The 63,447-nt window shown below is 39.1% G+C and overlaps 1 protein-coding gene across 1 annotated transcript; it reads right to left on the bottom strand.

Moving 5' to 3' along the window:
• Nucleotides 1-11,973: 11,973 nt before the first annotated feature.
• On the bottom strand, nucleotides 11,974-45,653 carry LOC141627753 (uncharacterized). The gene is made up of 8 exons (XM_074440974.1): nucleotides 45,056-45,653; nucleotides 44,560-44,958; nucleotides 34,987-35,045; nucleotides 34,431-34,708; nucleotides 33,458-33,953; nucleotides 12,712-12,919; nucleotides 12,212-12,398; nucleotides 11,974-12,115 (listed from the first exon to the last, which is right to left on the bottom strand). The coding sequence occupies exons 1-8, from the start codon at nucleotides 45,651-45,653 to the stop codon at nucleotides 11,974-11,976; spliced, it is 2,367 nt and encodes a 788-aa protein (XP_074297075.1).
• Nucleotides 45,654-63,447: the final 17,794 nt, after the last annotated feature.

The raw sequence follows: 63,447 nt of genomic DNA, 5'->3' as shown, positions 1-63,447 counted from the left end.
CACTTTGATTAATTTCAAGCCCCAGAAAATATTTTAAAGCTCCCAAATCAGTCATCTCAAACTGGCTCTTCAAGGATGACTTAAATGCTTCAACTAACGACTCACTGGAACTCATATAAATCATATCATCAACATAAAGGCAAACCAGAAGAAAATCATTATTACCTTCGCGCTTTATGTAGAGAGTGGGCTCATTTTCACTTCTCGTGAATCCGCTAGTTACAAAGAAAGAGTCAATCTTGCTATACCAAGCATGGGGCGCTTGTTTCAGTCCGTACAAAGCCTTTTTTAACCTGTACACTTTCGCTTCACTACCGCCAACCTCAAATCCTTGAGGTTGTGAGACATATACCTCATGTCTCCATTTAAAAAGGCAGACTTAACATCAAACTGAAACACAGGCAATTGTAATTGAGCGGCTATAGCAAGAAAAACTCGTACCGTTTCAAATCGTGCCACGGGTGAGAACGTCTCATCAAAATCTACCCCTTGTTGCTGAGCATATCCTTTTGCGACTAGCCGAGCCTTGTGCTTTTGAATGCTCCCATCTGAGTTGTATTTTCTTCGGAAAACCCATTTCAGACCGATAAGATTTTTGTCTTTCGGTTGATTCACAAGCTGCCAAGTTTCAATCTTTTCTATGGATTTTATTTCTTCTTCCATAGCAATCTACCACACATCATTTTTGATGGCTTCATTATAAGTGTTAGGATCTGAAACAGAGAGAGCAAAGTTACAGGTTCTGTAAACATCACTGAGTGATCGATACTTCTTTGTTGAATCTGACGATAAGCTTGATGAAGGTGTTATTGGAGTGCTGGAACCACTGCTCTGAGGGCTGTTAGGTGGCGTGGAATCGGAAGATGAAGAGCTACTGCTATTCTGCTCCATATCAGGGTCTGGTTCATTAGGCACGGACACCTGCTCCTTTTGGGTGCTGCTCATCATCGCTCCAAACCCATCTTTCTTCTTCATTAAACCTAACATCTCGGCTCACAATCACCTTGCCATTTACCGGGTTATACAATTTATATGCTTTAGATTCACTAATATAGCCAACAAAAATATATTTTTCAGCTTCGCTATCGAGTTTGCGGCGTAAAGTAGAAGGAACTAAAGCATAAGCGACACAACCAAAAACTCTCAAGTGTCTTACCCGAGGCTTCTTACCCCTCCATGCTTCGAACGGTGTGCAATTCATGACTGCCCTGGTTGGGGAAATATTTAACAAGTATACAAGAGTAGCTACGGCGACCCCGAACTTGTTTGGCGGCCCCGAGCTTTTAGCATGCTTCTGGTCATTTCGACCACAGTACGATTCTTGCGTTCCGCCACACCATTTTGTTCGGGCGTGTAAGGTGTTGTGAGTTCCCTGCGTATACCATACTCATCACAGAAAATATTGAACTCATTAGACAAAAAATCACCGTCACGATCACTTCGGAGAGCCTTTATTTTCCTGCCACTTTGATTTTCAACAAGGAGCTTAAATTTCTTAAAATAACCAAAAGCTTCTGATTTTACTTGTAAGAAATAAACCCAAATCATTCTAGTATAATCATCAGTGAGCAGCATAAAGTAGCGACTACCTCCAACAGACTCAGTTTGCATCGGCCCACATAAATCTGTATGAACCAAGTCAAGAAAATTTGAAGCCCTCCAAGCCTTTCCAACTGGAAATGGCAGCCTGCATTGTTTACCATATACACACCCTTCACAGAAACCATGTTCACCAATTTTCGGTAATCCAACTACCATTTCAGTTTGACTCAAAAGTTTTAAACTTTTCACATTAAGATGTCCAAAACGTAAGTGCCAAAGCTTAGTTTAATCATCACCCTTAGCAACTAAAGCACTACTAACATCATTTGACACATCAAGGGGAAACATTCTATTTTGAGTCATGGAAACAATAGCTACATTTTTACCCGTTTTTTTGTCACTAATAGTGGATAACTGATCCTCAAACACAACCGAATAACCACTACTCATCAGCTGGCCAACACTTAGCAAATTGTAGGCTAAACTAGGAACAAAATTAACATTAGAAATGAATTTTGTATCACCTTGTTTGGTTTTAATCACTCTTGTCCCTTTGCCTTCAACTTGAACAGGATTGTTGTCACCAAGTCGGACCTCGCTTTTCATTGTTTCATCAAGGTCTTTGAACAATGATTTTGAGCAGGACATATGGTTGGAGCGACCACTTTGTCGATGAACCAGGTGCCTTGGTGGCGTCACAGTTGCGAGAATGAGCCATGAATAATTTGGCATCCTCATCGATTTTCTCAAACAAAATTTGCCTTGGTCATTCTTTGGATTGAACCAACAATCGGCTTCCTTGTGGCCATATTTTTTGCAGCATCGCATTGTATCAGATTATTACCGGAATGCCCTCGTCCGCGTCCTCTACCACCACGACCTCGGCCGCGACGACCATTTCCCCTTCCTGTACCGTCAGCCTTCCCCTTAGAAAAAGACTCATCCTGCACTGAAAAAACTTTTTCCTCTACTTTGGAAACCGATTTACGACCCCTTTCTTCATGAGCTAACAAAGAACTCATTAATTCATCAAAGGTAAATTTAAACAAGTCCTTTAATTCCTCTATCACAGGGACAATATGATCAAATTTATCATTTAAACTACGCAAGACTTTACTAACAATCGTCTCACTAGTCATAGTTTCACCAAATGACCTCGTTTGACTAACAATTTCAGTCACTTTCGACAAATAAGATTCCACAGACTCCGTATCCCCCATTGTCAAGGCAGCAAAATTGCGAAGGAGAGTTTGTAAACGTACCTTAATCACCCTCTCGTCACCCATATACTCTTGTTTGAGTATCTCCCATGCTTCATGAGATGTTGTTGCTCCTGAAATGCGCGGAAAAATGTCATCATCAAGTGCGGACTGGAGGAAGAACAACGCTTTTGCATCTCGTTTGCGAGTCTCCTTCAGTTGCTGATCAGGCATGGTCGGTGCCGGAGTCGGTTCTGTATAACCGTTCTCCACCAAGTCCCATAACTCTTGAGACCTGAACATAGTTCATTTTAAGACTCCATATATGATATTTTCCCCCCTTAAAAACTGGAATTAAGGGTTGGGTTGAAGAATTGGCTCCATTTCCTGCCATTTTCGTCAATTAATTTGGGATGATTTGTTGGGACTTTGAGTGTCTGGCAATTCTAAATTGAATTGGGGTTTTTGGTTGTTTTCGTTCACGAAGGAGGAAAGTTGCAGGGTCTAATTTTTTGTTTGTTTTGACTTTCTTTGGTCAACAGGAAGGTATGGTAGTGGCGAGTGATTTGATTTTTTTTTGGTTTTTGTTTGTTTTGTTTTTTTTTTTTTGATTGTGGATCAAAACTTGGTCTTCTGATACCACATATAAGAGTAAACAGAGGAAAGTGAAATATTGTATTGATGTGAATCATCAAACTACAAAGACAAGTCTATTTATAGTAAATAGACCACAACTTAGACTTGTGAAGCTCTTTGCCCTTTCTACGAAAAACAAAAGAGAAATGTCTTATACTCATATCTAAGGAACACAAACGAGTCAAGTAGCCACTCATACGACTGATCTCTCTCCATAAAAAAACTTGCAATGAATCGTTATTGTATGTGTTGCGGTAATGGGAGTAAGTAGTGTAAGCAGCACCCCATCTAATTATGTTTACGTGGTCCTCCTAAGACCGTCTAAACGTAAGTCCTTTTAAAACCTCCCTTCATTTTCGCATCTATTTTAGTCGAGTGTGAGAACCGTTTTAAGTTAAAACGAAAGTCTTAAATAAGAAGACAAATGGCGAGGCACACACATTGTTTACCATATAGCAATAATCATTTTGTAGCATATTAGTTACGACGATTTCATAAGTTGAATAGTACTCCACTTCATCATTAAGCTCTATTTAGTTTTCTTCATAAAACTTTTTGAATAATACTGATTAAAATGGCTTAAGATTTTAGATAATAAAAGTTAATTAACGCAAGACTTCGGTAAATGTTTGATTTTAATGAGAACTTGCAAGTTGAGAATTGCTTAAATAGGTGATCCAACACTTTGCTACTTGTCGTGACAAACAATACTAAAGCCCTTAGAGGAACCCACTGAAGATGAAGAAACTGAAATATTATGCTACTAATGTGTAGTTTACCGTGAAAGGAATCTAACTGCACAAAAATCATGCAAAACGGTAGACAGATAAAGGAGAACGGTTGTATCGAAAGTGAGACGCGTGAATGGCAAAGAGAAAGAGAAGCAAATGTTATGCTGGCTTGGTGCAAATCGCTAGTTGGGGTAGCGATTTGGCTAAGTTTTGCAAAAAATAAAAAAACGATGACGTGGACCCATTGGGAGAAAATAGTTTGAAATGGGCCCTAAAGCGTGAATTAGTTTGGTTTTAAACCCTATTTGAGAAAAAAATCTACAAACTTGGCCAGAAAGAGGATCAACAGTCCATGATTTGGCTAACAGGAATTGGAATGTATCGTAGCTTGATTTTTATTTGCTTTTGTTAACTATTTACTTTGAGTAAATAGTTTATAAACTATTATTTACTCTTTTGTAGCACCCCCTCACCTCCAACAAGTAACCATATAGATAGGTTTTAGCTCATATAAAAGATGGAGCTCGGAGACTAGTAACTCAATGGCTAGTTTGGCTTCAAATACACTAAATACAAACAGGAAAAAAATAAACTAAACCCCCCTCGTGTAAACATAACTGAATAATTACAGTAAATTTGACTAAGTTTAGTGTTAGTTTAGCAAAGTTTAGGACATAACCTTTCTAGTATCTGGTGTCCTAGTTCGTTAACAACAACTTCATCATCCTTGCACTGCAAAATAATCAATCAGTTATACAGTACACAATATGCCGTAATGTCACAATATGCCCTAATGGCATAACTTCATCATCCTGACACATAACTAACCTTTCTAGCAACAAGAATGTCATGACTCCATCAACACCTGAGAACATAAGAATAAGAAAATAATAGTACATACATGGTCCTAGACAGTGTGATAATAATACATCTGTAGTCACAAACTCTGTAGTGTGGTCTCCATAGACAAAATGTGGATAAAACGAAAGACTATCACATTTTGGCAAAAGAAGTTATTTCTGTTACGCAAATCATGGTTATTCTTGTGAGATTCAGATATATTTATAAATCTTTATAACAAGATTAGTACCGCTGCCACTGATTTCAGTGTCTTTGCTGGCATAGTTTAGGTTGTCGTCCTCATCAGAATTAGCGTTTGTGGGAATGAAAGCAAAGGAAAAATGTGTGGTGTATGTGGCAAGAGATACGAGAAAGTAGAGATAGGAGAAAAGGTGTGGCTGTGGAAAGATATTAGAGAAAGGAAAAGAAGACATGAAAGTTGAGAATGGGGAGAGGACCAAAAGGTGGAAGTTTTTGTTTAAATGGGGTTGAAACCGAAACTATTTAACAAAATGGTGTCGGTTTCAAACTATTTACCAAAAATGGGTCCACGTCATTATTTCCGCATTTTTTTTTGATGATTTCTTAGTTTCTCGCTGTGTCGGACAGCGAGAAGTTGCTTGCTATATAACAAGGTGTTTGACAAGCTACTTTGTCCCCGTCGTTCTCCTTGCTCCGACCACCAAATAACGAAATGCCACCACCATTCTCTTCTTCTAACTTCCCTTATCATACACCAATCTTTGTTTGAGTTATTAGTTCAATGTTTTGTGCATAAAATGGCCCGCAATATCACCCGCCACTAACGATTTCGGCAATTCAATTATATTGTCTTAAGCTGATTGTTTGTATCGTATGAACTCGTTTTTTTTTGTAATTGAATTCTTGGTTGATTTATAATCATTAGTTGATAAATCATGTTAGTAGTTTGGTAATGATGTGCTTAATGAAAGTGTGAAATACAAACCGTACTACCTAGAAGTATTCCTGTAACAATGGTGCATTTATACAGCGACAATCGCATTACCAATTGCCTCAAGCGTCCTGCTAATGTTGGATGAGGCGGCGAGGTACTGTAACAGGTCTAATATGGGAAGGACTGTTTTTTAGTAAAGTTGAATTACATAAAAAATGAGTTCATACGAACAAACAATCAGCTTAAGACAATATAAATGAATTGCCGAAACCGAAATCGTTAGTGGACGGGTGATATTGCGGGCCGTATTTTGCACAAAACATTGAACTAATAACTCAAACAAAGATTTGTGTATGATAAGAGAAGTTAGAAGAAGAGAACGGTGGTGGCATTTCGTTATTTGGTGGTCGGAGCAAGGAGAACGGCGGGGACAAAGTAGCTTGTCAAACACCTTGTTATAGCAAGCAACTTCTAGCTGTACCACACAGCGAAAAACTAAGAAATCATCCAAAAAAAATGCGGAAATAATGATGTGAACCCATTTTTGGTAAATAGTTTGAAACCGACAACATTTTGTTAAATAGTTCCGGTTTCAACTCCATTTAAGCAAAAACTTCCCAAAAGGTGGTAGACGGAAATGAACCAAAAAAAAGGGACCTCGGTGTGGGAATGAAACGAATGATGTGCACATATCTTGAGTGGTATGTTACTCACCCTATTTTGGTTACCCTGCAATCCAAATATCCGACACTAATTTTTTTTTTTTTTTTTTTTTTTTTTTTTTGAAAGGGATCCGACACTGAATAAAATTTCTGAATCATGCCGGAGTTTATCTCAATATCAAGCTTCTCTCCCTGAAAGGTAACCTGATGCAAGAATATAATTCTGATTTTTAGAATTAGTAGCGTTGCACGGTTTTCAAATTTGATTCTCCTTTAATTGTGGTAGAACTTACATCTAATAATTAACATGCAACACAGTACCCCTTATATAATTGGATTCTGATATACAAAACGTTATAGTGGATTAACGATGGATCTTAAAATATGAAGCTAAGTAATCCATCGAGCTTCAACGAACGGAAAACATGAATGCTCATGAAAAGACTCAATTCAAACGGTAACTCCACGTCGATTCAACTATGCTTAAAATACATTTCTATAATAAGTTTCGTCTAATCTTAGTAAGATTAACTCTTGCTTTATAAATTTGTAATATGGTTGAAATTGAGATTACAATTTATCGGGCCACTTTGTATTGAATTGAACAGTGACGATAATGTCCTTGCATGTGCAAAATGTATGCCCATCGTCATAAGTACAGTATGACTTCAGAATTATGTGCAGATTTCGTAAGAAATTAATTTCAATTAGTCCTTTTATATGATGATCAATAATTTTAACGTTGAAATTATATCCTTTTTCGGTATAAATTGCTTATCTTTCTTCAATCAATTTTTATATTTATGTTTGTTACTCTTAGCATTATGTACTACTATCATATAATGTGTATAATATAATATTATTTATGAGTGTTTTTTCAATGTTTCTGAGCTTCATTTTAATTTTTTGAATACGTTAAAACTCAAATCTAGCTGAGATAAGTCTTTTAAACTATCGCACAATAGTACTACCATTATATATCACTCCTTTTATCACTCCGAGTTTATCTACCAACTAATTTTCAAGACAGCTTATTTTCTCCTAAAGTTTTTGATATATTTTTTTAAGTAATTTGCATAATTGAGCTCCTTTTATCACTCTGAGTTTTATATAACTATGACTTAGATAAATTTTTGGCTTAGTACAACATAACATTAACTTCTTCTTGAGTAGTAGTAGTATTAGTAACTTAATTGTTGTTAAAGATGTCTACTATCACTAAACTTTCGACAAATATTGAATTATATAAGAAATAAATGTTAATCTGTAACCAACTTCCTTTTTAGAAGTACAACATCAATAATATGATAGAATTTTACTCTGAAATCAATCTTTTGTTTTGCCTACTCTCTTTGGAGGTACAACATAATTATTAAAACAAATACTAATATCCGATTACTCGGTAGTAATATATTATTAAAATACTTACTTTGAAATTTAATGAAAGTGTAAATCAATTTGTAATACTCGTACTTTACTTCTTGATCTCACATGTCAACTAAAAATTCTTATCTATGACTATTTTCTTAAAGCCTTTATCTACATTATCGTCTTGTGATACATGCACAAATCATTATAAAATTGATTAACTACTAAAGTAATAGTCCCTCCATTCAACTCCACTTTGCAACTTTCTATTTTGCGCACTATTCACAAGCGGACATTTAACTTCAATTTTCTCTCGATACATAAGTGAAAATATATTCATGTGGGATGTTATTTGATTCGTCTTTAAGAGTACATTAAAAATATCTGACTTTTATAATTTTTGCAAATATGCAGCTAATGATATTTATCGTGTAAAAGCTGCGTTGGCAAACGTGATAAAAGAAACTTGTAAAGTGGAGTTGAATGGAGGGAGTATGGCTCAAAAAATCATCAAAGTCACGGTTGCTACTATAAGGCCATCATTATGCTTGTGCCACTATGAAACCGTACAGTCCTTTTATATTATTATTTGTGAAAATATTTTAATTAAACGTAAACAAATGAATGGGACGTAAGGAGCATATTAATACATACACTAGTTAAAAAGAGCAATAATAATAAATTAATAGGCAGATGTCCGTTAGCTTATTACTTCGTATATACCATAAATCTACAGTTCCTCTATGATCATGATCTGCAAGTAAAAAAAAAGTGTTTAGTTAACAATGAATTTCATGCTTATGATAGAACCTTGATCAAAGTAAAAAGCATCCTAATGTGTTAAATTCCAGTGCGAATTAAAGTACAATATAACTAATTTCTCTCGTAAGCAAACAATGACTGTCCTCGTAAAATAACCAATAAATAACGGCATCGTTCTAGAAACAAATTCATAACTATGACGAATTAGATAGGTTAATTAAAACTTACTAAGTAAACAATTAGAAGCATGCATGATCAAACTTACACTAATAAATTTAATGATTGAACAAAAAACTAATAAATCTAATGAAAAGTTCTTAATCAAAGATATAAAACATATAAAAAAATACTCACATATCTTGCACTAGTGTGAAGGAGTTCTTACTTCTATTAAAATAATCCATGGTCCAAATCACTTTTTAGGGGGATAAGATATGAGAGTCAATTGTTTGATCGCATAACGAAAACGAACAAATTTAAAGCATAAGCATTTATCTTACCTAAATTACTCTGTATCTTCAACATTCACCAATATATTTCTTATAGCACAATTTATCATTAACCTGTATCATATATAAAAATTACTAATGTCAATAAAAATAAATAAAATCGATCAAATAATTTTTTAAACAAAAGAACATAGCAAAAACATAGTGAAAGGAAAATATTTTAAACAGGAGATAAATGAATGCAAGAGATAAAGCTTAAATAGTCAAATACTTATATATAATACGTGTTACCATGTTGTAGACTTCTAGTTGTATGGAAATTTCTCTTATCTTCCACCTTTAGCTTCCTAACCAAATTCCCATATAATATAATATAATATATAATAATTAAATTAATCTTATCATATATCTCGAAGTAGTTCGTAAAAACTTCATCAATTGATTACTGATAATTATTCGCCTCAGGTAACATATACTCCGTACAAAACTTTGTAATTCTCCAAGCTTCCAACATATCATCAAAATATGAATGGACTACTATTAGTTTTATGAAACTCAAAGAGATGAACATGCTATGCATTGAGGGAATATATATATATATATATATATATATATATATATATATATATATATATATATATATATATATATATATATAAATATATACTCATTGGTTATTTATTTATTTATTTATATATATATATATATATATATATATATATATATATATATATATATATATAGAATCATGATCTTGTACGAACTAAATTATGGTGCGAACTGTACGAACCGTCTATTTAAGGCTGATTTTTAAGCATCAACATAAAGCCCAAGTATCTTAAAATCAACCTAAGGCCCAACCAACATTCTCACTCATAAGTCATAACCCAAGCAAATGTTCAACAAACCCCAACCTCCCATATCCACTGTCAGCCACCGTTCCACCTCCACCAACATACGCCGACACCCTCCCCAACCACCCTAACTCCGGCGAAACGCTGGTCAGTGCGCCGACAAGCCTATCGACAGCCTGTCTCCTGCCACTCTATCATTTTCTCACTTCAACCCATTCCCCTAAACCCGACACTCCACCTCAGGTCGGTCAACATCGCCGTCGGTAGCTTATGATGCCGGTAGCTTGTTCTCTCCAACGACCGTCCGCCACTTTCTGATGCCTCAAATCCTAAAACATATCATCTCCCTTTACCAGTTCATGCCTCTGGCTAGATCCAACAGTGCCGAGTCAGTCGACGAAGCATCGTCGTGTTAACCGTCTTTTTTTAAAGATCTACCAAAAACGGAATTGAATTTGAAAAGGTAATGGTATTAATAGCCTATTCGAAAGATTTATAATCAGAAAATCTCCTCCTTTGTCGTTATGAATCAAGTTCTAGTTTTGATGGCGGTGATGGTGGTGACGGTGTGGAAGGAGTGCGATTTCTGGCATTTCTTCAGGTGTCCAATGGTGGTGGTCGGTGTTGTTGTTGGCAGTACGTTCAATTGGTTGTTTAGGGCTGAGGTTATGAGAGGAGTGTGGGGGTAGTGAGACGGTAAAATATGGCGGGAAGTGGCGGTGGCGGTGGTGGTGGTGATGGTGGAGGCAGGGTGGTGGTTGTGGCGGTGGGAGAATATCAATTATCCTGTACAATAAGTCCGTAAAACTACCGTTGTCAGTTGAGAAATGCACGCGGTGCACCGTTGGGGAGGGGGTGATTCGGTTTAGTTGGTAGTCTGGTAGTCTGGTGGTATTGGGGTGCGCGTTGGTGGTGGTGGTGGTTAGAGTTGGGGTGCGCGTTGGTTGCGGCGGTGGTGCTTGGAGGTGGGTGCATAAAGCAATGCCCCTAGATACACAATCCACTGTTTCTAGATACACAAGTCAATGTGTGTATCCATAGGTAGTATAAAACGTATCCGCAAATAATATAAGGTGTATCCGCCAATAGTATAAAATGTATCCGCAAATAATATATGATGTGTATCTGGCTTTGATGACATTGTATCCGCAAAAAAATATAAAATGTATCTACAAACAGCATAAAAAGTGTAAAAGTGTATCTAGAATTTTAGTATGAAAAAAGTGTATCTACTAATGTTATAAAATGTATTTGAATAAGAAGTGTATCTAGTAAGTTGATAAAATGTATCTCAAAAAAAAAAAAAAAAAAAAAAAAAGCAGCAGAACTAAGCTAGTTCGTACGGTTCGTACGTTAACGTAGTTCGTACCTGAACCCGCCCCTATATATATATATATATATATATATATATATATATATATATATATATATTCCAATAATTTTTTTATTTTATTTTAAGAGATAAAGTTTCTATGAAAGAAAAGTTATTCTTTTAGATTAATATTTACAAATTCTCTTATTTTTTTAGATTAATATTCCCACTAATTTTTTTATTTTAAGAGATAAAGTTTCCATGAAACAAAAGTTATCTTTTTAGATTAATATTTACGAATTCTGTTATTTTTTTAGATCAATATTATTATTATTATAATAAGAGTGTTTCAAAAAACATGGAGTCTCTAGAATTGCCTGAAAAAAGCCTCTTTTATATATATATATATATATATATATATATATATATATATATATATATACATATATATATATATATATATACATATATATATATATATATATACATATATATATATATATATATACATATATATATATATATATATATATATATATATATTGATTGATTCTATCACAATTCAGAAAAAGACAATTCTGTTATTATTTTTTCTTTTTTTAGGTGAAATGTGAATATATATATTAAAATGATAAGAACATTACATCACCCCAATCTTAGCTTTAATGGAAAGGCTAAGACAAATACAATCAAAAGAGCATACTATCTACTAATGCTAACAATCCAACTCCTATCCACCATAGACTCAACATGTGCTATCTTAGGTATAATTCTAGCCAACACAGACTCTTTAATTCGACTCAATATTACACCAGGATGCATCACAACACCTTCAATCCTACAACTATTCCGAGCAAGCCATATGTATTAAATCAGTCGAGCAATGCTTGCCATAATAACCTGCTTCTTAAGCAAAGACCGGCATCTCCAAGTTGAACACCATTCAATAGGTTCCCTTCCCATCATGCAGAAGCCAAGCCAGTTCTGAACTAGAATCAAACACTGCCTACTGAACTCACAATCAAAAAATAAATGCGAGTGATCCTCAGTATAACCACAACACAAGGTCACAGAGAGCATCTGAGATAATACCACGCCTAAGAAGTCTACCTTTAGTGACCAGACGTCTGAGAGCATACATCCAGATGATAAAAGAATGCTTTGGAACGTTGAATTTGTTCCAAATCACATGTACCCAGGTTACCTTAGATCTGGTCCCCTGAAGCCATTTATAGCATGCCTGTACAGAGTACTCACCACCCATCCATTAATCATTATTATATCCTCCCTTAAACAACTCCTTAACCTTACAAAGTTGTCTCCAGGACCAGCTAGTATTAATAGAAGGTTGGTAATCCCACCAGGAGCTATTTTTGAAATAAACTGCATTGACCCACTTAATCCAAAGATGGTCTTCCTTGTTAGCTATCCACTAAGTACACTTTGCCATCATAGCTTTATTCCAATCCCCACTATGAATGATGTCCAGACCACCTTCCTCCTTACTCCTACAGCAACTCTCCCAAGCAACAACTGGTTGTTTATAGTGCTCAGTACCAGCCCAAAGAAAATTCCCGCAAATCCCATCAATTCTTTTAATAACTGTAGCAGGGATAACAGACAATTCTGTTATTATTATCCTATTATACTGTCAAACAACACTTTCATAAAATTAATAGACAACTAAATATTACGGGTAAAAGATCAGTGTAATCAAATGCCTCTCAGAAAAGAGAAGAATATAAAGGATCAATTGAGCTGAGTGTTCCATCAGGGTTCATCATTGTGTTTAATATCAACCCTCTGTGAAATGGATTTCTGCAATAAGTTCGATAAATACTATAAGCAACAGTAATATTACACGTATAGTGAAAACCACACCTTAATTTTTTTCCCTCAATTGAAATATATCTGAAATGGCCAATTTCTCAAACCCTAACTCAGTAAATCTGCAATAGAACCCTAAATTCAACCGCAAGCAGCCCATAGAATCATAATTTAACAACACATCATAAAAAGCCCTAATTCAACTAACTTACGATAAAGTAAAAGTGAAATCATCTAAATACTCCAGCAAACTAAAATTACACAGTAACACAAGAAAACCTCTAAATATTCCACATAAAAATCAAATAAATGAAATATTTCTAATACTTGATGAAATAAACATTTAGTTGGACAATCTCATACCTAAAAGATATGAGCAAGGTACGCAAATCAGATAGCATTGACCGAGAAATCATAAATCACAAATCAAATGCCCCACAACCCGAATTCGATCAACTCTAATTGGAAACCATAAACCCTAACTCGATATCCCTATGAGCATCATGTAAAACTAATTATACAAAGAATCATAAAAACTTTGAATTCTACATGAAAACTCCCTCCAAATCCCCGATTCAATCATAAACCCTAATTATATATCATACATATTTAACCCTAAATTTGTCTACCCACTTAAATTTTCATACAAATAGACATTAATATGACTTGACTAACAATAAACCACTTGAAATAAGCATCAACTAGCAATAGTAATTTCGATATTAAAAAAACGACCGTAGAGGTGTGAACATACATGAGGGAGTGTCGGTGGTGGCGGCCTCATACAATGAAAGACGGAGCAAATGATGGACGACGGTGGGGAGGGAGCCGAGAGTGATCGTGAGTTGCTCAGTATATGTGTGCGTGGGAGGGAGCCGAGAGTGCGTTGGTTGGGTAATGAAGGACATAGAGCGAGGAAGTGTTGGGATGAGTCATGAGTGTAGGAGTTATGACTGATATCAGACTATTATCAGGAAGTAGGTAATTTTTTTTTTTTTTTTTTTTTAAATAGCTTTCTCATTTGCGGCGTTCTATGGAAAAAATGCCTCATATGTGTTATTTGAGGCGTTTTTTCTAAAAAATGCCTCAAATAAATTTATAATAAAGAAAATAAAATAAAATATTGAATTCTATTTGCTGGGATTAGCCAAAAACGCCTTAATTAAGGAGCCGTAAAATAATATTTTTCTACTAGTGATATCTTAAATTGTTTTGGTATTGTTGATATTGTAATTGGTTGTTGTTGATTGTCTGTGGTTCGTGAGGTGCACCCTCGACTGAGTGGAGTCACTTGTGGGAGTGGCTTCACGCCCTTGATTCGACCCTTGTGGTTGTCGTTATAAGGGGGATGTGCACATTAAGGAACATGGGTTATTCTGGAAGGGCTACACACTTTAGTGTGTAGTCAGATGATTGATGATGTGACGGTGTTGGAGGATTGTGACTGTGTACTTGTTGTTGTATTATCTTATATCGTTGTACAATAACTGAACCCATTTAATTGTTTTGAAAACTGTGGTGATCCATTCGGGGATGGTGAGCAGTGCTTAGCAGGTATGGCTTGGATGCACGTGGGTTAGCTGGGGATGAGTCATCATGCGTCAGATAGTAGTCTTCCGCTGTAGTGTCATGACATTTTATTTTCTTTAGTTGGTTTTTGGTTTGGAACACTTGTACCGTATTTCTCAGTTTGGTTTTGATGTAACACTTTAAAATTATTTACTTAAAGTATGTTCTTTGATGGTCTATTTGATATACTTTATCTCGGGCAACCGAGATGGTAGCATTCTCATACATTAGGTGGTCTTGGTAAGGCACCTTGGTTTATGGGGGTGTTAAAAGCATTCCCACTCCTCACCCCCGCCAAACTCGATGAGGGCGCACCGCGCGAAGCCATCATCCGCATCATTGTCCGGGTAGATAGTTTGAACCAAATTCAGTCCAACTAACCGAATCAAACCTATTAACCAGTCAAGGCTAGCCTTTACTTTCCCGTCCTCTGGGTACGGGAGATTGTGAATGATGCACGTAAAGGGTTTAGCGTACATAATTCTACTTGGGGGTCCTACAAGAGGTTCATATGATGCTTCATCCTCATCATCATCAGCGGATAAATAATATGAACCTCTATAAGTTGATGAACTTGACGACATAATCGATGTGGAAAATTAATGGAGGACTAGTTTTTTTTTTTTTTTTTGAAAGAGGGAGGGACTAACTTTCTACTTATAATAATAAAAAAGAACGGAAAACATGTATATATATATATATATATATATATATATATATATATATATATATATATATATATATATATATGACTTTAGGTTGTATTAGAAACGATATAATAAGATAATAAAAATTGGAATCGGTATAATAATAATAATATAATAAGAATAAGAAGAAGAAGAAGAAGAAGAAGAAGAAGAAGAAGAAGAAGAAGAAGAAGAAGAGAAGAAGAAGAATTGGAAAGTAGAAACGGTACAAGTTAAATAAGAATCGGTTCATTGTACCGTGTTAAACACATAATCTAACAACGGTTATCCACAGAGCCGTTTACCAATGAGTAAAAACACATCGGTTGGACAAAATCCGTTTTAAACTAAATTATCAAACAAAGTCATCATATTATCAATTTAATTATTTGTGATTTTCTAGTGTTTGTGATTTGACTAATGCATGCCCTGTAATTTTTACTTTTTCTGATTCAAAGTTGCAGTACTGATTGTTTGACCATATGTATAACATAAAATGATAACTGTTCTTTGTTAAGCTGTTCTCATATTACATATATCAACAACGGTTATTTAAAAGCGGTTGTCATATTACACCAATAAACAACGGTTTTTCTTAAAACCGTTGTAAACACAGATCCACTGTGAAAACTGAAAATTTTGTAATTTTACCAATGCATGCCCTATTATTATTGGTTGTTTGACCATTATTCACCTCATACACAATTAATACAAGTTTGAATGTAACGTATGGATGAAATTAATCTAATTAGTTATAGCTTTATATTATAAATATCATCACATTTGCAGTAATAATAAGAATCACTTTATTATTACTAACCTATCTACTTCACTTTTTAAATAATATACATATACATATATATCATAAGTAAAATGTCGTCGTCTTTATCATCCGCAGTTGCACCTCCTCACCAATCGGTAACCCGCTATATCAATCCGATTACGTGCATAATTCACAATCTCCCAGTCACACGTGATGCTGTTGGGCAGCCAGCTTCTAAGAGCCTTACCCCATTGAGGGACATCCTTATCGAGACTGGGTTTTAAAATGTTAGGAAAATCCACCCGGCTTGGATTTCGAGTCGTGGGTTTCTTAGATATGCTCTGATCGAGTTTCGAGGGGACGGTCTTGACGATTTTCGCCAAGCCAAACAACTCGCTGGAAGGTATGCATCACATGACCATTAAAGGGGCAAACATGACTTTTATGCCGATGACCCTAAGGATCGTTATGTACACGCTGTGCCTTACTTATGGGTTGCCATTGCTGAGGACGCTCATATGATGAGAAGGTTTTTTTGGTAATGTTTTATTACTGTACCGTGAAACATTGTCACATTCAAAAGATGAGTGTGGCGGAGATGCGCATGTTGAGGTGGATGTGCGGACATACAAGGAAAGATCGGTTAAGGAATGAGGTGATTAGGGAAAAGGTAAAAGTGGCGCCAATAGAGGACAAGATGATGGAAAACCGATTAAGATGGTTTGGCCATGTGAGAAGGAGACCTATGGACGCCTTTTGGTTAGGAGGTCGGAGACTTGGAGAACAGAGAAAAGGTCCTTAGAGGCGAGAGGAAGACCGAGACAGACATGGTTGAGAGTGATAGAGCACGATATGAGAGTTCTGGGGCTTGAGGAGAGTATGGTGACGGAGAGGGCACAATGGAGGGAAAGGATACATGTGGATTTTTAGTATTTGATGTTTTTGACAGATTTAGTGTTTTTTTATTCATTTAATTTAAAGAAATTAACTTATTTATTTTTCTCTCCTTTATTACACACTTTTTCAACAACCACTTTCTTATAGTTTTGACCTGGTTCATTCCGGATCCTTAACTCTATTTCGGTTTTTAAAAATCGCTTTAATCTTTTCTCTCGATTTAAATTTTAAGTTTTTATATAAGAAAGACGGAATTCGATTTTAAAACCTCTAAGTTCACCTTGACTTTCCATTACATTTTCGTTCTCCCTTTTTGTTTTTCATCTTCCCTTTTTATTCGCATTTTGAGGCGTGCGTTCACCCATGGACAGTTCGAAAGGATGATTCATGTCAGCCGACCCCAAATCATTTTGGGATTAAGGCTCTGATGATGTTGTTGTTGTTGTTGTTGTTGTTGTTGTTGTTGTTTTATTACTGTACCGAAATCATGGGAAGACGAAAAAGTGCCTCATTTTGATCACCGTCTTGATGCCGATGTAGTAAGCTTGATTTATAATCAAATTTATCCTGATTACCCACTCCCTAGTCAAACTCTTGTTAGGGTGTTTAATTAATTTACTTAGCAAGCTGTTTGTTTTTGTGGTTTTTATTTTTTTATTTTTTATTGTGTTTCCTTTTTTTCCCTTGTTGTGCTGTTTTTTTTTTTTTTTTTTTTTTTTTTTGCCATTGTATGATATACTTGTTTTAATATATAGTTCTAATCTTAATTACATGCAAATTCTTATTAACACGGATTTTAAATAAATTGCGAACAGACAAATGAATGAAACAATAATAATGATTTAGGTTACATTAATTACAATAACATATAAATATTCAATCAAAAATTAAACAATCAAAATATACATTTTCAAACTTTAGTAATGAGTTTATAATATAATGACAACGGTTCTCATAAGAACAGTGTTAGAATATAAACACCTCTAAAAATAAATGGAAATTGGAAGATTTTAATAATATAATTACAACGGTTATTATAAGAACCGTGTTAGATTATGCAATTGTTGAATAACATAGATTTTAAATAACCTCTTTCTTTCTTTCTCTCTCTTATTACTCAAATTATGTCAAGTGGTAGCTCTTCTTCTTCCTCTATTTCAATAGGGTCATGTAATTGCTCAGTTCCGGCAGCATTGCGGACTTCTTGGACATTGCAAAATCCAGGAAGAAAGTTTCTTACTTGCAAATTCTATAATCCCGAGACTAAAATACGTGGATGCAATTACTTCAAGTGGGTTGATGAACTAATGACTGAGTGGCAGAGGAAGGTTATAAACAGGTTAGTGAATGAGAAAAAGAGCATGGATATCGAGATTACTCAAGTGAGAAGTATACTACATCAACTTGAAGAAGCGAAGCGGGGAAATGACAGTGAAATATTGAAGGAAAAAGAAGAATGCGAGAAGTTAACCATGGATTTCGTATAACTCAAAAATAATGAGGCATAGCTTAAGTTAATTGTAAAATTTCTTTTTCTAATTGTTATTTACCTAATTTATTATGTATGGTGGTAGTTTGTACTCTTTATGTGTAAACTTGTAATCCTTTAAATTAATGGAAATAAGCAAGATTTTCTGAGAAACATATTGTAATTAACAGCATATACCAAATGATGTTTTATTTCTTGGCGGTAAAATCAAACAAAATGAAATATAAAATACAACGATAATACCTAAACCGTTGTTCGGGACGTGTACAGTTAAAATGGTTCAGGTCGTTATTATCTATATAAAAATGATGCTTTATTTCTTGGCGGTAAAATCAAATAAAATGAAAAGCTTTAAGACAACGGTTATTTCTAATCCGTTGTAGATAATACTAATCAATTACGGTTTCAAACAAAACCGTTGTCTGTTTGGAAACAAAATACAACAGTTTTTCTTATACTGTGTTTATTACTTTCCATTAAACAAGGTCTTGCAAGTGTTGTATTATTCACACATATATACTCTGAGCTTCCCCTCCCCCACATAATATCCTCAAACACTGAGCCTCTCCTCAACCACCATCCTACCCCATCGTTGTCGTAGTCATCATCGTTATCGCCATTGCCGCCGCGAGATCAATCCGGATTCTCCTCTTTAAAGAAGTAATAAACCCTCCTCTCTAGAGATTTGTTTGTTATTATAAGTATGCATTGTTATTATTTGTTTATTAATTTTCTGCCTTAGATATGGTCGAAAAGCGGAAAAGAAACGATGCAAATGCGTTAGGCGACGACTCAGGTGATGAGAATAATTTGCAACACACTACGGGTCGAATGCGCCACAGGGTTTCCCTCGAAGCAATAAATTCAAAGATACCTAATCTTTTACAATGGGACAAAGATACGGGGCTGCCATCTGGTGAGAATGCCGGGTATTTTGCGAGTTGGATTGGATGTTGTGTAAGACAGTATGTGTCTCTTGGTACGCCGCGTAACACGGAACTGAGTAAAATACGGAACACCATGCTAATAAACAGAATAAAGGTATGTATATACAATAATAAATGCTTTAGCTGAAATTAAGTTACTACTTGATATATGTATTAGCCGAAACAAACCAATTATGTTCATCATATATGCAGTTAGCTTACGTTGTCCCCGAAAAGTATGATAAGTACCTTAAAAAAAAAAGGGGAAGCCTTAAGTTCTTGAATGTTAAAGATTGCCGAGAACCACTTGTTCAACAAGGAAACCGGGGAGATGAAAAACAAACCACCAACAAAGAAGTATCCGTTTGTCAGTCAGGACCATTGGGATAACTATATCGCTTATAAGCAATCTGACAAGTTTAAGGTAACTTAATAAGTAAAGTAGTATACTTAGTTTAGTGTTTGGTCATGCTTACGTTACTCGATACAATTTATTTGATGAAGGCTATGAGTGAGAGGAACAAGGCGAACATTTCAAAGAAAAAGACCGTCTTTTACGGCTCCCGAGGTGGTTATAGATTGATTAAGACAAAAGTTGTAAGTACATAATTCTTATAGTATTAGACTTTTAAGTGTTTCAGTCGGATGTTATATATTTTCATAGTAATCATACATATTTTGAGAGGATATCAATATGATGAATGAATTGAAGGCAAAGCTTGGAAAATTCAGTCGTCACGACGCTTGGGTGCAAGGTCACACTCCTACGAATGGAAAGACGGAAACTGAATATGATAAGGACAACAAAGAGAAAATTGTAAGTTTGACTTAATATGTCACTCCTACCACTGGTGGTCGGAGTTATATAATTGTGAGTTTAAATAAAATTTAGTTTCTTAATGGGTTTTTGTGTATATAGAGGATCTGAGATAAGGAGATAGAGGAAGGAAAATGGAAGCCTCAGGGACGCGATGACATTATTGCTAGGGCAATCGGCAAAGCAGAGCATCCAGGTCGTGTGAGAGGGGTATCGACGCATGTTGGTATCACTAAGTATTTTGAGAAAACTCCTTGAAGGATGATGAGTGGTGAAGATTCAAAGAAGGTAATCATATAAATACTGTATTTGTTTCAACACAATTGATAACTATATATGTTGACATTAATTTCTATTACACAGTTATAGAAAATGGCCAGGTTGATGGTGAGAATGTTGGAAACTGGGGAAAAGCCATCAGAAGAAGAGTTTGATATGGTTCAAGAAGTCATAAAGGAAGCATAGGAGGAGGAGGAGGAGGAGGAGGAGGAGGAGAAGAAGGAGGAGGAGATGAAGGAGGAGGAGGAAAAAGAGGTAATAATATTTATGTCTTATACACAATGTGTTATATGATTTGGAAAATCAATACGTGTTATATGGACAAGCGTTAATGTACAGAAGGAGGCCGTGGAGGACATGGCACGGGAAAAGGAAATGGCAAAGAAGACTGTGGTGGGAGCCAAGGATCGATATCAGGCAGTTGAAGAGGAAGCCAGGAAGGCCGTTGACACGGCTGTCGCAACCCTGTCAAAGATAAAACCAACGGGTCTCAACTAAATGTAGCAGAGGCAGTCGGGTATCGAATCCACAGGGAGATGGGAATCCTATAGTCAACTAGGTCTGTCGAAAGTAACCAAAATAAGGGGTTTGTTTGTTTGTTTTCTAAAGACTACGAGCAAAGGAGAGAATAAAAAGGAACGAGAGAGAAATAAAATAGAGATGAACAAGGGAGAAAGGTACTAGGATTGTCGTTTCACCATGGCTTCTAAAGTCCGGACTAAAATATAGATGCCCTAAATCCAAGCTGTGGGTAATAAACGTCACCTTTCGGTCCTTAGTTCGCCCTAGGCAACACTAGTTTAGCTTTCGCTCTAGCCAGCATAAATCCTAATGAAACGCTGCAGAACTACTCTTTCTCCAATCTTTCGATCTAGGAGAAGGGGAAAACGAGACAATTAATTGAGTGCGTCGACTCAAACAATTAAGAGATATTAAAGCACCAGATGCATACAACTAGACTACGGGTGTCTTAATTAATTCGTCCTTCCTACGCCATGGCTACCCTAAATCCTAGCAAAGCGATTAGCTATTCATGATCGAAATGAGGAACAATAGTGGCAAAGCAAATAACAATAGATAACATAATAAACGAAACTGAACTGAAATTATGCTATGATAATACCGAATTCAACAGAAGAAAAGTTGAGAAATGGCGATGAAAAGTACTTTTGATTCAAAAACTAAAGCAACAGTCTCCGTCCTCTGTCTAGAATGTGATAATTAGGTCTCAGTATTCCTTGCCTTTTTATAAGAAAAATAGCAAAGGGAATAAAGCGTTATAAAATAACAACACAAAATAGAACTAAAGGCCATTAGTGCGTGGCCTCTCGATCGAACTCCACAGTTGCTCGATCGAGAGCTTTCCCTAAGCATCTCCCTCGATCGAGAACAGGACATCTCGATCGAGGGGTTCTTGACTTCTTGTGTGTTCTCCTAATCCTTTGGATACCTTCACGCGTCTCAAGATGGTAAAGTTTCACGCCAACTCTCTTAAGCAGGCTTGGAGGATCGCAAATAGGCTGATTTCCAGTCATTCCGGTTCGTACCTGCAAATAATGCAAAGCAGACCAAAGTAGACTATTCGGGGTATAAAGTGACATAATATCACTCAAATACATAGAAATGCGTGCCAAAAGAGACCGTAAAAGTCTATGTAAAATGCACGCATCAAACTTCCCCAAACCAAACCTTTGCTTGTCCTCAAGCAAACTAATGCAACTAGCTAGGACGAAATGGATAGGAGTAGAACATAGACAAGCTGAAGACCGTTGGCTTAAACCGTTTAATGCATAAGAATCAACTGCTAGTAGCTTGACATCAAGGCAAACGAATTTATGCATATTTCAAAGAGACGTTGAACTTTCGACCTTGTAAGACTTTTAAAAAAAATGGACTCTCACGGGTCGCTCAATCACACAAATAGGCATAAGGTGATATGTAAAATAAGATAGAAGTAATAAAGAACACTCACCTAACTGCAACCTATAAGGACATGCATGCAGTCTAACATGAATAAAGTCTCTACAACCGTACATATGCATTCCAACCAAACTGATGACCAAGACACATGCCGATGACTTACATATGGGTAAGTGAGGTAATAGGTAAGAAGGGGCTAAAATGAATTTGGATATGTGGGGTTAATAGCCAGGCTAACAACAATGGATCCAAATTATACAACTTCCTTACTTCAAACGCCATACATATTGATACCCATCGTTGTGAGTACCAAAAATAAGATTTATAATTTCCTATTAAGACTAACCTAGGCTAGTGGTAAAAAGGTCGAACCACAAGGAGGCGGATGTAAATTCCAGTTGATTTAAATTCAGTCTAAGGTAACAATTGTGGGGGTTGAGTTGAGATGGTCTATAGCTAAGAACAAACAAAGATAATAAACTAAAAAGACGGTTTTAACAGATAAAGAAGGGGTACTAGGATGATCGGTTCATTATAGCTTCTAAGCGGCAAAGAAACTAAGTCGGCCCGAGTCAACACAGGTGAGGCGGAAAATAAAGAGGTCCTCTCGGTCCACTCTTAACAAATAGCATCTTTCGATCTCGCTATAGGTCCCTAATATCACTAAAACTCGACTCGTCCGAAAAGTGACTAATGGTCTAAACTATACCTATCTTTCGATCTTAGCACAGTTTAGTCGATTCAATTGATGGTCTAACAGACTTCCCTATCTTTCGATCTATTGGGTCAGTCACGAAAGGGTATCTAACTGGTAGCATGCATTCGATTCGTTAAATACAACATTAAAATCAATTTAAACGAAAGGTAACCTCACGAGGTCAGTCGATCGACCGGGTAAGGTGGTCGATCGACCAACACGCGGGTTCAGGCCGTGTATAATCTAATGCCGCCTATGCTATAATGAACCGATGAATTGAAATAGGGCAGAAGAATACCGAGAGTAGCAGAAGAATGATTAAGAGTAAGAGCGAAAATTCCAATGCTTACAATATTCCAAACCCTAATTCTTCCTAAAACCGTATGTAAACTTAATGCAGAACTGATTGAATAAAACTTAGGTAAAAACTTAATGATAGACTTGATGTTTTTAGGTTACGTTATATAGAAATTAACGTAACTTCTTATTTTCTAAACCTAGCATCATGGGCTTGCGCTTCCTCAGTCTTCTAATTCTCGTCTGAAATAGCAGTTGGGTCGATCGACTGATAGGACTGGTCGATCGACTGGTCCTCAGCAAACAGTAGCTTCTGGAACCCGATAGTTGGTCGATCGACTGATAGAGATGGTCGATCGACTGATAGAGATGGTCGATCGACTGGATGAGCTGCTACTTGCTTCTTATAAACTCATGGATTTTTCTTTTGGGTCTAGGATTGCGCACCAAGCTCGTTCCTTAAGTGATTCCTTTACGTCATTTGCAATGCAGGATACTCGGGGACGGATTTAGCTCGATTTCCGCTGGATTCTTCACATTTCTGCAATAATGTGCAAAAATACGGAAGTAGACGGAAATAGGGAGAAATGTAGCATGAACTACATGAATGAGCTCTGAAATGCGTGTAAAATGGGATGTAAAACATCATATAAAAGACACGCATCAAACTTCCCCAAACCGAACCCTTGCTTGTCCCCAAGCAATAACTAGACTCGATCTAATTATCTAATGGAACGAGTTCAATCTCAGAGCGAAATGCAACCTGTTAAGCCTAAACCAAGTTTAATGCACAACCAACAATCAACTAGCAAATGAATCATGCAAACGAGTTATGTAGTCGTTAAAAACATGCTGAACCGCCAACTATAGAGACTTATCAAATTGGACTCTCACGGGTCGCTCAAATCACTCAATAAGTACAGGTGAATATATGTAAGATAGAAAGAATTAATTTTGTAGAGACTCTCACCTAACTACGACCTATGAAGACATGCCAGCAATAAAATATGAAAGAAATCTCTATGACCGTACATATGCATTCCAGCCAAACAGATGACCAATGACACATGCCGAGGTATATATGGGATATGTGAGGTATGGGTAAGAAGAGGCAAAACAATTATGGGAAAGTGGAGGTACAGGTGATCAAGCTAGTACCAAGACGGAACCAAATGGCAACATCCAACTTCTTGCTCATAATCAAACGAACCGGTGCTATAGCAAGCACAAAACTCACAATCTCCAAAATACTAAATCAATAAACTCCCCATAGGGTATAAATGAACCATGGGAGCAAAAATCGCCAAAAGATAAGGATTAAATTATGCGAATTGATTTCTTTCTCGGATCTTCAGTCGATCGACTATAATTGGCAGTCGATCGACTGCTTTGAACAAGATCTGAACTCTTTTTTCTTTTTCTTTTTCTTTTTCGAATCTTTTCTCATTTTTTTTCTTTTCACTTTGTTTATTTCCCTCCTTTATTTCATCTTCCCAATAACGTCTCAACAGAGCATATGCCACCAAAAATGAGTTTATGGGCAAAATGAATAAAGGGAAACCTCTACCACATGTGTCAACAAACCACAAACCAAATGCATATAGGTATTAAGTAGATCAAGTTCATATTTATGCAAATTAAGGAAACATGTCTCATAAGGAGTACTACTCACATTCCTAAATGAACTGGTCATTGATGTCACCAGCTATAGGCTCTAAAACTCAGAAATATGATGTAGCTTGCCAATTTTCTAAGTCAAGTCTCAAGTCCAGCAAGTAATTCAACGAGAACTCGTAGGTATGCATAAACGATTCTACTAATAACATGTTAATCTAGCAAGGCTCAGGCAAAACAGGTGCAAATGCAAAATCATCATGGAAATACTACCGTTCCGACTCGACCTGTATGCTAAAATAAACGTGCATTTTTTTGGAAATTTTTGAAATTTGTCAATTTTTTTGAATTATATGGATGAAATGAAATAAACAATGCAAAACAGAATTAAACGTGAATGCAAGCAAATGATATGCGACGCAAAACCCTTCCCCAAACCAAATCGCACAATGTCCCCATTGTGCAAAATCATATAATGAAGAAAAGAGAAATGGGAATTTGCGAGAAAGGAAATAAAATATGACATGAGGTAAAGAAATCGAGAACTCACAAGACTTAAAGAAGGGAAACCTCCCCAAACCAGGCGTGAGCTAGGGGTTTCAGAGAGCAGATGCTACTAATAAGTACCTGAAAGACATAAGATACCACACATAAGACTGAGCAAAACAATTTTGAAGCGGTAAGATTGTGCACAAATGAGAAAATCAGAAGAAATAAATAAATTGGACGGAAAATAAAGTGGAGTAGGAAACTCCCTTAAGTCCGCATATCGACCAAACACAGCAGGGGAGAGGTTGTGAATAAGTACAGCAGCAGCAGCGGTCGATCGACCACTTAACCCAGTCGATCGACCAGGTAAACATGAACAGTGTCTCCTGAATCCTCCTCTGTCGCTGCGCTTGAGGCTCTTACTGCGAGATTTGACAAGTATGAACTAGGAGGAGCTTCTAAAGGTGGGATGTACCAAGTGAATGCTGTGTCAGATGGTCCTTTCGTCTGTGAAAGATGTGGAGCGGAGGGACATGTCTCGAAAATCTGCCCTAGTCCCTTTGAGTCTTGTGCTGCCTTTCAACACTATAGGCAGACCAACACCTATTATGAGCCGAATACCCATCCAAAATTGAGTTGGAGGAGCCAGAATGTCCTGAACCCAACTCAAGCTCCGCCGCAGCGGCAACCCTATGTGCCCCCTCATCAAAAGCAACAACAATATCAGAAACCTCCCTATGTGCCGCATCAGCAACAATCGCAGAATTCTGAATTTTCCGAGCTTAAGAACCTGTTGCTAAAGGAGTCCCAAGCAAGAGAGGCCGGGATGAAGCTACTAGAGAGCCAAATTGCTCAATTAGCTAGCAAAAGCAACACTCGAGCTCCCGGACACTTGCCGACCCAAACTGACCAAAAGGAGACCTTAAATGCCATCACTTTGAGGAGCGGGTCCACCATTGATGGTCCTGCCATAGTCGAGGACGCTGTTGAAAAAGATGAACCGGAAACAAGTCAAAAGAAAGCTTCAACGAATAAATCAAAGAAACAGCCGTCTACCAGGTATATCAGTCGATCGACTGATATACCTAGTCGATCGATCGAAGCACGGGTTCAGAGCTTGAATCAGACATCTCATCGATCGGCGAGGACAAAGTGGTCGATCAATCGAGATCGCTAACGATCGAGGAATTTCGTCCTTTAATGCCAAATAATCGAGACCACTTGTTTGGGTACCACGATCCCGAAAACTTTAGGACAAGACCCGAAAGTGTCGATGGGTGATCCGGTCCCAAAGTTCGACCCAATGACGGTTAATGGTTCTCATTTGAGACGGTCTGAGGAAGGGTCAAGCTTCAACAAAGAGAAGGTGACGGACTTTCAGCCTAAGTCCAAGGATGCCGGCGCGCGTGATTTGGAGGAGAGGGCTAAGGTACTTCTTACAGCCCCTTACCCGGAGAGGCTAGTACCGACCAAGGAACAGGTATCTTTCATCAAATTTGAAAAAGTTATCCGTAGCCTGAATGTACAAGTCCCCTTCCTTGAGTTAGTAAACCAAGTAACCGCTTATACTAAATTTATGAAACAACTTTTGTCTAAGAAGCGGTCACTTGAAACAAAGATGCACTGTCGTCGCACTTACTAAGGAGTCTTGCTCCTATCTGTCTCACACTGCACCCCTTAAGTTAGAGGACCCGGGCAGTTTTTATGTTCCTTGCAACATAGGTACCTTCTCAATTGAGAAGGCATTGTGTGATTTAGGGGCTAGTATAAGTGTCATGCCCTTGAGTCTAGCTAGGAAGCTTAAGTTGACCCGGTTTGCTATCACAAACATGACAGTTAGATGGCCGACCGATCTGCGGTCGAGCCTATAGGAGTCCTAGAGGACATACCCGTCCAAATAGGGAAGTTTTTCTTCCCTGTTGACTTTGTTGTCCTTGACATGCCTGAGGATGCCCATATACCGATCATCCTAGGTAGGCCGTTTATGCACACCGCCGGGGTGCGATTATTGACGTAGGCTCTGGAACTTTGACCTTCAAAGTTGGGAAACATTCTATCATTTTTGCCCAACCTGCTAAAAAGAAGAACCCCATGTGGCCTGTTACTTGTAACACGGTTTCTGAAAAGAAATCGTACTTTGTGCTTCCTGAATTGCCTGTCTCTATTACTACTCCTGTGCTAACCCCTCCGCCCCATATTGGGAGCAGAAAGGAGGAAGAATCTGTTGTTTTAGACATTGCAGGAGCTGGTTTGGGGAAGGATGAGCTGCAGGTCACTCTAGCTGCGACAAAGCCTATCATTCAAAGAGGAGGTCTTGGTTGCCTGAGCTATGGAATTGATGAGATAGTTGATGACGAGCCAGTCAAAGCAAAGGAGTCCGACTTGGATTCCGATGAGTCCAAAGCGACTCTTGACTGGGGAGATGATGAGAATGCTGATCCGTTGAGCCATACGGATGTGGAGGCTAAGAAGGGTGCAGCCGTTCAGATTAGCACCATTGAGGCTACCTCGAGTAGCCAGAAGCCGACGAAGTGGGCCATACCTTGGCCTTTCTTGATCAACTACTAGTTGATCAAAAGCTTTTCAAACATTTTTTTTGTTTTGCTAAAACAATTTTCATTGCTTGTTGTGTGCGCGAAAACTTCGCATTTTTATTTCGCTTGTTTAGGATTTTAAGTACTTTAGACTTTATTCTGGGTTTTGCGCAATTTTGGGCGCGTATTATTGTGCACTTGCAGGTATTTAGAGCTTGTTAGCTCAAATCATTGAGCAATTACGAAGAAATATGAGGTTGCAAAGAAGATGTTTTGATCGATCGATCTGGTTCCGATGGTCGATCGACTGATCCGCAGTTCCAGGAGACACTGTTCATGTTTACCTGGTCGTCGATCGATCGGGTTAAGTGGTCGATCGACCGCCTCTTCTTTGTACTTATTCACGACCTCTCCCCTGCTGTGTTTGGTCGATATGCGGACTTAAGGGAGTTTCCTACTCCACTTTATTTTCCGTCCAATTTATTTATTTCTTCTGATTTTCTCATTTGTGCACAATCTTACCGCTTCAAAATTGTTTTCCTCAGTCTTATGCGTGGTATCTTCTGTCTTTCAGGTACTTATTAGTAGCATCTGCCACTCGAAACCCCTAGCTCACGTTGGTTTGGGGAGGTTTCCCTTGCTGCGCTTAAGTCTTGGGAGTTCCTGATTTCTTTACCTCATGTCATATTTTATTTCCTTTCTCGCAAATTCCCATTTCTCTTTTCTTCATTATATGATTTTGCACAATGGGGACATTGTGCAATTTGGTTTGGGGAAGGGTTTTGCGTCGCATATCATTTGCTTGCATTCACGTTTAATTCTGTTTTGCATTGTTTATTTCATTTCATCCATACATACTAAATTCAAAAAAATTGAAAAATTTCAAAATTTTCCAAAAAATGCACGTTTATTTTAGCATATAGGTCGAGTCGGAACGGTACTATTTCCATGATGATATTGCATTTGCACCTGTTTTGCCTGAGCCTTGCTAGATTAACATGTTATTAGTAGAATCATATATATCTACGAGTTTTCATTAAATTTCTTGCTGAAATTGAGACTTGACTTTGATTTTTGGCAAACTACATCATTTTCTGAGTTTAGAGCCTATAACTGGTGACATTCATGACCAGTTTATCTAGGAATGTGAGTAGTACTCCTTATGAGACATGTTTCCTTAATTTGCATAAATATGAACTTGATCTACTTAATACCTATATGCATTCGGTTTGTGGTTTGTTGACACATGTGGTAGAGGTTTCCCTTTATTCATTTTGCCCATAAGCTCCACACTGCCAAAAATATCCCTTTTTGTCCCATTTACTACATCCTATATTTAGCCTGTCCTTTGTCAAGCTAGTAGTCTGTGTTCTTGGGGTTGTTACTCATTTTTGGTGGCATATGCTCTGTTGAGACGTTATTGGGAAGATGAAATAAAGGAGGGAAAGAAACAAAGTGAAAAGAAGAAAAAAAAAAGGATGAGAAAAGATTCGAAAAAGAAAAAGAAAAGAGAAAAAAAAAGAGAGTTCTGTACTGTTCAAGGCAGTCGATCGACTGCCAATTATAGTCGATCGACTGAAGATCCGAGAAAGAAATCAATTCGCATAATTTAATCCTTATCTTTTGGCGATTTTTGCTCCCATGGTTCATTTATACCCTATGGGGAGTTTATTGATTTAGTATTTTGGAGATTGTGAGTTTTGTGCTTGCTATAGCACCGGTTCGTTTGATTATGAGCAAGAAGTTGGATGTTGCCATTTGGTTCCGTCTTGGTACTAGCTTGATCACCTGTACCTCCACTTTCCCATAAATGCTTTGCCTCTTCTTACCCATACCTCACATATCCCATATATACCTCGACATGTGTCATTGGTCATCTGTTTGGTTGGAATGCATATATACGGTCATAGAGATTTATTTCATATTTTATTGCTGGCATGTCTTCATAGGTCATAGTTAGGTAAGAGTCACTATAAAATTAATTCTTTCTATCTTACAAATATTCACCTGTATTTATTGAGTGATTTGAGCGACCCGCGAGAGTCCAATTTGATAAGTCTCCATAGTTAACGGTTCATCATATTTTTAACGACTGTATAATTCGTTTGTATGATTCACATTACTAATTGATTGTTGGTTATGCATTAAATTGGTTTAGGTTTAACAGTTTGCATTTCGCTCTGAGATTGAACTCGTTCCATTAGATAATTAGATCGAGTCTAGTTCTTGCTTGGGGACAAGCAAGGTTTTGGTTTGGGGAAGTTTGATGCGTGTCTTTTATATGATGTTTTACATCCCATTTTACACGCATTTCAGAGCTCATTCATGTAGTTTATGATGTATTTCTCTCTATTTCCGTCTACTTCCGTATTTTTGTACATTATTGTAGAAATGTGAAGAATCCAGCGGAAATCGAGCTAAATCCGTCCCCGAGTATCTTTCATTGCATGTGACGAGAAGTATTCGCTTAAGGAACGAGCCTGGTGCGCAATTCAAGGCCCAAAAGACAAATCCACGAGTTTATAAGAGGCAAGTAGCAGCTCATCCAGTCGATCGACCATCACCCTCAGTCGATCGACCAACTATCGGGTTCCAGAAGCTACTGTTTGCTGATAACCAGTCGATCGACCAGTCCTATCAGTCGATCGACCCAACTGCTATTTCAGACGAGAATTAGAAGACTGAGGAAGCGCAAGCCCATGATGCTAGGTTTAGGAAATAAGAAGTTACGTTACTTTCTATATAACGTAACCGAGAAACTTTCAGTTATCATCAAGTCTATTATTAAGTTTTTACCTAAGTTTTATTCAATCAGTTTGACATTAAGTTTACATACGGTCTTAGGAAGAATTAGGGTTTGGAATATTGTAAGCATTGGAATTTTCGCTTTTGTTCTTAATCATTCTTCTGCTATTCTCGGTATTCTTCTGCCCTATTTCAATTCATCTATTTCGTTATTAGATTAGAATTGCTAGTAGCTTCCCGAAACCATCTTTATTGTTGCATGTTAATTGTTTGCCTTATCGCTTTAATTATGAATTCAATTCTTTTACGCCCTAGTATTATTGTTAGTATCACTTTCAGCATGAGTAGCTAAATAGTTTGTGCTAGGATGTAGGCGAATTGTAGCATAGGCGGCATTAGATTTTACACGACCTGAACCCGCGTGTTGGTCGATCGACCACCTTACCCGGTCGATCGACTGACCTCGTGAGGTTACCTTTCGTTTTAATTGATTTTAATGTTGTATTTAACGAATCGAATGGATGCGACCAGTTAGATACCCATTCGTGATTGACCCAATAGATCGAAAGATAGGGAAGTCTGTTAGACCATCAATTGAATCGACTAAACTGTGCTAAGATCGAAAGATAGGTATAGTTTAGATCATTAGTCACTTTTCAGGACGAGAGTCAGTTTTAGTGATATTAGGGACCTATAGCGAGATCGAAAGATGCTATTTGTTAAGAGTGGACCGAGAGGACCTCTTTATTTCCCGCCTCACCTGTGTTGACTCAGACCGACTTTGTTTGCTGCCGCCGAAGCTATAATGAACCGATTATCCTAGTACCCCTTCTTTATCTGTTAAACCGTCTTTTTAGTTTATTATCTTTATTTGTTCATTAGCTATAGACCATCTCAACTCAACCCCCACAATTGTTAGCTTAGACTGAATTTAAATCAACTGGAATTTACATCTGCCTCCTTGTGGTTCGACCCTGTTACCACTAGCCTAGGTTAGTCTTAATAGGAAATTATAAATCTTATTTTTGGTAATCACAACGACGGGTATCAAATTAAACATGGGAGCATAAATCATAACATACAGTCTTTTCATTTTCCGCATATGATTTTTTTCTTCTTCTTTTTTTTTTCCATATTTCTTTTCGGATTTCTCTTTTCTTTTTTTTTCCTTTTGTTTTTTCATTTTTCTTCACTTCTTTTTCAATATTTCTCCTTCATTTCCTTCACCCATCCATCTCATGAAAAGATATAATAACCAACTGCAAATCAACACATTCCCAACATTGCTACCATTACTAGCTCGGCTAGGGTAGGAAAAATATGGATTGTAGCTAAATAGGGACAAAATGGGCAATTTGGCTATGTGGAGCTCATGGGTAAAATAAAATAAAGGGGTTGCCTCTCCAAACATGTGTCACCAACCACAGACCCGAATGCATACAGGTACTAAGTAGACTAAACTCATGCTTATGCAATTTGATGTTACATGCCTTATAAGGAGTAACTACTCACCTCCTACATGAACTGGTCATGGATGACACCAGTTATAAAGCTCTAAACCTCACAAAGATATTGTAGTTTGCCAAAATTTCAAGTCAAGTCTACTTGTTCAACGAGTTTTGAAACGAAATTCGAGAAATTGCAAAGGCTGTTGCTAAAAGATGTGAAATAAAGCAAGGCTTAAGCAAAAAGACAGTTATCAGCAATGAAAAACTCCCATCAGACTCAACCTAAAATGCAAAAATAAACATGATTTTTTTTCTTGAATTTTGAAATTTTCCAATTTTTTATGAGATTTTTTATTTTTATGAAATAAAATACAATGCAAACGTAAGTAAACGTGGTAACAAAATGCGGTAAAAACAACATGCAGACACGATATGGATGCAAATCCTCCCCAAACCAAACTGTACAATGTCCCCATTGTACAAAGTAAAGGAAAAGAGATGCAAACTAAAGAGAGAGAGAGTCGAAAACTTACAAAAGCGTGCAGACCACGGACCTCCCCAAACCGAACCAGATAGAGAGGTTAGTAGGGCTTTCGATCGACAAAGGATCAGGTCGATCGAGAAGAACACGGTACTCGATCGAGACAAGTAACACTCGATCGAGGCTTTTAGCGGTTCATAAACTCGATCGAACAAATAGGATCTCGATCAAGAGCTTTGAAGGCGTAGGACCACTCGATCGAGCAAGAAGGCTACTCGATCGAGGGCTGTTGCATCAGTAAGCAACAGTACGGTACCTGTGCTGTACCAAAAACGCAAAAATTCTATTAAAATTGTTCAAACGCACACCAAACAGAAATAAAGAAAGTTAAATGTTCGAAAAACAAATACAACAATTTACAATCGGGTTGCCTCCCGATAAGCGCAGGTTTATAAGGTCCCGCATGACCTATAAGCGTCAAACATCACTCTCTGCCATCGCGTCGAAAAAGAGAACTTCGACGCGTCCAATCACAGCATCAGCCCCATAATAATGCTTCACAAGATGACCATTAACTTTGAAGCGATTCCCGTCGGAGTCCTCTAACTCAACTGATCCAAATTTAGTGACGCCAGTCACCGTGTACGGACCACTCCACCGGACTTGACTTACCAGAAATAGTCTCAACCGGGCATTAAACAGTAACACCTTTTGCCCAACATGGAACTCACGGGGTACAATCCTCTTATCGTGCCAACGCTTAGTCTTCTCCTTATAAATTCGGGAGCTATCATAAGCGTTCAGCCGAAACTCCTCCAGCGCATCTAGCTGCAATAAACGCTTCTCACCACACAAGTCAGCATCATAATTAAGCTGGCGGATAGCCCACCAAGCTTTATGTTCTAGCTCAACAGGAAGATGACAAGACTTTCCATACACTAAACGATACGGTGAAGCACCGATTGGTGTCTTTAAAGCCGTCCTATAAGCCCACAACGTGTCCTCTAGTTTAGCACTCCAGTCTTTCCGTGATTTAGAAACTACTTTGCTTAATATCTCTTTTAATTCCCTATTAGAGACCTCAACCTGTCCGCTAGTCTGAGGGTGATACACCAAACCCCTACGATGTTTGACACCATATTTAGACAGCAAAGCAGTCAACTGTTGTTCTCTAAAATGCATACCCCTATCGCTAATGACGACCCTAGGGACACCAAAACGGGGAAAAATAATCTTACGAAATAGCTTAATCACGGTCCTGGCATCACAATTGGGAGTGGCAATTGCCTCCACCCACTTAGACACATAGTCTACAGCTACCAGAATATACCTGTTACCCTGGCTAGACGGGAATGGCCCTTGATAATCGATGCCCCATACATCGAAAATCTCAACCTCTAGGATGCCGTTCTGAGGCATCTCATGTCTCTTGGAAATGTTTCCCGTTCTCTGACAAGCATCACAGCTAGCAACAAAAGTTTTAGTGTCAGCGAAAAGAGTTGGCCAATAAAAACCTGACTGCAATACCTTAGCCACGGTACCTGATGGACCATGGTGTCCTCCACAAGGAGCCGAATGGCAGCCTTCTGGGATAGCTTTGGTCTACCACTGCGGAATACACCGTCTGTAGAGTCCGTCTGCACATTCCTTAAATAAATAAGGGTCATCCCAGAAATATTGCCGTGCATCGTGTAAGAATCTCTTGCGCTGCTGATGAGATAAATCTGGCGGCAGTGCCTGACTAACAGCAAAGTTAGCATAGTCTGCAAACCAAGGTTCAGCACCATCCTTAGAATTTACAGAGGTCACAGAAAAAACATCAACAGAAAATAAAGAGTCGTCAGCGAAAGAATCATTAATAGGAAGAGAATCCTCCCCCTCCTGTTGCGTCAGACACGACAGATGGTCGGCTATGACATTTTCTGCTCCCTTCTTATCCTTAATCTCCAAGTCAAACTCCTGTAAAAGGAGTATCCATCTCAAGAACGGGCTTAGCTTCCTTCTTGTTCAGAAGGTGTTTCAGCGCTGCATGATCTGTAAAAATAATAACTTTAGAACCCAACAAATACGATCTAAACTTATCTAACGCATAAACAACAGCTAAAAGCTCCTTCTCCGTGGTAGCATATTTCACTTGAGTCTCATCCAGTGTTCGGCTCGCATAATAAATCGCACTCAGCGCTTTGTCTTTTCGTTGGCCTAGCACCGCTCCTAGTGCATAATCACTGGCATCGCACATAATCTCGAAAGGCAGCTTCCAATCTAGAGGCTGGATAATGGGTGCAGAGACCAAAGCCTGCTTCAAAGTGTTAAAAGCAAAAAGACATTCATCATTAAAATCAAAAGGAGCATCCTTTAAAAGCAACTGTGTAAGCGGTCGAGCAATCTTTAAGAAGTCCTTGATAAACCGACAATAAAAGCCAGCGTGACCAAGGAAACTTCTCACCCCCTTAACATTAACTGGAGGGGGTAATTGCTCGATTACTTGCACCTTTGCTCTGTCTACCTCAATACCCCTGTTGGAGACTAGGTGCCCAAGGACAACGCCCTCATTTACCATAAAATGGCACTTCTCCCAGTTTAGCACTAGATTAACCTCAATACATCGCTGCAAAACTTTATCAAGGTTAGCTAAACAATTATCAAAGTCATTCCCATAGACACTGAAGTCGTCCATAAAGACTTCCATGATAGACTCGATATACTCAGAAAAGATCCCCATCATACACCTCTGAAAGGTGGCAGGGGCATTATGTTGGGGTTGGTGTCCTTAACAGTTAGTGCAAGGACTTATAAACCTCTAAAAGGATCAAAGGGCATACTTTGGTATTATTATCAGTTGATCCACGTTTATCAATAACGGTTGGCTTGCTAGATAAGTTTGACGTTATTGTCATACAGATGGCGGTGATCAACTGGTCCCTAAAAGTCACACCTATAGGATACGTTCGAGAGATGTGACGGTATGAAAATACTGTCATGTAGATGCCAATATTGACTAACCAGTTAGTCCGAGTTATTTGACTAGTAATTAGTCAAATATGTGATGTTGAGATATTATATTTAATACGGATTAAATATCATGGGCTAAGGCGAATTAACTTGATTAATTCGTAAAATTAAATATAAGCGTTTTATATTTAATTAAATGTATATTGAATATAATTATACAATACTGTTTTGTCGGACACGTATTAATAATTGACTAACCCGTATTATTAGTCGATGCCTTAATTTCCGATAACCGATAACAGATTTATAATCGACGCGTCATATACATTTTAGCGATTTTGCGAACCAGACCATGAGCCAAGACTAAAAGGAAGTGGAAGCCCACTTCCCTAGGTAGCCCATGGCCGGCCGAGTGAGAGGGAACAAAAGGGAGGGTTTCTCCTCCCTTCCGACCTTATCAAAACATTTGTAAAAATTTTAGGGTTTTGGAGACAGTTTCTCTCTGAAACCTAGATCTCACATCTCGAAAACCTCACATCAGTTCTCCCAATATTGCAAGGCAATCGGAGAACACCATCTAGCCAAGGGCATATCTCGGACAAGTCTTGGGTGCAACAATTAGGAGGGAATCTCGTTTGATTTCTGTTCTTTACGCCGTGCATCATAAGGACCCGAGGTTATTTCTTGTTCCTTATCGTTTCTATTGTATTTATGTTTTATGACTATAATCACATGTTTAAATTTACGTTATAGTCCTAAATTTAAAGGGTAGTATACGGATATTAACCCACAAGTGGTATCAGAGCGAGGCCACGTGAATTTTTCATGTGTTTTTCATAAAACGTTTTTGAAACGATGATTTTGCTTTGAAAACCGTGTCTAGTATACACGGCAGTTTTTTTTTAAAACCGTGTCATGTATTACACGGTAATTTCATGTTCTTTTTCGATTTGGTTTTTGCATATTGTTGTTTTATACAGAGATTATAACAATATGTCATGTTTTGTCAATTGTCAAATTTGTTTTAATGCTTTTTTGATCGAATTTGCAATTGATTTTGTCTTGAAATATGTTTTCACGAGGGTTTTGAATTTTCCAGAGACTTTTGCACTCGATCGACCAAGTTTTCAATCGATCGAGTGGCTTTTCTGTATATTTTTTTGCTCGATCGAGTCCCTGCTTTGTATTTCGATCGACCCATTCAAAACCTTTTGCTCGATCGAGTCCTTCGTACTCGATCGACCTTTCAAAACCCCCGCTCGATCGAGTTGTCCTCGCACTCGATCGAGCAGATTTCTTGATATAGGTACTCGATCGACCTACGGGTTAGTCGATCGAGTACTCCCCGATTAGCATACCCCTCGATCGACTTGCGGTTGATCGATCGAGCCCTTTTGTTCCTCGATCGAGCACTTGTGTCCATGGATCGAGGGATTTCATCTTTAATGACTTTGAAAATTTGTTTCTTTTGATTTAAATTTTCTTTTGGCTTAGATATGTACTTTATACGGATATAGTACACTCGCTTAATAGTGAATTGATTCACTCACGTACCATATAGTTGTTTTAAAGCGTCTTTAAAATGACGGATTATAATGGATTAAAATTAAATGATAGAAGCGGTTTTATCACATGAATTTTAATCATTAAAAGGTGGTTTGGATAAATTTAACATAATTACGGAATTATGTCACGAATGAATTTGTTTTTAGTTGATGCATTTTTATTTATCGTTAATTTATGAATGCCGTGAATGCCTTTTAATTACGTATTTAATTTTTACAAACGGTTGTAACTTAGTGTGGCCTTAGTAGAACGTGTTACCGTAATGATGGAACACGGTCTTGGTTGTATTTTGAGATCTTGTATCTCCGTTTTGGATTTTTCACTTGTAATTACAGTTTTAATTAGATTGTAAATAGGTTTATATTTTGTAATTATACATTTGTAATTTTTGAGAAGACCAAAGATGGAGACCAGATGCTCACTCCCGCTACTTGGATCAAGATGGAACATCAAGACAAGCTTTTCGGGTCCAACGGTGGATTCCAAAGTTGTATTATGTTCTTTTACTAGGATAGGCCACACTAGGAAATTTTTATTTACGTTTTGCATTACTTTATTTATTCATTGTTACGATAATTTGCATCATTTTCCGCCTAAAAACCAAACCACCTAATTATTGCATGAAAACTGACACATATAGAGGTCACGAGTTAGTTTTCATTGACATTCTCATGTCACACGTTTTAAGCCATCATCCAAATAAATTCATTCACGACAGACGCTAGTTATTCGTTCACTTAAAATGAATTATAATTTAGTTGATGGGATCTTCCTCGTATAAACTAAAATTGAGAACGGTCTTTATAGGTCAAACTCCAATGAGTCCCTTCTTCGTCGGTAGGCATACTATGACCCCTTCTACGTCGGGTAAGTTGGAACCAATTGACCTATTTTATCTCAACACTATGGTCACTCGTACGATCCTGTGATCATGGTGGACTATAGATAGGATTTAAGGAAATCTATCGACCAAGAGTTCTTACGGAAGAATTAGCTAATCAGTTGGCTTATCAATTTCTTGAAATTGAGTCTTGGGATCACTTGTATCATTCTTGAGGGAGATCAATTATGCAAGTGCAAGAGTCTACATGTTTAAAATGAATTTTAAAATAGACTTAAATCACCTCGATGAGTTGCTTATTTCGTTTTGTTTTTCTTCTTTTTCAGTGTAGATCACGTATTAAATCGCTAAACAACAAATGGTGGTTCAAGTGATAACCCAATGCCAAGTGCCACATTGGACCGTGAGTCCTGGCTTAGGATCTTCATGAGTCGGATGAATCGGTCTACTCGGATCAAGAATGACGGATCCAACGCTGGATCGGGAGGCGGCATTACGGAATGCTGCCGCTGACGGAAAGCTCGGATATCCGCTTGAGCCCATGCCGTTAAAACCCAGGCCCCACGGTGGAATAAACGAGATCGACAAGTATAACGATTTCGCTTTAGAAGCGGGTGCGGTAAAGAACGTACTTATTTTTGCAATGGAACCCAATTTGCAGAAACGCTTCATAGCCCATGGTGCAAACAAGATTTTCACCACGCTCACTAAGGAATTCTCGAAAGCACCGAGAATCGTGACCTATGAGCATACCACTCGCTTCTTTGATGCGAGACTCCAGAAGGGCCAACCGGTTAGCCCACACATTCTCAGCATGATTGAGAATGTCGAGAAACTGGAGACCTTTAACTGTAACATCAGCGAGAATATTGTTATCGACCGTATTCTTCACTCACTCCACGATGGTTATTCGCAATTGAGAGCGAATTACTATATGAATGATTTGAAGAAAACTCCCCATGAACTGCACTCCCTCCTCGTACATACCGAGAAGGACATGAAGTTCAGTGGGAGTTCGAAACAGGATATTCTCGTTGTGTCAAACAAAGGGAAAGGTAAGGGCAAAGCTCCGTGCAAACCTAACGATGAGGTAAGGCGAAGTTCAAGAAGTCGGGTTCGGGGAAGAGTGGTCCTGGTGAGGCGAGTAACTCATCGAGCATGACAAAGAGCAAGAGTGAAAACATGGAATGCCATCATTGCCACAAGACGGGGCATTGGAGACGCACATGTCCTGTTTATCATGAGGACTTAAAGGCAGGTCGTGTTAAACCTGTTGGTATGTCTTCTCTCTCTTCTACTTTTATTCATATGATTGAGATTAACCACGCAAGTTACGGAACTTGGGTACTTGATACTGGTTGTGGTTCTCATCTGTGTAATCATGTGCAGGGGCTCCGAAACATCGAACCCCTCGTAAAGGGTGAGGTGGACTGCGTGTTGGGAATGGAGCAAGAGTAGTTTGCCATCTCCAAGGGGACATATGTGATCCGACTTCCAAGCGGATTTGAGTTGTCATTATATGATCGCTATTATGTACCTAGTCTTTCCAAAAACATTATTTCAGTTTCTGCGCTTGATAAACTTGGTTTTTCATTTGTAATAGAAAACAATGCTTGCATTTTCTCATTACACGATATGATTTACGGCAAGGCAGTTTCCATGAACGGAATTTATGTTTTAGATCAGACCTCGGAAATATTACACGTAATGAATAAAAAGTTAAAGGTTGGTGACAAAGATCAAACGTATCTATGGCACTGCCGTATGGGACACATTAATGAGAAACGCGTAAAACAGCTCATCAAACATGGAGCTATCTCGGCCTTTGATTTTCAATCATTTGGCACGTGTGAATCATGTCTCATCGGCAAGATGACTCGTATTTCCTTCAAAGGTGTTGGAATGCGCGCTGCTGACCTATTAGGACTCATACACACGGATGTATGTGGTCCTATGTCAATCACCGCACGAGAAGGCTATAGGTATTTCATCACTTTCACGGACGATTTAAGTAGATATGGCTATGTCTACTTAATGAAGCACAAAAGTGAATCCTTTGAGAAATTCAAGGAATACCAAAATAGGTACAAAACAGAACCTATTAGGTAGAAAGATTAAAACACTACGTTCGGATCGTGGTGGCGAGTATCTTTCTCACGAGTTTGATCAACACCTTAAAGACTGTGGGATTGCCTTACAGTTAACTCCACCTGGAACACCTCAGCTGAATGGTGTGTCCGAACGGAGAAATCGAACACTACTTGATATGGTTCGATCCATGATGAGTCACACGGTTTTACCTGATTCATTATGGGGTTATGCTCTTTGTCACCGCTCTAATACTTAACCGAAGTCCGTCTAAAGCTGTTGACAAGACTCCATATGAACTATGGAAGGGAACGGTCCCTAACTTGTCCTTTATACGGGTTTGGGGCTGCGAGGCTTATGTCAAGTGGAGACAGGAGGATAAGCTCGGCCCGCGATCGGTCAAGACACACTTTATAGGTTATCCTAAAGGAACACGTGGTCATTACTTCTATTCGCCAACCGAACAACGTGTTTTTGTTGCGGCTAGTGCGACATTCTTAGAGAAGGAATTTTCGAGAATGCAAAGAGTGATAGAACCTTCGACCTGTCGGAGATTCCAGAACCAAACACCGAGCAACCATTGGAGGAACCTGTTCCTTCAATCCCGGCCATGTGAATATTCTGAGGAACCTAGGAGGTCGGGAAGAGTCTCTATTCCTCCGGACAGATACATTGGTATGGTCGAGGAACATGATATAGATGACGTTCTACTCTTAACGAGTAGTGAACCCGCAACCTATAAAGGTGCCATGACAAGTTCTGACTCAAAGCTATGGCTTGAGGCCATGCAATCCGAGATGGACTCCATGTATGAGAACAACGTGTGGGATCTTGTTGACTTACCTGCTAAGGTTCGTCCCCTTCAATGCAAATGGCTTTACAAGATAAAGCATTATGTGGAAGGTCAAAAAGATATCTACAAAGCACGACTAGTTGCAAAAGGTTTCACCCAAGTGCCAGGTTTGCACTACGATGAGATTTTTGCACCCGTAGTTATGCTGCGTTCCATTCGGATTATCTTAGCGATCGCTGCTTTTCATGACTATGAAATTTGGCAAATGGATGTGAAAACCGCCTTCTTAAACGGCTTTTTGGAGGAAGAGTTGTACATGGTACAACCCGAAGGTTTCATCGATCCTGAACATCCTAAGAAAGTATGCAAGCTTAAGCGTTCCATTTATGGACTTAAGCAAGCATCAAGGAGTTGGAATCATCGCTTCGACCAAGTGATAAAAGAAAATGGATTCACTCGATCAGTCGAGGAACCATGTCTATATATCAAGTCGAGTGGGAGCAAGATTGTCTTCCTAATATTGTATGTTGACGACATACTCCTGATTGGGAATGACATACCTCTCTTAACTTCGGTGAAAGTATGGTTGAAAAACCATTTCCGGATGAAAGATCTGGGAGAGGCACAAAGAATTCTAGGCATCCGTATCTATCGAGATAGATCACGACGGATGTTATCTCTCGATCAGAGTCTTACATAGACAAAGTCCTAGAGAGATTCAAGCATGACTAACTCCAAGAAGGGGTTCCTTCCCATGGCTCCAGGGGTGCATTTGAGCAAGTCTCAGGCACCAGAGACACCGGAAGAGAAAGAGCGCATGACACGGATTCCTTATGCTTCGGCTATAGGATCAATCATGTATGCCATGATATGCACACGTCCGGACGTGGCATATGCATTGAGTATGACAAGTCGATTCAACAAAGCATCCAGGTGAATCACATTGGATGGTTGTCAAGAACATTCTTAAGTACCTACGGAGGACTAAAGATTGGGCATTGACTTATGGATCGAGATGACTCGAAATCTCGACCTGGATTCGTTTTTACTCTTAATGGCGCTACAGTCAGTGGAAGAGTTCCAAGCAAAGTGTTACAAACAGATTCTACGACCGAGTCCGAGTACTATGTTGCGTCTAGACATGTACAACGGAAAGCTCATCTAATCCGGGATTACGTGGAGCAAAAGGAAGTAGTGATAGAAAAGATTGCTATAGATGATAACATAGCGGATCCTCTCACTAAACCATTACGACAAGATAAGCATGAAGGGCACGTTAATTCCATGGGAATTAAACGTGTTCCTAAGTTGTAGTACTCTTTTATGGATCGGATTCATTCTCTCTTGTACTCTATACGACATCATCGTTTTGATATTTTATATATATATATTTTGTTTTTCATGTGGAATTGTACGACAATTTTGAACACCACAAAGTGAAATGAACAAACATCATATCTTGTTAGTCCTTAATTGCCCACATGAGTGATAACTCGCAATTATTTTGTGACGTTGGTTGATGGTGGGTTCAACGAGCCATAAGTCAACCGGTTGATTGACCAATCACAGAGGCGAGTTATACGGATATCTCGTAGGACACCATTGTGACATCGACGTGGAGTCCTAAATGTTTTATAACATTCGTTGCCCGGTCGTGGATTGGACTTCCATGGTGATCCTTAGAGTCGAATCTCTTGACTATCGACTGTCTCTTGAGACTACGACAGATTTTGGGTGACTTTGGTTTCTTTCTCACGGTCATCCGTAACAGGGGGCCAAGTAGATTTTTTCTGGGTCATTTCATGTCGTGCTTAGATCGGCAGGAGTCGAGTTGAAGGAAATATTCAGCCTTTATCATGTACTCGATATTTCTCGGGGCCACTCGAGGAGTCAGAATCGAAATGCATGGCCATGCTCGGATACGGATTCGTTTTATCGGTTAAGTTACTCTCTAGTCGGGGAAACCACTCTAGATACGGATCGATTGTAAAATACGACCTTTGCGGATCCGGATCTGCAAATTGTTTTACATTGAGTGGGAGAAATTTTTAAATGAATATGAGAATCGGTTATCGCACATACACTTGTACGGACAAGTGGGAGTTTGTTGGAGCTTGTGTCCTCCGGTTAGTGCGGATAACGTCATTGCACATACACTTGTACGGACAAGTGGGAGCTTGTTGGGGTTGGTGTCCTTAACTGTTAGTGCAAGGACTTATAAACCTCTAAAAGGATCAAAGGGCATACTTTGGTATTATTATCAGTTGATCCACGTTTATCAATAACGGTTGGCTTGCTAGATAAGTTTGACGTTATTGTCATACGAGATGGCGGTGATCAACTGGTCCCTAAAAGTCACACCTATAGGATACGTTCGAGAGATGTGACGGTATGAAAATACTTTCATGTAGATGCCAAAATTGACTAACCAGTTAGTCCGAGTTATTTGACTAGTAATTAGTCAAATATGTGATGTTGAGATATTATATTTAATACGGATTAAATATCATGGGCTAAGGCGAATTAACTGATTAATTCGTAAAATTAAATATAAGCGTTTTATATTTAATTAAATGTATATTGAATATAATTATACAATACTGTTTTGTCGGACACGTATTAATAATTCAACTAACCCGTATTATTAGCTGATGCCTTAATTTCCGATAACCGATAACAGATTTATAATCGACCGCGTCATATACATTTTAGCGATTTTGCGAACAGACCATGAGCCAAGACTAAAAGGAAGTGGAAGCCCACTTCCCTAGGTAGCCCATGGCCGGCCGAGTGAGAGGGAACAAAAGGGAGGGTTTCTCCTCCCTTCCGACCTTATCAAAACATTTGTAAAAATTTTAGGGTTTTGGAGACAGTTTCTCTCTGAAACCTAGATCTCACATCTCGAAAACCTCACATCAGTTCTCCCAATATTGCAAGGCAATCGGAGAACACCATCTAGCCAAGGGCATATCTCGGACAAGTCTTGGGTGCAACAATTAGGAGGGAATCTCGTTTGATTTCTGTTCTTTACGCCGTGCATCATAAGGACCCGAGGTTATTTCTTGTTCCTTATCGTTTCTATTGTATTTATGTTTTATGACTATAATCACATGTTTAAATTTACGTTATAGTCCTAAATTTAAAGGGTAGTATACGGATATTAACCCACACATTACACAAACCAAAAGGCATTCTGCGATAAGTAAAGACACCCTTCGGACAAGTAAAGGTAGTCTTTTCCTGATCATCTGGATGAATAGGGATCTGACAGAACCCTGAGTACCCATCCAGATAACAGAAAAACTCATGAGAAGCCAATCTCTCTATCATCTGATCAATGAAAGGAAGGGGGAAATGATCTTTCTTGGTGGCGGCATTTAATTGCCGATAATCTATACACATCCGCCACCCGGTCACTAGTCTAGTAGGTATTAGCTCATTATTTTCATTTCGGACAACTGTAGTACCACCTTTATTAGGTACCACCTGAACGGGACTTACCCATTTAGAATTCCCAACTGAATAAACAATACCTGCGTCGAGTAGTTTCATAACCTCAGCCGTCACAACCTCCTCCATCTTCGGATTCGACTTTCGGACCGACCACACTGCGAGGTTTGTGATCATCCTCTAGCTCAATCCTGTGCATGCAGACATCGGGGCTGATGCCCTTAAGGTCATCCAACGAATATCCCATTGCCTTCCTATTCCTCTTAAGAACAGTCAATAAAGCAGTTAACTGTCCGTCGTTGAGCTTAGCGCTCACAATCACTGGAAACTGCTCAGTATCATCAAGAAAGGCATACTTAAGGTGAGAGGGAAGAGCTTTACGCTCGGGGACCTTTACCTCGACTGAGCACAAAGTGTATGCCAAGTTCTCTACCTGTTCCAGCTGAAAGTCAGACAGCTCTATCTCATCTGTAGCAATTCCAAGCAACTCCTCGACATCGTCCTCATCATCTGAAAAATCTGCACACTCATCTAGAAACATCAAAGACTCCTGCGGATCCTTAACTAAGGAATCCGACCAAAACTCGTAAGCAGACTCATCAATAATATCCATAACAAGTATCCTCGATCATCGGTCTAAACAAGGTCTCGGGCAGACTAAACGTAATCACATCATCCCCTACTTCTAGAGTCAAATGCCCGAGTTTGACATCAATAATAGCTCCAGCTGTACACAAAAACGATCTACCCAAAATAATCTGGGTACGGGTATCCTCAGCAATATCTAAAACAATAAAATCCACTGGAATAAAAAATTTTCCTACCTTGACAGGCACATCCTCTAAGATACCTAAGGGCCGTCTAACAGATCTGTCGGCCATCTGTAGGGTGATATTGGTCATTTTTAGGTGACCCAATTTAAGCTTAGAAAAGATAGAATAGGGCATGACACTGACACTGGCTCCAAGGTCACACAGCGCCCTATTTATCACCACATCTCCTATAACATAAGAAATAGAGAAACTACCCGGGTCCTTCAGTTTAGGGGGAGACTTTCCCGAAATTAGACTACTAGACTCTTCCATGAAAGAGATAGTAGCTGTTTCTCCAAATTCCCTCTTACGCGTAATAATATCTTTTATAAATTTTGCGTAAGGAGGTATTTGGGTAATTAGCTCAGCAAAAGGAATGGTTACCTGAATGTTTCTTACCATATCTGCGAATTTGCTGAATTGTCTCTCCGTCTTTGTGTCGCGTAATCGACTCGGGTAAGGGACCTTAACCATAGGAAGTGGGTCCTCTTCTTTCTCTTTACCTTTATCAGTTCTTGACACCCTCGTAGCACAGGAGGGTACCCCACTACGGTCAGCATTGGAATGCGTGTCTGCAGGCTCAGCATCTCTCGATCGAGGCTCAGAAGTGCTCGATCGAGAGCTGTTCTTGCTAACCTCTCTCGATCGACAGGTTTCATTTTGAAGCTTACTCAATCGAGAAGTACCGTCTCTCGATCGAGGGGTTTCTTCCTCAGCATTGGTCGATCGAGAGGTAAGTTCACTCGATCGACCACCCTTCAGCAATTCTTCGTCATTTTGCTGAAAAGTGATCCCTGCCTCGGCGTTTGAACTTTATGGAGTATGTTCTGGTCCATCATAAGTGCGACCACTCCTCAAACTTATTGCATTTACCGGGTCTTCCTCTAAGCACATTGACTCACACTTTTCGAGCAGTTTACGGAAGACATCCGCACCAGATTCCTGCTCAAGATGTTGCGTGTGAATGGCGGCCTTAAGGTTGTACTCGACCTGAACATTGTCAGCATAAACCTCGAGGGAAGAGCCTCCTTGCCTAAACTTCCGATAGGCTAGAACGCTCTCGGACGTAGCCATGCATGAAATGGGATTGTGTCCCCATTCGCCACATCTTCCACAAATTACCTCCATAGCTGAACTATAACCTGTAAGCACAGAAAACACTCGGGCCAAGAATGAGAACTGTCTCAAGGAATAAATTCCCTGAGACAAAAGACAAACAAAGGAACTATAAAATTGCACCGTCTCCCCGGCAACGGCACCAAAATTTGACATGGCTGTCGCAACCCTGTCAAAGATAAAACCAACGGGTCTCAACTAAATGTAGCAGAGGCAGTCGGGTATCGAATCCACAGGGAGATGGGAATCCTATAGTCAACTAGGTCTATCGAAAGTAACCAAAATAGGGGGTTTGTTTGTTTCTTTTCTAAAGACTACGAGCAAAGGAGAGAATAAAAAGGAACGAGAGAGAAATAAAATAGAGATGAACAAGGGAGAAAGGTACTAGGATTGTCGGTTCACCATGGCTTCTAAAGTCCGGACTAAAATATAGATGCCCTAAATCCAAGCTGTGGGTAATAAACGTCACCTTTCGGTCCTTAGTTTGCCCTAGGCAACACTAGTTTAGCTTTTGCCCTAGCCAGCATAAATCCTAATGAAACGCTGCAGAACTACTCCTTCTCCAATATTTCGATCTAGGAGAAGGGGAAAACGAGACAGTTAATTGAGTGCGTCGACTCAAACAATTAAGAGATATTAAAGCAGCAGATGCATACAACTAGACTACGGGTGTCTTAATTAATTCGTCCTTCCTACGCCATGGCTACCCTAAATCCTAGCAAAGCGATTAGCTATTCATGATCGAAATGAGGAACAATAGTGGCAAAGCAAATAACAATAGATAACATAATAAACGAAACTGAACTAAAATTATGCTATGATAATACCGAATTCAACAGAAGAAAAGTTGAGAAATGGCGATGAAAAGTACTTTTGATCCAGAAACTAAAGCAACAGTCTCCGTCCTCTGTCTAGAATGTGATAATTAGGTCTTAGTATTCCTTGCCTTCTTATAAGAAAAATAGCAAAGAGAATAATGCGTTATAAAATTACAACACAAAATCGAACTAAAGCCCATCAGTGCGTGGCCTCTCGATCGAACTCCACAGTTGCTCGATCGAGAGCTTTCCCTAAGCATCTCCCTCGATCGAGAACAGGAAATCTCGATCGAGGCCTTCACCCTTGCATTCACTCGATCGAGAACAGGACTTCTCGATCGAGGGGTTATTGACTTCTTGTGTGTTCTCCTAATCCTTTGGATACCTTCACGCGTCTCAAGATGGTAAAGTTTCGCGCCAACTCTCTTAAGCAGGCTTGGAGGATCGCAAATAGGCTGATTTCCAGTCATTCCGGTTCGTACCTGCAAATAATGCAAAGCAGACCAAAGTAGACTATTCGGGGTATAAAGTGACATAATATCACTCAAATACATAGAAATGCGTGCCAAAAGAGACCGTAAAAGTCTATGTAAAATGCACGCATCAGCCGTGACACAGGATGAGGTTGAGGTAGTTGATGATCAGACGTACTTCTCAACACTGAAAAGGTAATAGCTGTTAGTTTATAATTATTCATATCATACACGTTTTTTACTTATGAAATTTATTTAAGGTAGTGCATGTATGTGTACTAATTGATTAAAGCTGTCATGAAGGGCGATTGCAAGGTGGCTTGTCGTCTGTTTTATTTACAGGGGAAACAGAAAGTTGTTGTTGCGAGGGGATACATGTTCGCTTATGACCGTATTCAACAAGTTAAGATTCATGGTATACCCCTTCGTGACAAATGCAGGAAAGTGGAAGTGTCCCAATTATATAAAGATGAGTATGGGGAAGTAAAAGCACCATTTACTAATGAGGAGGTCACTTATTTGAATGAAGCCCTAAGTTCTTATATGCAATAGCCTGACAACCTCATCAATGTTGTCATCTCAGAGGTACCTATATGCAGACGTTCATTATTACTTGTTCTTAAAATATATTAGGGTACGAATATTAACATATCGTAAGTACTTTATTCTTTACATTTACAAAAGTTAAGCAAAGCCATGGCGGCAGCTAAAGCAATTACTACTACGTCAATGGACAAAGTCACCGAAAGGACTACGTCTTCCCTAAAAACAAAACCACACGACATACAATATAAGCTAGCTACTTTTGTTACAGTCAAGCCTGCTTATGCTTCTTATTATGAATCGTGTGCATATATGAAAAAAATGAAAAATACTTCGCTGAAGGCTTTGCACAACCTGGCTGTAAAGAAGTCACCTAGAGAGGTTGTAGTCATGATTAACATTGAAGAGGAAATTATGGGCGTGGCTGATATAGCCATACTGGACCCGAAGCAACTGATGGAATTTGTCGACCTTGACAATTTAGATGTTGTTCACATTTTGATTTGGATGAAGTAAGTTTTATTAATGAAACTATTTCGTCATTTCCATTTACGAATAATGATGTTTGTTTAAATTATCAATTACAATAACATTCTTCGTTCCATGTGACGTAATAGGTACATGACTAATCATATCGCTGAGAGGAAGTTCCCAATTCACGCCTACGGATTCTTGAGTCTTAAGGCGTTCTCTGTGCACAGAATTTCATACGAAGAACAAATAAATAGTATCGCTCGTCGGTTGATATCGACCAAAAACCTATGGCTTGCCCCCTACAATGAGAATATGTATGTATAGTACGTGATTATTATAATGAGTCACAATTCTATAAATTTATTATTAACTTGCTTACATGCGTGTAAATGAACTAATTAACAGTCCAATGTCCCAAATTGAATAGGAAGCATTGGGTGCTACTGGCAATCAAAGTGGAAACAAAAACAGTGTACTGGATTGACTCTCGCAAAGGCAAACCCTCTGACAGTATACTAAAGATGATAACTGAGTAAGTTTACAACCTTCAATAATGTCATTTGTTATTGTATGACTTGAGCCATATATATGCAAATAATAATGGCACGTGTGTATATTTATGAATTAGTGTTTTTGAAGCAAAAAGAAGATTATGTCCACTTGGGAAATATGAAAGCAACACTGATCCCAATTTTATCACGCCATTAGTAAGTGTATTCTTAATAATTAATCGTATCATTTAATTCATGTTTATGCGAGAGGTTAATTATCTAATTCAGCTGATTTGTGTGTGATTTATATAATAGTCTCCTAAAGCACAAGACGACAAACAATACACCTTTTACGTTTGTCTATCCATATGGGAGGTTATCAACGGAAATTATTCTACCATTCCGATACGGGTTAGTGTGATTTAAAAACTATTTCAGACGTAAATTGAGTTCAATTCTGTATACTTCCATGTATTCTGTCTATCTTGATTATGTATATTTTGAATTGTAGTTTCCACTAATGCTCATCAAAGGCCTAAAATATTCGCCAGAGGACATCACCAAATTGAGAAATATATGGGCCAGTTATGAAACGCTGCTGAAAAATAGCATTTCAGCAGCTGATAGAGAAAGCGAAAACAATTTTTTTACAAAAAAATAATAATTAAAAACGATAACGGTTAAAAACATTATTTGACAACGGTTTTATTTAGATAAATAACCGTTGACATATTTCCCCTCCCATTCAAACCGCAAAAAATATAAGATAACAAATAATAACCATTGTCGAATTCAAAACTTTTACAACGGTTTATTTAAACAGAACTGTTGTCAAAGTTTCATCAATAAAAATAGATAACGTTTACATACCATTGTCAATAAATAAATATAACAACGGTTTTGCATGTAATAAAGCCGTTGTTAAATTTTGACATTCAATTAAGTAAGATAACGAAATGAACCGTTATCATATATATTATTTAACAATGGTTGTGGTACCACTAAACCATTGTTAATAGTAAACTACGACAACGGATTTGAAACCGTTATTAAGATTTAATAACGGTTTCTTAAAAGTAAACCCGTTGCCATAAACATATTTAACAATAGTTTTATAACGGTTCTTGAGTTGTCATAACGGTATTATAGATCCGTTATTAATGTTATATAACGGTCGCGTGTTTGTACAACCATGGTATATAGTTAACAACCGTCGTTGCAATAACGGTTCCGTGTTTCGATTTAAAAACGGTAATTGCATTATCTGACCATTATTGATGGACTTATTTGGCGTAGTGGTAGGAAACTACTCACCTATTATCTTTGAATTAAAAGTTATGTTATTTGTCTTGTTGTTGAGTTAGATGAAATATAAAAGAGGTTGTGTGTTTTGTCATATTATGAGAAAGTTAATGAAATTATCATATTGTAATGCTGTTGGTAATTCTATTGATTACATTTGAAGTTGGGCGTTATATTTTTTGCTGTTGTTAATTTGTAATATAGTGTGGAATTGTTAAAGGGCGTATGGGGTGATATGAATTAGTAGGCCAGGCACGGGGTGCTGAAGATCCGTGGTCCTGATGTTGATTGAGAGGCTAGGCACGGTGGTGTTAGGGGTTTGGCCGTGGTCCTAAAGGCCCACGCACAGTGGTGCGTGTGGTGTAGGTGATTTTGGAGTAAGGGGAGTGTGGTGTTAGGTGTGCGGTGTGTAGGCCGTGTGTCTTGGATGTGTTGGTTGTTTTTCGTACTATTGTTATGCATTGCATGTCTATTCGTTACTATGTATTGTTGTTTAGTTTTATACTCAACCGTTGGCTGACATTTGTTTTTTGTCCTGTTAAATTAATGGCGTACTGTTATGAACCATTTAATATTTCCGGTTAAGTGGGGAGCAAACTAAACGAACAGGTTGGATTTTGAGATGAGCTGGATACCTTTTGGAGAGCTTGGGACGAGATGACCTTCCGAAGTCTAGTTATCACTTAGTGTCTTAAGAACCTTATTTATTTTGTTTCCGCTGCTTTGTAATTTAAGTTATTTTAAACAAGTTCAGTTGAGTTATAGTAAAACCTCTTGAGTTATTCAGTTCACCAATATTTTTTTTAAAGTACCTTAAGCTATGTTTGTCTTTGTACTTGCTACCTTAGGAAACTGAGATGGTAACACTCTTATTTATTGACGTATGTCTTGCTAAAGGCTCCTTGATAAATGGGGGTGTTACATTATGTTTTCTCGTTTACTTCTTAAATAGACTAAATGGCAGCAAAGAAATCCATCCCTACTACAATGTCAGCTGAGGAGATAAAGAGGCTGCTGAAGATGAATGTGGCTTTGACTGAAGCTTTAAAGGGCAAAATATAAGAGATGAATCTGTCTAAGGTTAAAGCAGCCATGGCCAAATATAATTCGGCCAAGTATGAGGGCACATGAGAACTTGCACTACTAGGCGAATGGTGTAGGGTGTTTGATAACATATTTGATCTGATAGCTTGTTCCAAGGAGTTGCGAGTTCACCAAGCTGTGTTTTATTTAAGAGGAAATGCAGGTATATGGTGGAACAGAAACAAGGAGACAATGAAGGAAGCCATTAAGTTATGTGGTGAGCCTTTCATACCCTGGAGGACCTTTAAGAGTATACTCGGGGATACATTTGTTCCTGAGCACGTCAGGAGTAAGATTAGATCTCAATTTGATTTCTTTAAGATGACTGACGAGATGACCGTAGAAGAGTACAACAACAAATTCATGAATCTGTCAAAGTATGTAGCTGACGTGAAATATGGGAACGAATTCTAGCTGTTAAATTTGAGAAGGGACTGTCCACTACCATTAAGAAGAGACTAGCCACTGGGGTGCCAACTAGTATGGATGATGTATACGAGAGAGCGGGGCATGCTGAGAGAATAGTGAATATGATTAAGGAGGAAAAGAAGGCAAAGGGCAAGAAGAGAAAGGTGGAGTCCGCTAGTGAGGGCATGGGAGGAAACAAGAAGCTGAACAACAATCCGTTTTGGTACTACACTTCAAGTGGCGCGGCATTATAGGTGGTATCAACCATGAGGGTGCTCGGTCAAGCATTAACGCGCCTAGTGGAGTGAGCAGTTTCAGGTGTGGAAAGATAGGCCACAAAGCCATCACTTTCAGAGTTTTTATCGGTAATCAGAATGGAAGATATGGAAATAGGAGCCAAGGGTGAGGTTTTCGCACACCTGCGCCAAGTTATAGGAGCAACCAGAGATCTGGGGGTTGGATTAATCAGAGGAGTGTCAACAACTACGCAAACAAGAACTGTTTCATTAACTACACCAATCAAAGCAATGTGAATGGATCTTAGTAGAGGCAAAATAATGGAGGCATTCATCAAAGTTTGGCAAGAAGTGTGGCAGCATCAAATGAGGCAATGCAGAGTAAGGCCAAGAGCCCTGGTAAATTATTTATGATGGGAAAGGAAGCTGCTGGGGAGAATGCTCATGTGGTTACAGGTACCTTTCTTGTCAACTCTAAACCTACTTTTATTTTGTTTTTCTCGGGGGCTACCCATTCATTTAAATCTCATGAGCATGTTAGGGTATTATATTTGAAGCAATATGATGTCATTAAAGATTTAGTTGATATACCTACTGGGGAACCCATACTTTGTGACCGTGTATATGAAGATGTGGCCATTAAAGCTGGGGAGGTGGATTTTCTTACCGACTTAATTAAATTTCCTTTGGGAGGCTTTGAGATGATCTTGGGACTGGATTAGTTGGGAAAATATAGAGCTTTTATACATTGTTATCAAAAGAAAGTTAACTTGAGAGGACCCAAGGGAGCAAGAGTGTCTTATAAGGGATTTATGGTGAAACCTAAGATGAGACTTATTTAAACTGTTTCCTTAAAATCATGCGTGAGGATGGGAGGTCAGTTATTTCTTTGTCATGTAAGAGATACGAGCAAAGGGGTGCCAGGGGCGGACTAAATTAACGTCATGATGGAGTTCGAAGACGTGTTTCTAGATGAGATTCGAGGGTTACCACCAAAAAGGGACATTGAATTTGGCATTGACTTGAAATCTGGGATGGGACCTATTTCTAAAGCACCTTATAGGATGAGACCTAAGGAGTTGAAGCAGATTAAGAAGCAATTGGAGGAATGTTAGATAAGGGCTATGTAAGACCAAGTCTGTCACCTTGGGAAGCACCTGTGTTATTTATGAAGAAGAAGGTTGCGAGTATGAGGTTGTGTATAGATTACAGGGAACTGAACAATGTGATGATTAGAGTAGTTACCCTTTGCCTCGGGTAGATGATCATTTCGACCAGTTGAGTGGAGCTGGAGTCTTTTATAAGATTGACTTGAGGTTGGGATACCGTCAGGTGAGACTTAAAGTGGGAGATATACCTAAGACTGCCTTTAGGACGAGATATAGGAATTATGTGTTTGTAGTGCTGCCATTTGGGTTGACTAATGCACCTGCAATATTTATGGATTTGAGGAATAGAGTGTTTAGTCCCTACTTGGATCAGTTTGTGGTGGTATTTATTGATGATCTATTGGTGTACTCCAAGAATAGACAGGGACATAAGAAATATTTGAGGATAATGTTGCAGACCTTGAGGGAGAATAACCTGTATGCTAAGTTGAGTAAGTGCGAGTTCTAGTTGGAGAAAGTTGCCTTTCTGGGTCATGTTGTGTCGAAAGAGGTTGTGTCTGTGGATCTGAGTAAGATTGAGGCAGTTGCTAAATAGGAGAGGCCGGAAAACGTGGGAGATAATCGGAGTTTTCTTGGGTTGGCTGGCTATTATAGGAGATTTGTTAAAGATTTCTTTAAGATAGCTAAGCCTTTGACTACCTTGATGAGGAAGGAGAATAGGTTTAAGTGGGATAAGAGCTGTGAGACGGTATTTCTGACCTTAAAGGAGCACCTGACTATAGCTCCTACCTTAGCTTTACCTGAAGGGAGTGAGAATTTTTAGGTGTATACAGATGCTTCTAATAATGGGTTAGGTTGTGTGTTGATGTAGAATGGGAAGGTAATAGCTTATGCTTCGAGACAGTTGAAACCTTATAAGGAGAATTACTTTACCCATGACTTAGAGTTGGGAGCAGTGGTGTTTGCACTGAAGTTATGAAGGCATTATCTTTATGGAGCTACTTTCATGGTGTTTTCCGACCCAGAAGGAGTTAAACATGAGGCAGAGAAGGTGGATTGAGTTGATTGGTGATTATGATATGGAGATAGTGTATCATGAGGGGAAGGCTAATGTGGTAGTAGATGCATTGAGGAGGAAATCTGTCCATGCTTTGTGGACGGCTATGTCTAGAGTGAACTTACGCGAAGAGATGGAAAAGATGGGCATTTTCATGATAAGGAAGGGAGATACCATAGGGGGTTGACCATTGAACCTGAGTTATATGATAAAACCAGGGAGAAGCAGGGGAGTGAACTGAGACTTGCGAGATGGCGTGATGTCGTGGACTCTGAGTTGAATCGCGATTTTTCGTGGCAGGTGATGGGAGTTTTAGATTTGATAGGAGATGGTGTGTGCTTGAGGATTAGTAATTTAAGAGAGATTTTAACAGAAGCTCATTCTACTTCGTATTCTGTGCATTTGGGAGGAGATAAGTTGTATAAGGATTCGAAGAATACATTCTAGAGGCGAAGGATGAAGAAGGAGGTGGCGGAGTTTTGATACTGTCGTTTGTGTACCAAAAACAAACCTAAATATACTAACGGAAGCTAGTGATAAGTAGGGTCGATTCTCCACAGGGAGGCAAGATATATGTCTAAGGTCCGTCTATTTGAGTCACAAAATGGGGGGTTTTAATTTTGATTTCTAAACTACTGAGAGATTAAAGGAAAGAGATATTAAACAAGAGCAATAAAAGTGAGTAAATACGGTATAAGTGATAAGATAAAGAGGGTATTCTAGGATTTCGGTTCACCATGGTAGTCTATCGACTCAGCTGCAAATAGCCTAGACAATCTACTGTGAAAAGGAAATAGGAAAGGTCCTTCCGGTTCACTTTCTAACCTAGATTTCCACTAACTTAACTTCCGTCCTTGTTAGGGTAGTCTATTGTTTATAGCAGGTCTATTTATTCTAATCTTCCGATCCAGGAGTAAAGTTAACCAGATTAATGTAATTCAGAAGCGTGCACTCACCTAAATTGATGTTACAGTTAAATTGCTATGGGGACAGATCCTCACATGTGTATTATCTAGCCTATTCGCTACATCGTCCCAATCCTACCATCGATCCCCTAGTCCTAAGATTAAAGGAATTAGCTACTCATGTTATTAAGGGTGTCAAAAATAATAATAGTAAATATGCTAATTAAAGACATGATGAAATAATAACAATTAAGCATAAACGAGATTAGGGCAAAAGTAAATAGGAGAGAACAAGAATTAAAGCAAAGAAAGTATTAAGATTAAATTAAGGAGGAAAGAATGATTACAATATATAGAAATCCGGCGTAAAGATCAATCCACAAAAGCAAAGTACGAGATTAAGAGTAATTCAGAGATTCAGAAGTTTAAGCAGTGAAAAGTGTGTGAAAAGAGATGTCCCTAATAACCTAATTACGACTTCCTTATATAGGGAAGCATAATAACTAACAAAATATAACATCACGGGCTTAGAAAACCCCGCATAAGCTAATAAACCTCTCAATCGAGTGGATTCAGACCACTTGATCGAGGTCTTCTCTAGCATTTCCTCTCGATCGAGCAGATAAAGCTCTCGATCGAGGAGCTCTCATAATCATCATTTCGATCGAGCAGATAGAATCACTCGATCGAATCCTCGTGTCAGCCAAACCACTCGATCGACCACCAAAACCATTTGATCGAGTGCTTTTCCACCAAGTCAGCCTTTAACTCGTCTTTGACAGCTCCCTTGACCTTCCTTCACGCACTCCAAGGCATGTCTCTTGCTCCAATAACTCCTGTCTCCTCATAATGCATGCTAAATAGGACGAATAGGGCATGGTTTCACCACTTCCAGGTTCATTTCTGCAATTTAGACAAAACAAACCAAAGTAGCCAATTCGGGGAATTTTGCAATACATAATGATAAAAAAGGCATAGAAATGCATGCAATAAAAGACTAAAAAGACTATATAAATTGCACGTATCAAATCTCCCCAAACCGAACCTTTACTCGTCCTCGAGTAAACTAAATTCAAACTAATGGAACGGAAATGAAAACTTAGAGCTAGCTATAACTTGTCTACTTGAACCAATTTAATGCAAACAAAAATTAACAGTCATAGCTACAGCTGTCAATACGCAAACGAGTTATAAGATGTCCATAAATAATCCTGACCTATCGACCTTGCAAGACCAACAAAATCGGACTCTCACGTGGTCACTCTTCTCTCATGAAGCAAAGGGTGAATATATATATAAGAGAGAAAGAGAAACAGTCAATCACCTAAACTGCGACCTACATAACATGCATGCAACAAAAATGATAGACGATTCAAGTATTATACATACATTCCAACCAACAATGTCCGTCACAGCCGAGGGCTTACAGATAGTATGGGAAAGTGAGGTTCAGGTGAGAAAGGGCAAAACAAATTATGGGAATGTGAAGGTAGGTGCCAAGCTAGTTCCTAAACAAGACCATATGAAATCATCCGAGCCTTAACTGACTGTAAAATAAAACACAATTGCCTTCCATGGCACACAACTCACTAACCAAATACACTATCTCTTCAAAAATATATGAATAAGAACAAAGGAGTAGACCGTCACAAACATCCCTTTTTTAATACGGTCCTATTTCTTCAAACAACTTAACTTTTTTTTTTCAAATTTTTCTCTTTTCTTCTTTTTTCTTCTGCTCACCGTGTGATTTCACACTTTTTTCAATTTTTTTTTCACACACGTTTCTTTTTTTTTTCTTTTCATGTCTTTTTTTTTCATTCCCTCCTTCTCATATTTCCACCAACTCCAAACAATAAAAACGAGCCAAACTCGCACGAGGATGAACATACCACAAATAACACACTAAACTAGCTTGACTGGGCAGGCTTAGTTTTGGGTGTAGCTAACGGGTCAAAAAGGCTAAATTTGGCTAAAGTGGAGCTAAATGGGAGAAAAATGAAAGAAGGGGGAAAATTTGCAATCACCTCCCTGCATGTGACACCGACCACAAACCCGAATGTATGCAATTGGCAAGAAATCGAATTTCATAAACGTGCAAAAGTGATAAACATGTTATGCAAGGAGTACTACTCTCAATTCCTATGTAAACTGGTCATGAATGTCACCAATTATATGGCTCTAATTCTCAGAAATTGTAAGTATGTTGCCAATTTATCAGGTCAAGTCTACACAGTCAGCTATATTTTTGACATTAACTTGTAGATATGCGTAAGACTAAGCTAATAACTGTCAATAAAAATGCAAGGCTCAAGTAAAAATGACAAGTTACAATGCAATATCATCACGGAAATCAACTGTTCCGACTCAACCTATATGGAAAATGAAACGTGAATATTTTTTTTGATATTTGAAATTTTCTAATTTTTTTGAATTTTTTATGATTCTTTTAAAAGAAATAAGCAATGCAAGCAGAAAAAGGAAACGTGAATGCAAAAAAAAAAAAAATGCAAATGCAGACTCAAAGGATGGATTACTCTCCCCAAACTCAAACGGACAACGCCCTCGTTGTCCTTCAGCATACACCAGCAGATATATACAGGGTAACGGGAAGATACAACCGATAAATGCATGAAAAATAATAAATAAAAAGGAGACAAAAATAAATAAAAGAGCAAGAATGTACATACAAAACAAGAACTTCCCCAAACCAGCCAGAAAACTGGGGAAGTGTGTAGACCAGTAGCTACTCGTCAGCCTTGTCCTCCACGTCCTCCACTGTGAAGTCTGGGTCCACCTGCTGCTCCCTCCTCCTCGTCTCCCTAGCGCGTACTCTCTCCTCCTCAGCGGTGTCTGCCTTGCTGGCCGGATGTGGGTACCCCTTAGCTGGGTACCGGTAGAAAGACGGGTGTGGCCAGCCCTCAGGGACAGAACGTCCTCTCCTCATGTGATACTCCTATAGAGGGAATAAAGCAAGTGCAATGTCCCGCTCCATACGAGCCTGCCTGGTAAGAAGCTCAAGAAGCAAACCGCCACGGTGCCCTTGGTCTAGGACCCAAAACTAAGCCTTCCCAGTCAAGCTAGTTTAGTGTGTTATTTGTGGTATGGGACGCCTCAAAAGGTGGAGGTGGAACAAAATTAGCCGGGTAAACCGGCTGTGTCTGGTCAGGCGCAGCAGTGGGAGTAGGAGTAGGGATCGGGGTAGGAATGACCGTAGAAGTCTGGCCACCCGTAGATGGTGTGGATCCCTCACCGGTCTCAGGCCTCTTCCGCTTTTTAGAAGCGGACATGGTAGGAGGTGGAGCAAGTGGGAGGTGAAACATGGGTAGTGGTGGAGGCATCCTACCCCTAACAGTAGGCAAGGGGACAATACGGTGGTAGGGTGGTGCAAGGTAAGACCTCGGACAAGGAAGTACATATCTTCCAAGTCCGCTGGTCAGAAGCAAGCTAAGTCATGGACAACATAGCTGCCAGGTCAAGGTACCTATCAGTGTCTAGGTGATGTAAGTCACGAGGGAAGGCGGGGAAGATAGATCGGGCAAGAAAAGTGGCTATGCCACCGCAGACAATGGTGCCCGAAGTCTTCTGCCCCACATTATGAAAATACTGAGCAATCAAATAAGCAATGTTAAGCACAAAGGGGCCCTCGCTATCGATGTTCAGATAGCCCCCGAGAATAGACAACTCAATGTTGTTCACATTGTTTGGTTCTTTACGGCCAAAAATGGTCCCACCAATGAGACGCAAGAAGTAACGGGTCGGGGGAAGGTGGATGTGAGCGAGCTTGCGCTCCGCATAAGGTGTCTGTGCCAAGGTCTGCCACAAGATGCGTAGGAATTTCCTAAGAGGGTCCCAGTCATCGGCAGTATAATACTACGGTTTTATGAGTCTTTGGATACTCTATCGAGTGGACCTTACTTTGTCGAGTAAGGGTGTGTTGCGTTTTAAAAATAGTTTTTGACCTGTTGGGTACTCGATCGAGTAACCTTGATACTCGATCGAGTAGGGGGCACTCGATCCAGTATCTCAGCTACTCGATCGAGTAGCCGGTTTACGGGGGGATGATTTGCCGGGTTTTGTTAATAATGTGATTTGGTATATAATTACTTCCGTCACTTTCTTTAAACAATTTTATAAACCTAATCACTTTCAAAGAGAAAACAAACTACGTTCTTCGCATCAATCGCATTGTTGGCAAATCCCGGAGCTTGGAAGGTCGGAATTCGTGTTTCTTTATACCTTTGTGATCCTTGCGTCGAGGGTAAGATCTACGTACCATTTTTATAGTATTTCGTTAAATTTAGTTAAACCCTAATATTGGGATTTGGGGGTTTTGTTGTGTTTCGTGATTGGTAGTGATTATATGTTTGTATGTTAGGAGGAGGATTCGTAGAAGAAGACTTTTGATATCAGCTGTGAGATCGTCTGACTGTGTTGCTTTCCATGTAGGGTTTCCCTACTTAGTATTAGTCCCATAATGTGTTGTTGGTGTTTTGTGGTTGCTGAATATTATCATACTCGTACTGTGACGATTGTTGGATTTGGTTGCTGATAGTAGTTGTGATTGTCAGACTGTCTGTGTTCTTGAGCGCGTCCCTGGCCGGAGTGGAGTCACTTGCGGAGTGGCTTCACGCCCATTATTCGCCTTATCGTGGAACCCGCCACAGAAGGGATGTGCACATTAAGGAATTTAGGTTTATCGCTCGACGGAGATGAACAGGGATTTGGTGGGTACGGCTGCGGTCCCCCACTGGCAGCGTGGAGTGACCTGTTGCGATGGGCACTCTGGCAGGGCTACACACTTTAGTGTGTAGTCAGGATTGTGGAGTTAGGGATGGAGTTTGGTGTATATCTGCGATGATTGAGCTGTTTGTTTACTGTGTTGTTGGTTTATATAAATTGTGTGATTAGTACTGACCCCGTTTAATGTTTTAAAAACTGTGGTGATCCATTCGGGGATGGTGAGTAGTTGTTGAGCAGGTATGAGTCGAGTTACATGGGATAGCTGGGATGTGCCACCGTCTGATGATAGAGTCTTCCGCTGTAGCATGATTAGTTTATCAAACTTTTCTTTTAGTTGTTGGTTTTGAGAACATGTAACCGTATTTTGGTATTTTGGTTTGGATTGTATCTTATTCACTAAATTTATACTATTTAAATGTTGTTTCGTCATTGTCTTATGATTATCATTGCCTCGGGCAACCGAGATGGTAGCATCTTTATACCTGAGTGGTCCTGGTAAGGCACTTGGAATATGGGGGTGTTACAAAATGGTATCAGAGCGACGATCCTGAAACCTGTAACCAATGAATCGAACGAACATAGGGAGGCAATTAAAATGAACCCGGGGTAAAGGTTGTAGGAGCTAATGCAAAGACTTGGGAGACGTCCTAAAGTCGCGAACTCGCCCTACAATTTTGAACCGGTCACATGAGGGGTATATGACAAGGTCGTATGTGATGTTTGCTAGTTTATATGTGGATGTGACGATATATGTTGTGAATTGTTGGATGTTGGGAGTAGAAGATTGAAATTGTGAATGAAAGGTTGGTAAAGTGTATAAAATGTTGTTTGAATAAGAGGCATATTGGATGTTTATTATATGGCATTTGATAACATGAAAAAGTTATTTTGTTGATCATATGAAGAGTTGTGTGGAATTGCATGCTTAGCTATATTATAATGTTGAGTTTATAAAGTTGTATAGTATGTTGGGATATGTGAGATAACATGCGGGTAGTATATACGAGTCAGCATGACTCGATCGAGTAGGGGGTACTCGAACGAGTAGGTGAGGTACTCGGTCGAGTGGGTCTGACTCGATCGAGTGGGTATTTGACGTTTTTACAACCAAAATCATGTTTTTGGGCACTCGATCGAGTACATAGGGCACTCGATCGGGTAGGGGGTCACTCGATCGAGTAGCTGTGCTACTCGGCCGAGTATGTTAGAGATCAGAAGGTCTGTTTTGGGTCTGATGTCGGGGCACTCGATCGAGTATAGTGGGCACTCGATCGAGTAGCCTCTACTCGATCGAGTAGGTTTAGGCACTCGATCGAGTGTGTTCTGGGCAGTCTGCTTTCGTGTTTTGAGGTTTTAGTGCGTATGTTTATATCTACCCTTTCTTATATCATTTCAAGATGCCGCCCAAGAGAAACGCCTTGTATGCGAGAGCTGAGAGCATGAACATCGACGATGTAGTTAAGATGTTAGAGCACCAAGATGCTCTTAATGAGGCCCTAAAGAGAGTGGGAAAGGATAAGGAGTTTGACCACTCCAAGATCAGCCTTTATATAGTGAGGTTTAACCCAAAAGAGTACAAGGGGACCGGGGAGCCTAATCTTCTTGACCACTGGCATCGTGAGATGGAGAACATACTAGACCTGGTACACAGTCCTGATGAGATGAGAGTGGAATAGGCTGTGTTCTACTTGAGGGAAGCAGCTGGTGAGTGGTGGGACAAGGTGAAGGTGAGAGCTAGGGAGATGTACACAAAGCAGGGCTTACCTGCTATACCTTGGGTAGAGTTTCGGAGAGCTATGAGGAAAGAGTTCGTACTTGAGCATGTGAGGAGTAAGCTGAGGGAGGAGTTTGATGGGTTTAGGATGACAGCTGACATGTCCGTGGCTGAGTACTATAAGCAGTTTAATGAGAAGTCTAGGTATGCTGAGGATATGGGTTTGAATGAGGAGAACCTAGCGCTGATGTTTGAGAGGGGGTTGACCCCTAAGATCATGGATAAGTTACTCGTGGGATTCCTTACTGATGTTAAGAAATCTTATGAGAGGGCTGGGAGAGCTGATTGGTTGGTGGAGATGGCTCAGGAGAGAGCTGTTGAGAAAAGAAAGGCTGAGAGTGAAGGTGGTGGCCAATCTAGTCACAAGAAAGGCAACCACAATCAGGCTAGAGCGTCTTCATCTGGGTCAGGGTTCAGTGTTGGGGCTTCCTTTGGGCATAGCCGTGCGAGTGGTAGTGGTAGTTGGGGTATGACCTTTATGGCTGTGGCGGTGTAGGCCACAAGAGACATGATTGTACGAGTTTACATGTAGCTTTTCAAAGATCGGCTTAGGGGAGCTATTCTCAGGGGCCGGCACAGAGTTATGCGAGCAATAGAGCATCTGGGTCATGGTCTAACCATGGAAGTCAGAGCTATCAGAGTGGAGGTAACCGCAATGGCGGTAATTCTTATCAGAAACCTGCTACGAACAACAACAACAATAAGGGGTCGGGTGCTAAATCGACCACATCAGCCAGTATTGTCCAGGGAGGTGGACAGATGACCAGTGGAAAGATGTTCACGATGGACAAGAAAGCAGCTGAGGATGATGCACATGTTATCACTGGTACTTTTCTTGTTAACGATATTCATACCTTTGTTTTGTTTGATTCGGGGGCGTCTCAGTCGTTTGTATCTTCGAGTCATGTTAAACAGTTGGGTTTGAGGGTATATGAGTCTGTAAGTGAGAAAGTTTTTATACCTTCGGGTGAGTCTGTATCATGTGGGAGGTTGTATAGAGATGTGCCTATGATAGTTGGGCAAGTTGATCTACCTGTAGACTTGCTAGAGTTTCCTTTTGACGGTTTTGAGATGATAGTCGGGATGGATTGGTTGGAAAAGTATAAAGCTAAGATAGACTGTCATCAAAAGAAAGTGTCTTTGAGAGGTCCTAAGGGTGTTAGTGTGTCTTATCGTGGGTTTGTGGTCAAACCTAAAGTTAAGTTGATTGCAGTTGTTACCTTGAAGTCTTATCTGAGGAAGGGATGCCCTTTGATCTTGTGCCATGTGAGAGATGACCGGATAGTGAGTCCGACAGTTGATCAGATACCAGTGGTGGGAGAGTTTGCAGATGTCTTTCCAGAGGAGATTCCGGGGTTGCCACCAAAGAGGGAGATAGATTTCACGGTTGAGTTGAAACAAGGGACGGGGCCAATCTCTAAGGCACCGTACCGGATGGGTCCGAAGGAGATGGAGGAGCTCATAAAATAGTTAGATGATCAGATAGAGAAGGGAACATTAGACCTAGTGTATCGCAGTGGGGAGCACCAGTTCTTTTTGTGAAGAAGAAAGATGGGAGTTTGAGGTTGTGCATAGACTACAAGGAGCTGAATCGAGTGACAGTGAAGAACAAGTATCCTTTGCCAAGGATAGATGACCTGTTTGATCACTTGAGTGGTGCATCA

Source organism: Silene latifolia, chromosome Y, assembly GCF_048544455.1.
Source record: "Silene latifolia isolate original U9 population chromosome Y, ASM4854445v1, whole genome shotgun sequence".
NCBI classification, from domain to species: Eukaryota; Viridiplantae; Streptophyta; class Magnoliopsida; order Caryophyllales; family Caryophyllaceae; genus Silene; species Silene latifolia.
Note: the sequence above shows the minus strand (reverse complement) of the source record. Positions and strands in the feature narration are given on the sequence as shown.

Bases quoted from the DNA above. Each gene is read 5' to 3' on its own strand.
- LOC141627753 (XM_074440974.1), bottom strand. From the start codon at position 45,653: ATGGTAAGAAACATTCAGGTAACCATTCCTTTTGCTGAGCTAATTACC. The intron at 44,959-45,055 runs GTTATGGATATT...ATGAGTGTGCAG, and splicing joins ACCGATGATCGAGGATACTT to ATTTTTCAGATGATGAGGAC. The intron at 34,709-34,986 runs GTGCGATGCCAG...CTCCTTTTACAG, and splicing joins AAGCTGCCTTTCGAGATTAT to GAGTTTGACTTGGAGATTAA.